This window comes from Molossus molossus, unplaced genomic scaffold, assembly GCF_014108415.1.
Source record: "Molossus molossus isolate mMolMol1 unplaced genomic scaffold, mMolMol1.p scaffold_m16_p_13, whole genome shotgun sequence".
Taxonomy (NCBI): domain Eukaryota; kingdom Metazoa; phylum Chordata; class Mammalia; order Chiroptera; family Molossidae; genus Molossus; species Molossus molossus.
Window position 1 is genome coordinate 19248159 of NW_023425348.1, and position 72089 is coordinate 19320247.

General features: G+C 38.4%; 1 protein-coding gene and 1 long non-coding RNA gene across 2 annotated transcripts; both read left to right on the forward strand.

The window, feature by feature from the left end:
* The first annotated feature begins 10833 nt into the window (after positions 1–10833).
* LOC118627492 lies at positions 10834–19240 on the forward strand. The gene is made up of 5 exons (XR_004959191.1): positions 10834–10891; positions 13014–13142; positions 15806–15946; positions 16360–16445; positions 19137–19240. It is a non-coding gene; the product is annotated as an uncharacterized LOC118627492 (long non-coding RNA).
* Positions 19241–27344: 8104 nt separating this feature from the next.
* Positions 27345–38258, forward strand: MMP13 (matrix metallopeptidase 13). Its single transcript, XM_036258734.1, has 10 exons — positions 27345–27486; positions 27575–27816; positions 28468–28616; positions 28791–28916; positions 31501–31662; positions 33173–33290; positions 34383–34516; positions 35831–35990; positions 36881–36984; positions 37655–38258. Exons 1-10 carry the CDS (start codon positions 27367–27369, stop codon positions 37753–37755), a joined length of 1416 nt encoding a protein of 471 aa, XP_036114627.1. The 5' UTR covers positions 27345–27366; the 3' UTR covers positions 37756–38258.
* The last annotated feature ends 33831 nt before the right edge of the window (positions 38259–72089 follow it).

The window sequence follows — 72089 nt, forward strand, 5'->3', positions numbered from 1 at the left end:
TCATGCAGGGAGAACATCATATCAAGGCTCAGGTGATGTTGTAATTAGCCAAGGAACTAAGAGAAGCTAGGAGAGGCCTGGAACAGATCCTCCCCTAGTGCCTTCAGGGTGAACATGGCCCTGCTGACACCTTGATTTTGATCTTCTAACTTATTAAGTTCTGTTCTTTAAGGCATCCAGTTTGTGGTATTTGTTATGGCTGTTCTTGTAAAAAAAAAAAAAAAACCCAAAAAACACACATTTAGATATGTACAAACTAATACTAATAATACATTGCATAACCTACCATTCTTTTACAGCTGTCAAAGCAAAACAAATTTACAAAATACTTACGTTCAAAATTATAGAATCAAGTTTGAAATGAACCACATGAAGTTAGTAAGACAATTAATCTAATTTTGCTGCAATTACACTATGCCTCCTAATATGAATATGTTCCTGACTGTCTTCATTAATCTATATGTGGAATTAAATTTCCCTTTCTCTACTCCAGAAGGTTCCTTCATACAATCCTTGTGACATCATTTAGTGTTTACTTGGTCTATTCAATTCTCGCCTATTCTTTTTCCCGGAATTATCAATAATTTATAAACACAACTGCAAACATTTGCCCAGAAATCATGCCATAGTTCTTGGTTACAGAGTTGTCATCCCAATAATTCAGGTTATGCTTATGCTGATTACTTTAAGATGACCATGAATATGAAAACACAAAATAAAACACTCTCATGGGAACTTTGCAGACCTTTAAGAACACATGTGCAAACTACCAAGCACACAGAGACCTCACTTTGAGAAAAGTGTAATTCTCAGTGGCCCTCTGATCTGGTGATATTTGCACTGGGAACAACTCATCCTACCCCTTCCTTTTTAGTTAATAAGCTAAATTATTGGAACAAAGAGACTGTCCTGGTGATCTCCCTGTGTTTGCTTTTCTATGTTATGTCAACTTCTTCATGTTCTCTTCCCCTCTCAGAGAATCCTGAAGGTGTTTGCTCACCCAAAGCCAGCTTCCTCCTTGCTTACTGGTCACTAAAAAATGTGAGCTGTGAGTGTTCTCATAATCTAGTGCGAGTTTTGTTTTGTTTTTTATAACTTCAGTTCAGCCAAGAATATGAGTTGAAAACAAATCAGTTAATGACCAACAAAAAAGATTGGATCTGTATAAGCATTTACTGAAAAAAAAAGTAATCCCCCAAAATGTAAATCTAGACTGTGTGGTCTTACTTCCCAAAATGCCCAGAGTAGGAACCGGAAAGCCAGCAAACCACTTCTCACGCTGTAATTTGGAAGAGAAGAGAACTAGATTTCACAGTGGTTGGATACCTTTGCTCAACTATATTATAAGCACATTTTTTTCCTTCAGACTTCTGAGAAAACTAGCCTTCCTCTAAAATAAATGCAAGATTTTGCTCAAACCTGGGCCAAAAAAAAAGAAAAAGACTTGAAAATTTATTCAAGGTTTCTTTTAGAAAAAAGTATCACAGTTATTAAAAATTCTAAACTGCCCTGGCCAGTTTGGCTCAGTGGTTGGAAAGCCAGCCTACGGACCAGAGTCCCAGGTTCGGTTCCTGCTAGGGGCATGTACCAAAAAATAAAAATAAAAAAATTCTAAACTAATTTTACCAATGTTAGCTAATGGATAAGCAGACGTGGAACATGCTGACTTCTTCCTTTGTGCAGTACCACATCCTGGGACAGGATGAGAGAAGGGAGTCTGCAAGCTTGGGAGCACTCAGTTGGGTCACTTCCCAAGGCAGCTTTGAAGTCTAAATGATTCACCAACTCAGTAGGGTGATGAGGAGGAGCTTGAAAAGGGTATGTGGTACAAGGAAAGAGATCTAGATTTAAATCCTGAACAGCCTGTGATAGACAAGTTATTACATTTTCTCAGCTCTTGTTTTTACATGGATACCTTGACAAAATTGGCCTACCTAATAGAATACTATGAAAATTAATTGACACCCACAGACATGCACACAACACAAACTCACACACACACACACCAACGCACAGAGACAAACACCCACACAAACATTGTATAATACATGTACATACGCACGAATATTAAATTGAACCATTTGAAATTACCAGTATTGACCATTTTTGACCTACAAAAATGGCTATTATTTATGTTTTGAACTAATATGTATAAAAAGAATTATAGGCAGTGACAAAAAAGTATTACTTACTCCTTCTTTGAGCTAAAGAAAGCACATCTATACTTAGAGACAATGGAAGACAACTGACCCAGTATGACATAATGGACAGTTTAGTGGGAGAAGAGAAAATGAAAGGCAGAGCAATAGATATGTGTCCATCCCTAATAAATATTTAAGAAAAAATACAACAAGAGAACTAATCTAAGCACTAGGACCATTTGGCGTGTAGATGTACTGTTAACATAAACTCTTCAAAAAAGTAATTTCTAAGCTTAAACAAAAAAGGATATGCCCAACTTTCCAAGGCAAACTAAAATTGCTTGACATTGCTTTGATATTTATTTTTTATTTTCCTAATTAACCCTGAGGTATTGTCTAATGTTGATGCCAGGATGTGAGTCATAATATTTTGCTCATTAGTCTTTATTTGCTATCACAATGGAATGGGCCAGCCCTGAGACATGCATGATTACAGTTGTTTTTCAGCTTTTTAGATGCGTAATGAGCAATGTTCTATTACTGTGCCACCCCCACGTTGTTCTGAAAATAACTTGCCACCCCAAGGTTTTGTCTCTTGATAAATGTTTTAGATATTGACTTTTCAACTAGGTGACTTTGTTACCCAGTGGCTGAATGAATTCCAGTGACTTTGTCTAGTGAAGAGACAGGATGACCACTAGTAGGAACTGGGTTAAAATGGTGAAGATTCAGGTCAGGAGTGTTTTATTCATCATAGCCACTAGGACTAGAATGAAGTCAGGAGATCAGTTCAGTGTCTGTATTGAATTCATACCCTTTGGGATTAAATACAGAAAATTTCAAGAAATGTTGCTTCACAAGGTCTGGATTGAGGGCAGACTGTCAGTGAAGAAAAACCATAAGGTTGGTCTACACCCCAATTTCCATGAACTTTATGGGTTCACAGGAGTTAGGACTTCAGGGAAACCCTGTAGTTTAGCAAATACAGAAAATTTCATCAGATTTCTTACCAGACAAACACAGACCCAATGCATTGCTCAATATGGTAAAAAATTATATGCTGTGATGGATGTAAAAGAGGAGAAACCATAAGTGGAGGGCATTGATCCCACACAGAGCAATGCCAACTTTAGTTAACACCACAGTGGCTTCCAGTAACCTAAAGAAAAATATTATGTTAAACTGTGTCCCTAATATGACACTTTCTTCAAAACAGAAACAGTAAATCATTTGACTCAATAACAATACTTTAGATCTTATAACAGGATCTTGATGAACCATTAATTATTCTCTCTTGTTTTTCTTCTGGTTGGTTTACTGTTGGTGATTTTATAGAGAATGGGGTCTTGGTGACAAGCCCTCTTTATTTTGACTTAGAATTTTCTTCTGCCCAAAGTTTGAACTCTGGCCCAGTAATTATTTAGGGCAGGTTTACCCAAAGTCTGGTTAGGAGTGTTGTGTGCAAACACCACATGCCAAATATAAGTCAATAGCCACTTTGGGATGTTATTTTTGATCTAGACCAACCTGGCTTTGTATAAGACAAAATCTGTATTAGTAAATACATAATCAAGTTCAGAATTATGCAGTACAGTGAAGTATACACTTTGTTTTCACAAGGCCTACTTGGTGATTACTGTGAGGTGTTTTAGTGTATATAAGCAGGAAATCGCGAGTCTGGGACAACTCTCACTTTCTCCCAGCTTTGTCCTTAGGGCCAGTTGTTGTTTGCTGGCCTGGGACTCTGAAAGCAAGCAAATTGTTGAGTCACCAGTATATATTGTTAACAACAAGCAGAAAGTGACTTGGCTAGCTTTTGTCCCCTGCGAAATTAATGGTGCTGACCTAGTGTTACATAGAGATTTCGACCATTTCAGTCTTTAGTGTTGACCTCTTAATATTTTGTCCCCTTTGACCTCTAGTCTTGAGTTTCTTCTGTGAGATATGTTTCATTTTTATCTTCCAAAATATTCTTTTATTTATTTATTTTCAGTTGAGAAACACTATAGGATAGTGGTTAAGCCTTGTCAGAAAGTGCTAGGTTTAAATCCCACGCCTACCAGTTATTGGTTTTAAGAAATGTGACTTAACTCCTCTGAATATTAGTTTTATTATTTGTAAGAAGGAAATTATAATAATAATGTAGTTGTGTATTGTCACATAAATAAAATAAGATTACTTAGCCTAGTTACTAAATAAATATTAGCTATGATTCTCATAATTCTTCTCAATTAGTTTCTACATCAGTCTGTGTAATGTAGCACAGTTATACAGGGACAAATAAGCCAACAGGAAAATTCCTTAGTCTGTAAGTGATTGATTTAAGGGATTTTTGGTGGTGGTGGTGGTGGTGGTGGGAAGGATTGTTAATTTTGATTACTGCCTCTCCCTTTTGTCCATTCTGCTCTTTATTCTATATTCTAATAGGCAGATTAGCTAACCCTAGTGAAGATTGAGAGGCAGCTGACAGAATTTGGGGGAGTTAATGGTGTGCTCAGTGCATGCCATGCCTATAGGCCCCTGTCCAGGAGTGACTCCTTTCTCATTTGTTGCCATTCTTATATGGACCAACATAACATCATCCTAGCCATGTACTTTAACCAGGACCCTGAACCAAAGGTAGCTGTTTATAGACTTGCCAGGAAACTTTATGCAGCAGGAGCAAGTATGGGAGAGTATCTAAATGAATCAATAAGATTCTGTCTCTTAAAGTATAGCAAGTCTTCGAATAACGTGGTTTTCTGGTTTCCTCAATGTCATTTTATTATACTGTTGATGAGATGCCATAGGAACTTAACTCTTGTTCATGTCAATTAGCCTTTGGGAAAATTGGTTTTGTTATGTCATTTTGCTTAAAGTCTCAGAACCTATCAATAAGGTTAAATGAGGACTTAACTGTGTGTCAGGAAGAGAGAGAGAGAGAGAGAGAGAGAGGAGGGTGGAAAACTTACAACTAAGAGGAGAATAAGAAGACGTTTTGAAACCACAAATAAACAGAGACTATGAAAAGAAGCAGGCTGGGAGAGTCAGGAGTTAGTATAGGTAGTAGAGAGTTAAGCCGGAACAGAGATAAGAGAGAGTCCAGCAGTGTCTCCTGGTTAGTGACTGGCTTTGGTAGGCTACTGGACAACTAGAATTGCCATCCAACTGGGAAAGCCAAGAGGGCTGCCTAAAGGATCAGAAATATTTGAAAGGTAATGGGGCCTCCATAAATCCCTTCACTGATTGACCATTTGGTCAATCTCTTTGTAATGCTGACCCTTACAGGTGAGCAAGTTCTGACTTCCTTCTGTCCCTTTTCTTTATTTCTCTCTGGCTAGCAGGTAGCCTGTTATCATGTGTAGGCCTCTGTATCCAAGCATCCCAGCAGCCTGTGTAGTTAACCACATGGGTATCTCTCCTTCAACCACCTTTCAGGCTGGCCTTGATTGTCAAACCCCAATACACCGTGTACTCAAAGATAAAGACTGGTGAGGAGAAAGGTCAGGAGAGGATTGCTGTGAATGCATTAAAACAAGAACATAACTTATCAATCAGAAAACAGCTTGTTTACCTCTGTACCTCTACCACATGTGCTGTTTTCTCCACCTAAAATGCTCTTTGCCTTTTCTCTACCAGAACAAGCCCCTCACTAAAATCCCTGCAGAACCTAGTGTATGTTCACTTTCTCCTAGAGGTAGCTCTTGATGATTTCTGTTGTCCTGCATTAGAGTGTGTATGAGAAATACTGCTTTGTAAAGGGCACTGTCAACTTGTTTCCCCCTGTTTTGTGTTTAAAAGGTTACATCTTCTATTTCTTTTTTTTTTCTTTATCCTTACCTGAGGACATTTTTTTTTTTTTTTTTATCCTCACCTGAGGACATTTTTCCATTTTTTGTTCAGGTAGAGTGGGAGGGAGAGAGAGAGAGAGAAACATCGATGTGAAAGGAACACATCGAGTGGCTGCCACCTGCACGACCTACCAGGGCCGGGGACAAACTGCAACCGAGGTACATGCCCTTAGCGGGAACCGAACCCGGGTCTCTCAGGACCGCAGGCCGACGCTCTAACCGCTGAGCCAAACCGGCCAGGGCTCCATTTTTTGTTGCTGTTGTTGTTGTTGTTGTTCAGGTAGAGTGGGAGGGAGAGAGAGGAATAGAGAGAGAGAGAGAGAAACATCGATGTGAAAGGGACACATCGAGTGGCTGCCACCCACACGACCAACCAGGGCCGGGGACAAACTGCAACCGAGGTATGTGCCCTTAGCGGGAACAGAACCCAGGTCTCTCTGGACTGCAGGCCGACACTCTAACCGCTGAGCCAATCCGGCCAGGGCACATCTTCTATTTCTTGCATATAACTTTAAGTACTATGATTCATGCATAACTTATGCTCAACAAATATTGACTAATATTCAGTAACAACAACAGCAACTGACATTAATGATAAGTGTGGAGAACCTACTATATGTAGGATAAGGCGCTGCTGCTTTAATTATATTATCTCTGTTCTTCATATTGATAGCTTACAGGTGAGGAAAATGAAATTCAGAAAGGTTAAGTAATTTTGCCAAATTCACACAGCTTTTAAGTCACACCATTGAGATCAAACCCAGTGCCTGTTTCCATTGTCCACTTGTGACTGACATTTTCAGGTGCTATGTTGAGGGGCTCTATGTTTCAAGCACTGCCATTGCTCATAGTCTGAAATGTGAGTTTGTACAATTGTTCACTTTACTTTGAACATATTTTGCATTTCTGAACTAAGATTTTTCTTCCATAAATGACGTGACTTTTAAAGAAATGAAAGTCATTTGTTTGTTATGTATAGTTTCCTCTTTCTCTTTTGTGGTTGTGGAAAATCCGATGGTGAATCATATATAAAAAATCAATTTCAAAGTGTTTCATAAAGGTATTCAGCACCCCTCTTCCTGTCCCAAGGGCATAGTTCATAAACTTATCATATCATTTATATGTTCATTCAATGTAAGCCACAAATGTCTAGAGTTGAAGCCAGACAACATGACTCACATTATTTAGTGACACTTTGTACCTTAAAATCTTATCCATTTATAGGAGATTAAAAACAGCTTCTTTAAACTTATGTGTTAATGTCAATATAATAATAATAATAATTAGGTTGCTAACATTCTAATTGAATATGGATACTTACAGTTTAAACTGAATTTGGGTTTAGGTGAGTTATCTGTTTAATCTAGCCATCAATTAAGTAATATCTAAGCACTGATTTTATAAATTCCAGAATTAAAAAAGAATTATAAATAGCTCTGGCTAGTTTGGCTCAGCAGTTAAAGTGTCAGCCCGCAGACTGAAAGGTAAAGGGTTCAATTCCCAGTCAAGAGCATATACTTGGGTTGCAGGTTCAATCCCCAGCCCCAGTAGGGATGCGTTTGGGAGGCAGCCAATCAATTGTCTCTCTCACATCAATGTTTCTGTTTCTCCCTCCTTCCCTTACACTCTATCTAAAAATCAACAGAAAATATCCTCGAGTGATGATTAACAAAAAATAAAACAAAAAAATTATAAATAATATTTAGCCCACAGAAAAACAATTATGAATTATGAGGAGGTTAGGTTCACAGAGAACTCTCTTCAGACAACTAAAAAAGAAATCTATAAATCTCTCCCTGATTACTTCTATCCTGATTAGGGAGTTTTCTATGTCATATTTTTGTTGTATTTGATTTCCTGAAACTCAAACATGTGTATTCTAAAAAGGCAATTGCATTTCTATGGCATAGCAAAGAGCAGATAAGTATGCTTTATAACAGGTAATATGGGTTAGGCTAGTCGGGGATGGAAGGGTAGTTACATATAGCTCAACTAGGTCACCATCATTTGTTTTGTATCTCTATGACTATAATATCCTTTGCCCTAAAAATCATATTTAGAACCTAACAATTCAATGCAGACCAGAGGTACTCACAAGAAACTGATACATCAGGACTCCAGAGTTAATCTGGGTTGAGGAACACAACTGGGAGGTAAAAATAGGATTATTAGAGAATAATATTCAACAATCTATGTATTCTTTTCCACTGAAAGACACCTACATTAGAAATATAACCAGGAACAGAGTTTTCCTAGTCTATTTGGAGATAGAGCAGAGGGCCCTGGGTGATCTTAAGGATGATTCCTTCAGACCTGGTCTGTTACTCTTCTCCCTCACAGACCAGAGACCCCAGGCTGAACATACTAGATGTTGCTTCAGACAAATTTGCTTATATGTCAATTCTTACTCTGTTAGAATTATATAAAGAAAATAAAAATGATAAAACCCAACAAAAAACCAAGAGAATGGGAGGGTTCATTAGCACCTGAGAGGTTTCAATGAATTTCTGAAATGAACAAAATGTTAATACTGGTGGTTCAGTACTTGTTTAATAAAATTCAGTGTTTCATACTCATATTTTATTTTTAAAACATGTTCAGAATTTATAGTATCTAAAAAATCATTGAAATTAAGTAATTAATGCATTTTAAGTTTAAAAATTTATAAACATATTATAGAACATAAAATGTATTAACACTTGTCAAGTATGTATTCTTTGTAAAATAAAATTTCACAATAAATTGTTAAAATAAGGTATTGTTAAAATAAAAACAAATTATTTATATATTTTTTAGTTTTCCATTTATAAATGAAGGTTTCCAACACATAATTTCCTATATTAATTTCAGTATTCATATCTTCATATTTTACATTTGGGAGAAATTCTCCACTTTGCTATCATGAACTGGGAGACAAATTATTGAATTGTATGAGTCAGGAGGAATAATAATAAAGTACTGATATTTTCAAATAATTTACATATTTTAATTTGTTATATCATTTCCTGGGTTATTTTTTATTAAATGGTCACACTTACTGCTTTCTAGCATTTTTTTAAATCTTCGCCTGAGGATATGTTTCTTATTGATTTTATAGAGAAAGGAAGGGGGGAGAGAGAGAGAGAGAGAAATAAAACAAACATCAATGTGAGAGAGAAACATGGATCTGTTGCCTCTGTACAAGCCCCAACCGGGGATCCAACCCATAACCTAGATATGTGTCCTGAATGGGAATAGAACCAGCAAACTTTCTGGTGTATAGATGATGCTCCAACCAACTGAGCTACCTGGCCAGGGCTCGTATTTTCTTTCATTGAATTGGAAAGAAAGACATGTAATTATAGGTGATGCCCTGTGCAGTTCAAGGAAGTGTTCACTGTATATGAATGTTGCTGGTCACTTGGCACAGCAGAAAATAGGTTGAGAATGTTTGAGTTTACCTAGATTCAATCAGCAGGTCATCTTTGACCACCACTGGTTCCTGATTTAATGCCTAAGTTTGGGGTGGGGGTAAGGGGAATGAATCATCTTAATTGTTGGAATTGTGTCCTGCCTCCATCCCCAACAACTGACTAGATTCTTCAGTAAGATAATGAATAGTCACACAGCAAACTGGTTCAAATCATTTCTTTAATCTGGATATGACAAAATGCCCTGGGAGCAAATGAAATATTAAGATGAATGTCTTGATTTTACTATGAAATGTACTTGCCTCTTCAAGCTGAAAGCACTCTGAAGTCAGCCAGAAATTGTGAGGACTTTCAAAATGTGTAAAACACTTACCATTGAAAGAAAAATAGATAAAATTCTATCTTTAACCTCTTGCTTGGTCAATTTCATCTTGGTCATGTTTATACAAGAAGAGGTAAAATCTGCTTAATCATTGGCATTTGTCAATGTCTTGGAAATTTTGGAAAGAAAGTTGGGTTTTGGAAAAAATTGACACATATCCTCAGCAAATGGCTCCATTTCCTACATCTGGATTATATTATCTCATTTAGGGTTGGACTTGTGGTTAAAATGGTCCTGGCAGCAAGGTGATGAGTCTCAAATTGAAACAAATTAGTAGTTCTTGTGGGGTCTTGTCGTGAATATTTTTCCCAGCCTGCAGTTCTGTCTAGTACTGTTCGTATCTTCATCTAGACCTCGGGGACAGACTCGCTCTGATTCTGGGCCATGCTCTAAAAAATCAGCCTGAATACAAAAGGAGAGTGCTTGGCCCTTCCTTACTTCAGAAAAATGTCATTTCCTTTGTAACCCACCTTCTTTTCTTCCTACCTTTTCTCCTTCCCTCATTTTCTATTCACTTGCTCCTTTCTTTCTTTCTCTTCCCTCCTCCCTTTCCACCTCCTTCCTTCCTTCTTCCCTTCCCACCCTCTCCCTCCCTCCCTCCCTCCCTCCCTCCCTCCCTCCCTCCCTCCCTCCCTCCCTCCCTCCCATTGTCTCCCTCCTTTCTTCTGTCCTCTTCTCATTCCTTCCTATGCCAGAGGGCAAATTACAAGTTCCCTGTCTCTTAGCCATTTTAGAGATAAAATTCCCCCCTAAAGCAAAACACACACTCAATATTTAAGGTCATTAAAAAGGGGTGAAGCCTTTGTTTTTATCCATAAACTTTTACTTTGGACAAAAAAAATGTGCTATTCTTGCTTTTTCCTTGAACAGAAAGTAGTACAAACAAAATAGGGATAAGAAATGAATCACATGCCAACACTTAACTCTATAAAACCAGTTAAATGAGGTTCAAAGTATCTCCCTCCAAATCCTCACTCCCAGATGAAGGTCCTGAGCAGCAAAGGCAATGTGTTTGTGCTGATCACCTTCCTGTTCTGAGCTCTCGCTGTCTCCTGTTCTCTTCCAGTCCCCTCATCTACTGCCGGACAATAGGATTGCCTGACCAAGGCCGAATTGCTTCCTGCAGAGGTAACAGTCCTCTCCTCTTGCCATTCTTCTAGTTTAGTATATAGTTTCTCCAAATAATGGGCACAGTCATGTGCTATTTGAAAGCCTTTTATCATCTTTCCTTGAGATCAATACATGGGCAGAAGAGAAATATGAGCTCCTGGGAAATAGACTCTAGCATATGCAGCCTTCTCTGATCTATACGCAGTCAACTGGATTCTGAAACTTTAAATTTTATGAAGCTGCTAAGGTTTAGGGTCACTGGTATAGTGGAATATATATTTCCATAAGAAAATGAAGTGGCTAACTGATAACTTGACCTACAGGTGGTTCATAAGTTTTCCTTTGTACAGTGTGTAATGGTACTTTAGCTGACAGGATCAGCTTTGACAGATCATATATTTTTATATGTTAAGAAGTAGTTTGGGGGTAAAATATAGTATCCTGGACTATCCTATTCAGAAGGCTGAGATTCTAATCCTAGGATCAATATTCTCTATTGGAGTGATTTAGAGGAAGTTTCTTAATATCTTTGAACCTGTTTTCCAATGTAATATATAGGTACAGGCTAGATGATCTCTGGAGGTCTTTTTGAAGTCTATAAATCTATGTTGTACCCAAATAACATTCTTATGTATTCTAAACCATGCCTTATCCCTGTCACTTGAATATTAAGCTAATAAATCTTCTCAAGGTAACTTAAAATATCTTAGAAAAAATAATTTTTTGTTAAAAATATGATAGAAAACTAATGGTTTTAATTTTTTTCCTTGTAATAAGTTTTAATGAGAATTGAATTTTAAGGAACAGTTAACATCAGTTGCCTTTTAACAACAGTACCGTGGTACAACAGATCACTTTCCTGAAAATTTCAAAAGTTCAAAAACAACAAATATTGAACTTATATTATTAGGTGAAGCCGATTCTTTCTCAAGTGAGATTCTAAATTTCAACTCAAGCAAAGCATAGGATTAAGACATGAGCTAATCCCAGCAAGAAAATTGTAGATAATACCTTGAGTCTGGCCTTTATATGAATCCATTTATTTATTCATTTGTTCATCCATTGAACACATTTTAACTGAGTGCTTAACACGTAAAAATCTCTGGGAATCTACAGATGAGCAAGAAATATTTTTGTACTCAATCTCAAGCACATCAGAAAGATATTTCTCTACTAATGAATAACTTTTAAAGTAAAAATCTTATTGATTTAAAAGCTGTTGATATAGGTATATATTTTACATAGCATATATAGACCTCATTTAGCAAAATGTTGGAGAAAGGACATACTTTAATGTCTTTCTGGGCTAATGTCTAGTTTTACTTGAAAGGCAAATTAAGTTAGAATGTATAGCTAATTCTTTCCAATTATTTATGAATTTAATGATTCTTTAACACTTTTTTATATAATAATATTTCTTTAATGTGCTGCCTCTGAACTCTGGACCACCAATTTAATCTTTTATATATCACTTATGTAGCATAGGCTGAATGTTAACTTATTAGTTATACTCAATTATCTCTTGCCTAGCACTTCAATAAAATTAAGACAACGTTGAACTTATTTATATCAAATGGAATTTTGCACCCTTATTCAAAAGTATTAATGTCTTATAGTAGTTTTGAAATCTTTTTTTTATCTTTACCCAAAGACATTTTTACTCTATCTTCAGATAGAGCAGGAGGGAGAGAGGGAGAAAGACAGTGAGAAACATCAATGTGAGACAGACACACCAAATGGCTGCCACCCTCACAACCCCAACCGGGGCCGGGGACAAACTGCAACCGAGGTACGTGCCCTTAGCGGGAACCCAACCCAGGACTCTCTGGTCCTCAGACTGACACTCTAACTGCTGAGCCAAACCGCCCAGGGTGTAGTTTTGAAATCTTAAGTAATTATAGTACAGTTTATATTTGTTTTAACCAAGAATGCTTGTAAACACATAAAAAGTAAGGCTGTTGCTGAAGAAAATTTAATACACCATGATGTACCTTAGATTTCTGATTCTATAAGGAAATAAAATGAATCATCAAAACAATAGATTTAAAAAATACAATAATCTTTAAAATTTCACATTGGGTCTTACTGAAGTGCCTCTGTGTGTATGAGTGTTATTCAGAATAGGGAATTACACTTTCAGATCTTTTCCCTGAAACTGTGGACCCTGCTGTCGAAGCAGCATTCAAGGTTTGGAGCAATGAGAACCAACTCAATTTTACTAGAGTTTTCTGGGACACTGCTGACATCATGATCTTCTTTGAAAGCCAAGGTAATAACGATGGAAGGATTGTTGTTGTTTTTTCCTGCCTCAGGTTTATTTGTACAAATAGCACAGGAGGACACCAGCCCCATGCTGGCAGCAGCCCAGGGGTCACACCAGTCCTTCCGTCCTCACATTGGCAGACAGAGGCTTCTACATGGGAGCCTTCATCGGGGACTGGGCACTTTGGGAACTCAAGCTGAGCCAGAGCTGCAGCTGCAGCCTGGGCCTTGATTTCAGCCTTGGCCTCGGACTTTGGCCATTAGAGCCCGAGACCCTTGGCAATGTCCGCATGAGCACAGTTCCTAATCTTGGGGTGATTGATGTAGGCAAGTCGATTGAGCTTGTGGCCGCCACCCTTTGGGCTCTTGGGCTTGACTTCCTTGAACTTTACAAATGGCTTTTCTTTAGGCCCTTCTTAGGCTTCTTGGCAAAGTTCATGGTCTTCAGGAACTTGGGGGTCTATCTTTGTGATCGGGGTTTCTTGATGTAATATCTGTTCCATTTTCAGGACTAGTTGTGCATGGTTTGGTTCTTGGACTTGACCATATCTGCACCAAATCCTGTGACTCTCGAAGCACCTAAGACAATAAGCGAAAAAAGCAAAATTATTGTCTTTATCAAAGCCTTCCCATTTTTCAGTACACTATACAAAATAACAAAGGTTTTGTTCTTGTCTATACTATTTTTCCAGTTATTATCTGAAACTTTTCCCTTTGAAAATATGACTTTTAAAAAAATTCTCACCTAAGGCTATGTTTTTCATTGATTCTGGAAAGAGAAGAAAGGAGAGGGAAAGAGAAAGAAAGATCGACCTTAGAGAGAAACATTGATTGGTTGCCTCCCATACACGCCCCCACCACAGATTGAGCCTGAAACTTGGGTTATGTGCCCTGACCAGAATGAAATCCATGACCCTGTGGTGTATAGGACGACATTTTAACCAACTGAGCCATATTGGCCAGGGCTGAGTTTTTTTCCCTTTGAGAATATGGAGATTTCTCCCCCATTTGATGGGTCCTTTGGACAGCTGGCTCATGCCTTTCCTCCTAGTGAGGGTCAGAGTGGTGATGTTCACTTCAATGATGTAAATTCTGGACAAATAATTTCAACAGAAAAGATGAGTGTTCTTCAGTTAGGATTTGGTGTAATCCTAATTCCTGAATTTGTGTACTCATTGACCTTGAAGAGAGGCCAAAATAACAGAAATCCCCCATTTGGGAGACAATTGTGGAATCCATTTCATATATATAAGTGCTCAAAGCATCTCATATCCCCAAAAGGCAATTAAGGCAGTAAAACAGAATCAACCAAAATGCTTTCTGAAGTCTTGGAAGGTTGAGGTGACATCACACAGACTGTGTGGTAACACTGTAAAGTTTGACTTGACTCCATTTTTTCCCCTCTGTGGTCAAAGAAAGTATAACAAAGTTTACCAATTGTTGATCATTTAAATTTCAGGGTGGTGGAATAATTTATAGTGATTCACAAATAAAACATAGTGTCATATATTAAGATATAAAACAATAATTTCTATTTCATGTTTTGCTGCTTTATATTATATTCATACTCTTCACTAACATGTAAACTAAATATCATGTTAAGAGGTAGCCAACATAGGCATTAAATATCTGTCTAATTTCTCTCTACGTTTTTATTAGAAAAAGAATGTGTCATGATGAGCCCAATTTGGCATATAAAATATATCCCTCATAGGATACTTAATAAGCATTAGAAAGGCGTGCTGTAAAAACTTCCCTAACTTGGGCAAATGTGGCATCAGGAGGGGGTGTGTTTATACAAACTACATACCAATACTTCTGTCTGCCAAGCACTTTCTGCCAGGAGGCTGGCCTGAACCAACAAGAATTGCTGTTCTTGACACACATCATTTTTATGTAAATGTTGCTACATATTTTAAAACAACCTAAAGCCTCAAGCTTGAATTTCCCTTATGTGTCCATGATTGCTTGCAACTCAGAAATTGTTTCCATGGTGCCAAAATAAACTTTGGTTAAACTCTGTTATCATTAATTCAGATTTTAATCTTTTGTAGCTACTGTACATTAAGCACTATTTGCTGGGTGCTTTGGATATTAATAATATAAACAACAAAAGCCAATTTCTGTTACAGTTATTGAACTCTTAGAATGTGTCATGTGCTTCACAATGAAATTGTCTCACAAATCCTATAAGACTGATGTTTATTATTTCCACTTCCCAGGCTTTGGTCTGTCTGGCTCAGGGCCCAAAGCCACCACCAGTACAGTATCCACCACTTCTGTTACATATCCCAAACTAACTAGGTTTTTGATATAACTATACAGTTGTGTGGTGGCCATATAGTCTACTTTTTGGTAAAAGTAAAGTGACCATAATTTTTCTCTGAATTTTCCATAATTCATTGATGTTTTACAACTGAGGGTCAAAGGGCACAACGAAATCAATTATGTAATTTCAGTGGCTTCAACCTACACCCCTTGGGCACTGTGTTATATCAGGGTCACTTGCCAAGATCCTTACAGGTTTTGGTTTTTGTCTTTCTTCCCTAAATATGTATAACAGGGGAGGGGTGTAATTAATAAGGCTTAAACAATCCATGTAAAAAATCTTTAAAAGAACTAATTTTGTGTGGCATTTACCTAGATCATCAACACTGTGTTTCTTTATAGACTAACCTGTTTGCTCTGGCTGCACACGAATTTGGCCTTTGCTCCAGTGACCCCGGGGCCCTGATGTTTCCCAACTGATGATATGGACCCACCCAAGCAAGAGAAAGATCCAGGCATCTAGGCCTTCTGTGGTCTGCTGAGGTTTGGTTTTCTTCTCACTACAGAACTTTTCATCTGCCTTGCTAAATCCCCTGAACAGCTTTTCCAATCAGTGCACTGTTGAACTCCAGTGCTTCAAGGAGCAACCCAAAAAGAATGTTCTAGGCTCAAATAACTGAGGGAATCACTCCAAGTTCAAACCCTCTTTTAGATTTTCAAGTCATAAAGCTTTAAATTCCCCAGGAATGAAACTGTTTCACAGTTCTTTAACTCAATATTTCCTAAACTTATTTGACCATAATCATTTCCCCTTCCCTCCTTCCCTTTCTTCCGTCTACTATTAATATTGGTGGAACATCTCTGACATCCACGGAAAGGTTTTCAAGGCATCGCTTTTGGAAAATGCAGTCTTCAGACATGTAATAATTAGGAGTGTTTTGTTTTTCTCCCCACAGTTTGTGGAAGTCCAGATCTGAAGGAATCAGGATGACCAAGTTGGCTTCCATTTATTTCTCATCCAAACTTTTAACCTTATCTCAAGGTGAATATGTTATAATAACTAAATTATCTGTGTACTTCTAGTTTAAGATTCTCCAAATCTTTTTCCCATCTCAGAAGAAAGGTTTATAATTGTGCATTACACTTTAGCAAGTATATGGCTGGTGCTGACTACAGAATGCCATTTTATAAAACTATCCCATTAAAATTCATATAATTTATATAAAATTCATTCCAAATTTTGTGTGAAAATTTTCTCTTAGCAGTGGGAGATTTATTAGTTGACATATATAATCTAATGAATGCATAATCTAATTAATGAAGAATAAGACATCATATTTATATATAATTTATTTGCTTATTTGTAACATATACATACAGATGGGCATTAAATTATATAAGAGGATTCAGTAAGTCAGTGATGGTTGGGAGTGGAAAATGTATTACTGTTTTCCCATTTTAATTTCCATATTGTCAATTGTATTGGTCAGGATACAACCCAGAACTAGAAACCACTCAGATGTTAATTAAGTTCAGCAGGTGATGGAAGAGCTAAGAAGCTAAACAGGAAAGAGTGAAACAGTCTAAAAAATAGCAACACCAAAAGCCTCTACCAGTCCTTGGGGCTAGAGGAACACAGGGAACAGGTGTCAGGACCAAGCCAGAAGCCTGGGTGATCTGGGGAAGGCAGGGGAGAGCTACAGCTCCAGGAGGCGCTCAACTGGAGTATATGATCTGAAGACTCTTTTCTACCACAATTTTATCTAGACAACAAACTAGCATATTAATAGTTATTCTGTTTTTGAAAAGAATTCAGAGACTATTTAAAGCAAATCAGGGGACCAAGTTGGGTCATTATCTTCTTACTTTCAGATCCACAAAAGGGATCATTTAATGGCCCAACTTCATAGATATGTAATTAAGACTTCACACTTTTTTTTTTTAATCCTCACCCAAGGATATTTTTCCATTTATCTTCAGATAGAGTGGAAGGGGGAGAGAGAGAAACATCGATGTAAGAGAGACACATCAATTGGCTGCCTTAGCACAACCCAGACCAGGGCTGGGGACTGAACTACAACCCAGGTATGTGCCTTTGACCAGAATCAAACCTGTGACTCTCTGGTCCTCTGGCCGATGCTCTTACCACTAAGCAAAACAGGCCAGGGCAAAACTTCACACTTTGATGCCATTATATTATTACAAGGGGAAACTTTTTTTTCTTTAAGGACATGTAAGCCAAATTTTGGGCCTAATATCTACTTTTGGAGGTATCCAGTGAAATAGCCTGAGAAAAAAAAAACCCAAGTTGTCATCTTGCAAATTTTCCAGCTCAGATTTTCCCACCATTGTCTGTTGACTGTGTTCCAGCACACGTTTCTTTCTGTTCCTTGAACAGAAGCTTGTTTCTACCCCAGTGCCTTTGTGCTTCGTATTCTTCTGCCTAGACAAATACTCTGCTTCCAGATGTTTACATGGCTGAACTGCTCTTATCATTCTGGTCTAACTTTTAACTATATCTCCTTAGAGAGATCTTCCTTGACATTCAGCTAAAAGTGTTCATCCTCTTAGCCTGCCCTCATACTTCTATAGCATCACTTTATTTTATATTCTTTTTTTTTTTTTTTTTTATCCTCACCCGAGGACATTTTTTTCCATTTTTTGTTCAGGTAGAGTGGGAAGGAGAGAGAGGAACAGAGAGAGAGAGAAACATCGACGTGAAGGGACACATCGAGTGGCTGCCACCTGCACAACCAACCAGGGCCGGGGACAAACTGCAACCGAGGTACGTGCCCTTAGCGGGAACCGAACCCGGGTCTCTCTGGACCGCAGGCCGATGCTCTAACCGCTGAGCCAAACCAGCCAGGGCTATTTTATATTCTTAATAACATACATAACTATCCAAAATTACCTTGCCCTGGCCAGTGTGTTTCAGTTGGTTGAGCATCATCTCACAAATCAAAGGGTCACCTGTTCGATTCCCATTTAGGGTATATACCCAAGTTTCAGGTTCGATCCTCAGTCTGGGGTGTGTATGGGAGGCAACCAATCGATGTCTCTCACATTGATGTTTCTCTCTCTCTGCCCCTCTCCTTTCTCTCTAAAAATAAAAATGCATTTAAAAAACGAACAAAATTACCTTTCTTCAGTGTCTACCTTCTCCTTCTAATATGTAAGAGTCCTTGTCAATATTGTTCATGTGCTGTTTCCTGTGCCTATAAGAGTGCCTTGCACCATAGCCTTGCTAGGTGTTTTGTAGGCTAGTTATTGTGAATTAATAAAAAATATAAAATGTTTACTATGTGCCAGGGACTGATGCAAATGCTCTTCAATTATGATGTCATTTAATCTTCATCTAACCTATAAGACAGGTACTGATGATCCATTTGTATTGTTATGATTAGTAACTTTTCTCCTCACTCTGCTTCACCCACACTCACCTCCTTGCTGCTTACCTCAAATATACCAGGCGCATTCTTACCGCAGGGCCTTGGCACTTGCTGTTTTCTCTCTGCTGAGAACATTCTCCCACCAGGTAGCTCCACAGCTCATGCCTCTCCTCCCTTAGGTCTTTACTCAAATGTTACTTTCTCAGTGAGCCCTCTGCCACCACACATAAATTGTAGCACTCCTCCCTGACCCCCTCACTCTCTATCCCTCTTTCCTGCTCCATTTTTCTAATTATAATTATCTATTTTTTTTATTTTTATAATTATCTCTCTCTTTCTACTAGAGTGTTAGCTCATGAGGACCAGGATTTTGATGTGTTTTGCTCACTGTTGTATCAGTGAGAGAAAGCACACTGTTCTATGACAGGGAGCTAATAAATGGCAGAGCTGGGCTTTCAGCTGGTGTAACTGATTCTGAAGCCTGTGCCCTCAATCTCTACCTGGCTCTCATCGACTTAAAGTCTGGATCACTGGAGAGGTAAAAGAAACAAACATCTATTCTATAGTTCATAGATTAAAATGATTTATTTGCAATTTAGATGTCACCTTATCATATTCCTTGCATTGGACATGGTATAGTTGCTTGGTCATAACTTTCCTGTCAAGAACAAGACCTTTCTTTGACTATTATTAACAGGAAAATGTTTGAGGCCCTCATGCAGTGCTGGATGGATAGCCCAAGGAAATCAGTGAGCTTGGGTTCCCAGGGCCTGAGATCAGTGCTGCTGTCCCTAATCTTAACACTGCGGTGACCACCTTTTTCACTGTGGACAAGTACTGGAGGTATGAAATCATCCTAGCAGCCAAACTGAGGTAGAAATCTTTGTTGCCAGTTCATGGTTGCAGTGAATTTCTTTCTATAGTTTTCTGTAATTATCTAACTAGAGCATATAGAAAAAATTTAAATATTAACCTCTTTGATGCTATCATTATTAAGATGTATTTTCTGAAGTTTTGAGTTTATTCTCATTTTTATGATAAATTCAATAAAGAAAGGCAAACTGTGGAAGATGGTTACCCCAAATGCAATACATATGGCTTTTCTGAAGTTGGAAATAAAGTAGATGCAACATATAAACAACATGGCAAGGTTTTCTATTCTAGAAAATGCTGTTTTTGAAAATCTTGAAGATTGACTATCATCAAAATAAATAAACTTAGCTAAGTTGGTGTGGCACAGTGGTTGAACATCAACCCACGCACCAAGAAGTCACCAGTTTGATTCCCAGTCAGGGCACATGCCCAGGTTGTGGGCCAAACCCCCAGTGGGAGGCATACATGAAGCGGACAATCGATGTTCTCTCTCACTGATATTTCTGTCTCTCTCTCTTTCTCCCTCTCCCTTCTTCTCTCTCCAAAAATAAAGAAAAAAAATTAAAATAAATAAATCAGTAAACTTTAAGGATATATTGGGGTTATGTAAAAAATCTTGGGATATTACAGTAATTTTTTTCTACTAGGTTTTTTCTTATTTTCCAGTCATGTAATAAGTTTGTAACTTTTTTAAATTATAAAATTGATTTAAAAATATGTAACAACTTCTACTTTAGTGAATTAAGGTAACAAAGTGAGGCTAGGCAATTTTAAAATAGACTTTTTGCTTTGTTGTTTAAATATTAGGAATCTTTAAATATATTGAAATTGTTTGTTGTTAAAACCATGAAGACCCTATTTCTCTTGCTTGTTTATATTTCTATTATTCACTGCTAAACAATCCAGAGTTTTCCTTTTTCAAAGACATTTGGGCAGTAATGGGCTAGAATATGTGATCTATTCTTGGTTGTTTTCTCTCAGAGTATTTGGTTAAATCTGGCAAAGGTGGACACTCAGTAATTACTGTTTTTAATAAAACACAATAAAAATTAAAATTTGTTAGAAAATAAGCCAAGGAAATTACGTCTTGACTTTCAGATGACATATTTGAGTAAGAACTAAAAATTATTTCCTCTTTTTCCTTGCGGGGTCTATTTATTTCTTTTGTGGATCAACCCAGTATGAATACAGCACCCCTGAAGAGCAGGGGATTCAGATGTTAGAAGCAGATGAACTTCTGCTTTGCAGATGCAGCACCAAAAATGAGTTCCTGGCACTTGGCACCTGACCTGGGGATTATGCCACAATTGACTGTGCATAGGCAGTGAGATGGGGCATTCGTACACCTTATTAGGGTGTAAATATTGTGGATGAAAAAGGGGTTCTATGGAATGTAACTTCACAGAGTGATCAGATTATAAACTCCCATCTGGGTAGGTCATGGTGGGTAGTTATGCCCTACGAATATAATTTCTTTTTTTAAAAATTATTTTTTATTAATTTGTTTTTGTAACAAATGTAACAAAAAAAATAAAAAGCAGATGTTTCTGGTTTTTTCCCCATTGACACCCTCCTGCCTGTCCCCACCCTGCCCCTTCCCCAGCTTTGTTGTCTATGTTCATTGGTTATGCATACATGCATATAAGTTCTGTGGTTTATCTCTTCACCCCCAACACCTTCTCCTCTGAGTCTTGTCAGCCTGTACCCTACCTCTATGTCTTGGTCAATTTTGTTAATCAGTTTCTTTAGTTCATTATATTCCACAAATAAGTGAAATCATGTGATACTTGTCTTTCTCTGCTTGGCTTGTTTCACTTAGCATAATATTGTCCAGGTCCCTCCATGTTACCTCAAATGATAAGAGATCTTTCTTTCTTACAGCTGCATAGTATTCCATTGTGTACATGTACTACAGGTTTTTTATCCACTCATCTACTGATGACACTTGGGTTGTTTCCAGATCTTAACAATTTTAAATAGTGCTGCTATGAACATAGGGGTACTTATATTCTTTCTGATTGTTGTTTCAGGTTTCTTAGGGTATATTCCTAGACCAATGATGAACTCACCGAAAGAGAAACTAAAACAAATCTTGTTTACCATCGCAGAAAAAAATTAAGATACCTAGGTATAAACTTAACCAAAGAAGTAAAGGACCTCTTCACAGAAAACTACAGGTCATTGAAAAAAGAAATAGAGGAAAATATAAAAAAGTGGAAGCACATACCTTGTTCATGGATTGGAAGAATTAACATTATTAAAATGTCCATACTACCCAAAGCAATCTATAGGTTCAATGCAATCCCCATAAAAATACCAATGACATATTTCACAAAACTAGAATGAACCCTCCAAAAGTTCATAGGAACGAAAAAAGACGCTGAATAGCCACAGGAATCTTGAAAAAAAAAAAAAAAAGGACAAAGTAGATGGGATCACATTACCAGATATCAGGTTATACTACAAAGCCACTGTAATCAAAACAGCCTGGTACTGGCACAAAAACAGACAGATAGATCAATGGAACAGAACAGAGAACCCAGAAATAGACCCAAGACAATATGCTCAATTAATATTTAACAAAGGTGGCAAGAACATACAGTGGAGTCCAGACAGTCTCTTCAATAAATGATGTTGAGAAAATTGGACAGCTACTTGCAAAAAAATGAAACTAGACCACCAACTTACACCATACACAAGAATAAACTTAAAATGGATAAAAGATTTAAATGTAACTCATGAATCCATAAAAATTCTAGAAGAAAATGTAGGCAACAAAATTTCAGACATAATACACAGCGGAATTTTCACTGATACATCACCTAAGGCAACAGAAACAAAGGAAAAAATGAACATGTGGGACGACATCAAACTAAAAAGCTTCTGCACAGCAAAAGAAGCAATAATCAAAATGGAAAGGGAACCCACTATATGGGAGACCATAATTGCCAAAGATGCATCAGATAAGAGATTCATTTCCAAAATATATAGAGTACTCATACAACTCAACAAAAGGAAGACAAAGAACCCAATTTAAAAATGGGCAGAGGACCTAAATAGACACCTCTCCAAACAGGATATACAAATGGCCAAGAGACATGAAAAAATGTTCAACGCCACTAATCATCAGAGAGATGCAAATTAAAACAACTATGAGGTATCACTTTACACCTGTCAGAATGGCTGCCATCAACAAATCATCAAACAACAAGTGTTGACAAGAGTGTGGAGAAAAGGAGACTCTAGTACACTGCTGGTGGAATGCAGACTGGTGCAGCCACTATGGAAAACACTATGGTGTTACCTCAAAAAGTTAAAAATTGAACTGCCATTTGACCCAGTGATCCCACTTCTAGGAATATAATTTATTTAGTGAAAGGTTTATCTTTGCCTTAAGCAAACCCTGTCCATTGTTTCTGTGCATCTAGGTTAACACACCCTTTCAGACCTCCCCTTCTAAAGTATGACCACCCTCAATGAGAGCAAATAATCTTAACTACAGTCATCCCTTGCCACTTCATGCTTCGACTTTTGCGGCTTCACTCTATCGCAGTCTTCAAATATAGTAAAACCGCGATAGAGTGAAGCTGCAGAAGTTGAGGCGCAAAGTGGTGAGGGATAACTGTATATAAATAAAGAATCCTACTTCACGAAAATTCATTTATCGCTGTAGAGTCTGAAACTGATTAACTGTGATAAACGAGGGCCGACTGCATTTAGAAAAATAAAGATAATACCAAAAGTCGTTCATTGTCAACACTAATCATTTACAATACTCTCAACTAGTGTTTCTCAACCTTCCTAATGCCGCGACCCTTTAATACAGTTCCTCATGTTGAATGTGGGTGTATCTGCATGTAGGCATATCTGCATGTGGGCCGACTCGCCTGGAGACAGATAGAGGAGCAGTGTCTCGGTTCCTAAAACCATCAGAAATATGTGTTTTCTGATGGTTTTAGGCGGCCCCTGTGAAAGGGTTGTTCGACCCCCAAAGGGGTCGTGACCCACAGGTTGAGAACTGCTGCCTAAACTGAAGCCAAAATTTTTATCTCAAAGATTCTTTTACTTATAAAATTTTTATAATTTAACCCAACTCAAATGGCCCATTGTTCCTAGTACTCCTAATCTGGAATCTCCCTGTGCTCTAATCACAGGTGTTCATGCACATTTTGGTTCTCTCTTGGGGAATGTTTTGAATTCAGAGACTGATGATGACATATGTTTTAGAAAGTCCCATATTGCTTATGTCTGAATCAGCAGTAGACATGCATTCCTAATCTAGTTCACAGTTTTGTTTGCTCATTCTACAGGTTTTTAAATTTCCCAGTGAGTAGGTAGGGTTGTTAGAACCAATAAAAGCCAACTCAGACTCATTGTGTTAAAGGTATCATTCGAAACCACAAACATTTCACCAGAGGCTGACTTTATCTTAACCATGAACAACCTGAGATAAGGGCTTGTGTGACCCAGTGGTGCCAACACATTTCCATGTGATGACACATCCTGATCACCATCTTAACAAGCCAAGCAGAGAAAGACAAATATCACATGATCTCACTTATTTGTGGAATATAATGAACATAACAGTTTGAGGAATGGGGTAGTCCCAGAGACGTGGAAGTAGGGTGCGGACTGACAACCCTCAGAGGAGGGGGTGATGTGGGGAGGGAAGAGATAAACCACAGAACTTATATGCATGTATGCATGACTGATGGACACGGACAAGAGAGCCGGGTATGGGGTGGGGGGGGGGGATAGGGAGGAGGGTGTCAATGGGGATAAAAAGGAGAAACATCTGTAACAAAAATAAATTAATAAAAAAAGAAAAGAAAATAATTACTGCTCCATAAACAATGGCAAACAGTCTGATTTTTTTTTTTAAGGAGTCAATTTCTATTTTAATCTGAGGAATTTCTTCATACACTACTAAGAAAAGTATAGAATGTGTAACAGCATGTTCTGTGGTTTTTCTTTTGCACTGTTATATTCCTAAATGAAAAGAGAGCCTAGTAAATACTAAAGTTATTTGATAATAAGCACTATTTTTAAAGTTGAAAAACAGTGACATTTATTTATTCATTTCTCATTAAAAATGTTTCTTTGTGGGAGAGATAATATTGCATGATTAAGAAAAAGGCCCTCATCTTATCCTTTATTTCATCTTCATAGATGACCAGCATGCTATCCTACCTAGTTGGTGCCCAATCAATATTCATTGGTTTAATAAATAAGAGGGCTCTAAAAAACAGTCTAGTTTAAAGTAATAACATCTCTATAATTATATGAAAATTTTAAGTAATTTAACTTAATCAGATTAAGTTAGCCTATTTAATTCTTTTCTCCCACTTTCCAGCATTAAACAAAATAGCACTTCTTTTAAACTTCTTTGAGGACTTCTTCTTTTTTTTTAATATGCTTTTATTGATTTTTTTTTAGAGAGAAAGGAAGGGAGAGAGAGATAGAAACATCGATGTGAGAGGGAAACATTCATTGCACACCCCCCACTGGGGATCAAGCCCGAAACCTGGTATGTGTACTGACCAGGAATCAAACTGGGACCTCTCAGTCCATGGCACAACGATCAATCCACTGAGCCACACCAGCCAGGCTCAAGTAGTTCTTTTTGTTTGTTTTTTTATCCTTACCCTAGGACATTTTTGCATTTATCTTCAGATAGAGCTGGAGAGAGGGGAGAAGGGAGAGAGGGGAGAAGAGAGTGAGAGAAACATTGACGTGAGAGAGACACATCGAGTGGTTGCCACCCACAGGACCCTAACTGGGGCCCAGGACAAACTGCAACCGAGGTATGTGCCCTTAGTGGGAACTGAACCCAGGAGTCTCTGGTCCGAAGGCCAGTGCTCTAACCGCTGAGCCAAACTGGCCAGGGCAAGGAGTTCTTTTTTGTTATCTAAAGAGAAGTTAAAAGATTGTGAACATTTATTGGTAAAAACTAACGCTTTCTGATGAATGAATTTTATATAAGCTCAATAGATGAATCAAACTTTTGTATAATATTCACTTTAATCTGAAAATTAAATGTGCTACACAGAGAAGGCTTAAAACAAATTATTGTTTAGCATTGCTGATTAAGCTCAAATCTAATCTTGAACTCATTGGAAATAATCTATTATAAGTATATATTTGGGTCTATCTTGGATAAAAGCAAAATAATGCCCCTCAACTTCCACTTTCAATCCCAAATGCAATTGTTTACATTTTATAGGTGATTCTGTTTTCTCTGAGGTGCTGGCTACTCTAGATTATATTATTTTACCCACATGTTGGACTACCCCTTTTCTACTCATCCTAAAGGTCTATTCATTCTTCTTTTCTTTGTTTTAATATGTTCCTGACCTCAGCTCCTCTCTGACTCTCAGTCATTGAAATTAACTTGCATTTTCAATCATTCAATAAATCTGAAGATGAATGGTCCATAAAGCTGTATTCATTTACATCTGTGAGGAACCAAAATGGCATTCTGATTTCAAGGTATTAAATATGTGACATTGTAAAAGGAAGAATAGACTAGAAGCTGCTAGAGGACTGTTTTCCTGAGTTTTTTGTTTGTGTTTGGTTTTTGTTTGTTTTGTTTTGTTTTTACCAGAAGTACTTCTAGTATTCAAAATTCAAAATAAAAATTGAGAAACTTGAAACTGGCTATGTGTTTATCTAGAGCCCTGATTTTCCTGGGTACTCTAAGAGGTATGGGAACTCAGCAGCTCAGGGTTTACAAAAATATCTGAGAATGGATGGCGTAGATGCCATATTGGATGGTGGTTGTGGACATGAAGTCTTGAGTCTACTGGCCTGGATTCATATGCTGATAGTACCATGTGTTAATCATATGACTTTAAACAAGCATATAACTTCTCTATGTCTCCGATTATTCAGATGTAAAGTGAAAACAGGCTTTTCAATAGTACTGTACCTACTTCATAATGCTGGTGTAAGGATTAACTAAGATAATATCTTTTAAGTCTAGCATGTAGTAATACCTCAATATGTATTAGCCATTATATTCAATCCCAATATATTTTATTCCAATATATCCTTCTACTTCTGCCTGAACCCGTGGGGAACTCATGAGGACTGCATGTTCATTGAGAGGTCACACTGTGCCTATAAATCCAACCACAGCACTCAATTATGTGGATGTGCTATCATACCTCCACATCTCCAAGACTGGTCCAATTCCGTGGCCCTCAGGCAGACATAGTATTTCCATTGTGGCTGCTCTAGAGAAAATAAAGTTGTAAACTCACCAGAATATAAACATTCAGGAAGTAGGTCAGGTTTCTTTTTTATGGAAGTAAGTGCCCAATCATGATGTTCTTACCTGAGAAAGTAAAAGTAGCTGCTTTCCTACAAAGGGGAAGCAATTTTTTGCCAAATGAAGTGAAAAATGTACTACTCTCTGATTCTTCCCACAGCATCCGTAAATATGCTGAGGCTGTTCATTTTACCAGATGGTTTTTGTGACCCTGCTGAAACAAGAGATGCCCTCATTTTATATTTCCCTCAAATTCTACCACAAACCACACTTCTTGGGAGAGAAAAAAAAGTCGCCATGTAAGCATGTTTACCTTCAACTAACTAGAAAATTGAAACTTGTCCATAAATGATGACTCACCATTGTAGGCCTATAAAAGTAAAGGTGTTCGTCTGTGGCAAGGCAGCCGCCTCCAGGCACAGTCATTCAAGATGCACTCAAGTGTCCTGGCTGCCTTTCTCTTCTTGAGCTGGACTTCTTGTTGGTCCCTGCCCCTTCCCAGTGATGAGGACGATGAGGATTTGTCTGAGGAAAACTTCCAGTTCGCAGAGGTAGAGTATCTTTCCAATCCCTATGATGTGATATATATCATAAGTGCCCTTCACTTTTAACAGCAGATCATTTTGGTCTCTTTTCTAGGGCTACCTCAGATCATATTACCATCCCCTGAATCCTGCTGGCATCCTGAAGAAGACTGCAGCGAGCTCCATGGTTGACAGGCTCCGAGAAATGCAGTCTTTTTTTGGCTTAGAGGTGACTGGCCGACTTGATGATAACACCTTAGACATCATGAAAAAACCAAGATGCGGGGTTCCTGATGTGGGTGAATACAACGTTTTCCCTAGAACTCTGAAATGGTCCAAAGTGAATTTAACCTACAGGTAAATTATAAGCTATCTTTCTTTCATTTTTGTTTGTTTTCTTACAGTATTAAATGTCTAATTTTCAGCATAACCTACAGATGACAGAACATATATGGTCCCATGTTTTTAGATATTTAACTGGAAGTTAAGTAAGTCCAGGAATAACTTTAATACTGTTGATAAAATGTCTCATAACATCAATTATTGTTACATTAACCAGCATTATTTTTCATTGGAAATATCAAAATATTTTTAGACATTAATAAAATTTGCAAATGTAGTGCATCAGGCATATTTATTACAACAATACTAAAAAGAATGAGTTCAACTCTTTCTAGGAACTTTACAAAACTATTTTATTTATATAGGCTATAGCAATACAGTTCTAGACATTTAGCGTGCAATATAGGTTTTATTAACCATCCGAATACTTTAAATTTAAAATGCCAAATGGTCAGATATTTGGAGATACTCAAAATGTCTGATTGAATGTTTCATTTTTAAATCTTTGTGTGACATCACAATTAATAAGTTTAAAACACCGGACCTCTAGTAGAACTTTTAGAGAAGCCATTGCATTTTGAGTTGAAGAGCTGTATTCCAAGAAAATATCTTCTAAAATAGCTTTCACCTTCTAAAACTTTAATTGAAACTTTTTCTGTTGACTAGAATTGTGAATTATACCCCTGACATGACTCATTCTGAAGTTGAAAAGGCCTTCAAAAAAGCCTTCAAAGTTTGGTCTGATGTGACACCTCTGAATTTTACCAGACTTCACAATGGCACTGCTGATATCATGATCTCTTTTGGAACTAAAGGTAATGATGCAGAATCATTTTCTAAATATTTGTATATTCTGCTCCTTAATTGGCTCTATTTTTTAGTTTCTTCTTTAAGTCGTTCATTACTTTTACAGACTTCAACAAAAACTCACCAAGCTCCCATGTTAGGCACTACTGGGTTTAATTAGATTCTTAACTCTTGCTTTGTAGAGCATGGCGACTTCTACCCGTTTGATGGACCCTCTGGTTTGCTGGCTCATGCTTTTCCTCCTGGGCCAAATTATGGAGGGGATGCCCATTTTGATGATGATGAAACTTGGACAAGTAGTTCCAAAGGTAATAATTCTTATAAAGATATAATTAATGATTATTAGATTAGATTAGACGGTGAATCCATTGATAAGAAGTTAAAAAGGGTATGCATTATACATAAAAGCATATGAATTATATTTGTATTTGATTATATTTTCAAAAAAAGTATAAAAGTATCAATTTCTGGTCAGGACATATGCCCAGGTTGTGGGCCAAATCCCATGGGAGGCACGCAGGAGGCAGCCAATTGATGTTCTCTCTCATTAATGTTTCTGTCTCTTTCTCTCTTTTTTTCTCTTTCTCTAAAATCAATAAAGAAAAAAATTTTTAAGAAACTTAGTTTATTATAAATATGTATCTAAAAACAATTAGAATTGGATATGTAGATCATAGATTAGTTGGATATGAGTTGAAATATCCCCCTGCCCCTGTAGAAATATTAATAGTACAAGTCCAGTCAAATTTTTGTGCCCTATTATATGAATTACCTGTTTCAAACTTACCTATATCATGATTTTATAAATACCACTCTAACAAACCAAGATAGTGTTTTATTCTAAACAGCATGAAACAGATCAGATGAAAGTTGTATTTAAAAGAGAAAAATGAAACTGAAGGTTCAATAGATTCAGTCAGTAGTTGAATCATCAAGGTTCAAAATAATTGGAAATGTTAATTTCAGGGGGAAAAAATAAAACCACCAGATTGTTCCAACTAGGACTTAACTTTGGAGCTATGTTGACCCTTAATTGTGACAATTAGAGGCAGACTTCGTAGATAGCTAATTTTTATTAGTCATTTAAATTAAAAGGATCATTTTTCAAAGAGTAAAACTGGGCCATGAATGAACAGTGCCTCAATTCCAATGCCTCCAATGTGTCTTTGGAAGGAAAAATGAGAATTTACACATTTATGATCTGAATATTTCATAGGTAAGAATGGTTTTAGGAAGAAAAGATGTCATTTAGTATTTTTAAGATAGAGTCACAATAAACCTCAGTTTTACATTTCTGAGTAAATTCTGAATTTAAAATATTTTATTAAAATGAATGAAAATATTCACAAATAAATCAGATTAACTTTTCAGCTAAACGCCAGGAATGGTATCTATTACTAATCCTTTCAATGACAAATTATTTGTCACTCAGATTATGTGAACTTTGATTACTCTTATGGTCTGCAAACTTTAAGGAGTTAATTACACACTTTCTTCATGCATAGGCTATGATAGCAAAGGGTGTTTAAGGTCAAATTGAAACCATGGACTCCAGTTTTCATGTGTCCTTTTATTAATCTTTTTTTTAAAATTCTCACTGGAGGATATATTTTCATTTACCTTCAGATAAACTAGGAGGGAGAGCAAGAGAGAGAAAAACATCAATGTGATAGAGACATCGGCTGGCTGCCTCCCCCACGACCCCGACCAGGGCTGGGGACAAACTGCAACCCAGATAGTGCCCTTGACCAGAATCGGAACTGTGACTCTTTGATCCACAGGCCGATGCTCTAACCACCTAGCAAACCAGCCAGGGCTCTTTTAATCTTCAAAATTAAAGTACCAGTATTATGAGGCTCAAAGACTGGCAGAAAGAATGACTTAGAGGAAATAATGTAAACACAGAATCATAGTAGTCTTTTAAATTAGAGGGAAGTTGGCCAATCATTTTCAGAATTTGTGTTTCTTCAAACTCTAGGACCTAGAGATTTTATGAAAATGATTATTTGGTTGGAATTTGTTCCCAAGTAGATTCTTAGAGATCCTCTTTTTTTGCAATTGTTATTAATTTATTTTTGTTACAGATGTTTCTCCTTTCTCCCTTATTGACACCTTTCTCCCGATTCTGCCCTCCTCCCCACCCCCAGCATTTTTGTCTATGTCCATTGGCTACACATACAAGTTCTGTGGTTTACCTCTTCCCTCCTTCCATCCCCTTCTTCTGAGGTTTGTCAGTCTGAACCCTACTTCTATGTCTCTGGGTCTATTTTGTTCATCAGCTTATATTGTTCATTATATTCCACAAATGAGTGAGATCATGTAATATTCGTCTTTCTCTGACTGGCTTATTTTGTTTAGCATAATACTCTGAGACCCTCTTTAGTACATCCTCCATACCTGGTTATTATTCTTTGAGAGGCTTCCTCCTGTTTAAATGATGTTCTAGACAGCACCCTACATACAGGGTGGGGCAAAAGTAATTAATTAATAAATAATTAATAAATAATAATACAAGAATAAACTCTGTGTTTTGCATACTCACAACTATAAACCTGCTTTTGCCTCCACCCTATTGGAACCCCCATGTGGTTCCCATGACTACTTATTTAAGGTCATCACTGTTCTCCTTCCTCATCTAACCTAATACAGAGAACTAGTCAGGATTGCTAGTAAATTCTATTGATCACTAATTATTTGAGAGCAATCTGTTGATATTCTAATTACGTAGGCAACTATGATGAGAACATTAAAATATTTATAAAGATTAAAGCAATTTTTGAGTAAAACAGCAAAGAAAGGGAGGCAATGACATACAAAATAGATGAGGAAAATAACATTCCTTCCGTGAACTGGAGGACCTTATTTTTTCATTGTTTCTTTGTTTGCTTACAGGCTACAACTTGTTCCTTGTTGCTGCCCATGAGTTTGGCCACTCTTTAGGTCTCGACCACTCCAAGGACCCAGGAGCACTCATGTTTCCCATCTACACCTACACTGGCAAAAGCCACTTCGTGCTTCCTGACGACGACGTACAAGGGATCCAGTCTCTCTATGGTAACTCAACTGATCAGCTAAAGAGCCAAATAGATTTATACATTTATTTTCTAAATTATTACTGAATTTACCATTACCACTTTTGCTGTAACATGCCCATTATGCTTTCCAAATCAAACTACCTGCTCAAGTAGAAAATGTTTCATTTTCCAAAGTTTTTGTAGAATGTAACTCTTTATAATTTGCACTTTATACATTGCTGGTACATTGGATACCCTCAAAATACCTCTAACATAAGAAAGGAAAATATTTCATTCCCCATTTAACCAATGAAGACACAAAGCCCTGTAGAGTTTATAATTTTTTTTAAATCCTCACCTGAGGATATGTTCATTCATTTTAGAGAGAGGGGAAGGGAGAGAGAGAGAAACATGGATCAGTTGTGCCCTGACCAGGAATTGAAGCTGCAACATTTCAGTGCATGGGACAATGCTCCAACCAATTGAGCCATGACATCCAGGGATAATCCCTGTAGAGTTTAAATAGTATACCTATAGCTGGGGGTGAAAGTGAGCTCTTAACGAGCTTTTATAAATTCTGGGCACTCTTTCAACCACTCCAGTTTGCCACAATAGAAATCATTCAAGTGGCCCATTGTAGTTTTTAACCAACATCTACACTGACCATTGTAAGAATCTCTCCCATTTTTTCCTTCCAAAGTTTTAACAATAGTTACAAAGTAATTACATTTAAAACCAAACAAGTAAAATTACTTGCCAAAAATAGAGGTAAAGCCACAGAGCACAATCATCAGTGTAAACACTCCCTGACACAGCTCAGAAAACTTGCTCGTGCCACCCAACCCATTTGTTCCCCTCTGGATCTGAATCTACTATAGCAGCTCATGTAGATGTGAGCAAGGACTTTGCAGTTCTTATTATTTCTACAACATTGTAACCAAGGGACTTGATGATAGAACTCACCTGAACCAGGTAGAGAAAAGCAGTTTAGAACAGTTGTGTGATGCACTCATGCGAGCTGGAAAATTTATAAACATGTGGCCATTTGTATTGGTGTTGCTGAAGATCTGGCTTTTCATTGAGAGGCAGCTGCATTGCAGTAAACTGGTGAAGCAACATTAGCTGATGTTGACAGCTGGGAAAATAGGCAAAAGAAACAGCCAAGATCAGGGCTCCCACAGGGATAGTGGGCCACCAGAAATGGCTTTAAGAAGAATGTGTTTCTCAAGAGCAGCTTGTCAGTAAGTTATGCAAAGCATGGGGAAATATTCCTCAAAGTCTCCTCCCCCCATTTCTATTGTCATCCTCAAGAAACCTACATTTGCACTTCAAATGGATCTCAAGGGGTCTGGAAGGATGAAAGCAGAAGGGGGAAGTTCCACCTGCAAGACCTTGGTAACCCTGGAGGAAGGAAATAGGATGACATGGTATTTGGACCATTATGTACGAGCAGCAAGATTTGGGAACCCCCTCATACTCCACATTAGAAAGACTAGGTCATCAATAAGGTCACCCTCAGTAACTTTTTAAAATTTGTTTTATGATTGCAGGTCCAGGAGATGAAGACCCCAACCCTAAACACCCCAAAACACCAGACAAATGTGATCCCTCCTTATCCCTTGATGCCATTACCAGTCTCCGAGGAGAAACGATCATCTTTAAAGACAGGTATTCTCTTTTTTTCTAGTCATAGCTATGTATATTGTTACCAATTTAACTTTGGTTTTTAAGAGTCTATCTAGATTAGTTGGTTCCCAAAGGGATTCCAGGTAATACAAAGGAGGCAGGTATTCTTGACGTTATTTTATAAAATCTGCATATAACAAACATTTGTGAAGCTGTGTCTGCAAATTGCCGAAACGTGCAGTCAGACTTCCGACAGTGAAGGTGATAGTGAAAATCTTAGCACTTTGGGCAGTATATTCACATATTTCAGATGAAATAAATGACTAGTAGATAAACACTTTACTTTTTAATGAATAACCTAGACATTGTGCAGATTTTTTTATATCTTTGGTGTAGTCTTTTTTAAATAAATATAATTAAATAAATAAAATTAAATAAATATATACATCCAACTTATTTATTTATAAACACAAATATTGAAATAAATTACCATATTAGTAAACTGTTGCTCATAAAGTCCACATAAATTCCTTTTGCTGTAGAAGACTTTGCACCAGGCACACATTAGGGTATGAGAGAGGGCATGCTTTACCATCTAAACCTGTAGGGAATAAAAAGTGAAATATTGTTTAATTTTGATATGCTTATTTGTTCATCAATTAATTGTTCACTAATCTGTGACCCAGTAACATTTCTACCTCCTCTATTAAGCTCTAGTGACACTACACTATACTCCAGGTATTTTCTCAGTCTGGGTCCCCAGGCCATGAGTCCTTGGCCAATAGTTTATGTAACTCAGGTTTTCTTTCCAGAGCCCTGCATGGTGCCTGATATTTTGCTTCCCCCTTAGAAGATATGCAAAATTGAGCAAAGCGTGGTCCCAACCCACAAAGGACTTACAGCCTTCCCAAAGGCTCTGTGAGACTTTAAATTGTAATGCTTCTGGCTAGAGTTAGGATAGTAACAGCTTGGTTAACTGGCACTTAAAGGGAAATGAAAACCCTTTACCCTTCACAGGTGATAGACAATGGTTGTGTCTAACCTATCTTCACTGGTGTAGAGACAGGTGGCTAGCAGGACAGAAATACTGCAGTTTTAAAGTGACAGAAAAGTGTATTTTTATTTCTGTGTTAGATTCTTCTGGCGCCTGCATCCTCAGCAGGTTGACGCAGAGCTGTTTCTAACCAAATCATTTTGGCCTGAACTCCCCAACCGTATCGATGCCGCATATGAGCATCCTTCCCATGACCTTATCTTCATCTTCAGAGGTAAGCTTTCCCTGGAGAGGCCTTCCGCACATCTAGGGTAGGCAGTGATCAATTTGATGCTGCCAGAGACTTAGTAAAATGGTCACTCCTGTAATATATCTAAATTAAGAACCAAGTATAACAAAATGGAAAACAGAAAGCAACTGAAACCTTTCTACCAAGTATCCTCAGACTTGACAAGTGAAAAGTCTACATTATTGCCCTGGCCACTTTGGCTCAGCGGTTAAAGCATCGGCCCTTGGACCAAAGGAAGGGTTGTGGTTTTGATTCCCAGTGAAGGGCACCTACTTGGGTTGCAGGTTTGATCTCTGGTCCCTGTCAGGGTTCTGTGGGAGGCAACCAATCAATGTGACTCTCTCACATTGATATTTCTCTCTCTCTCTCTCCTTTCCTCCCTTCTACTCTATCTAAAAAATCAATGGAAAAATATCCTTAGGTGATGATTAACAACAACAAAAAGACGTCTACATTATTATGATAAGTACAGAAGGGTAAATACATAAAAGATACCCACATTTTGTTTCATAGCAATCATGTCAGTTTTTTCTATTTCCTTAAAAAAAATTATTTACTAAGCAAGACTTATCACAATGTACATTTTGAAAAACAAAAATGTTATCCATAATTTCCCCTCTTGAAAAGTCTACTTACCATGTTTCATTTTCTCTCTTTTCTAGTCCTTCACTACATGTACCACATATATTTAAATATTTGTATTCATAGTATAGATACATTTTAATATTCTCCTTGTTGCCTTGACTTAAAAAAGTTTCCAAATTGTCACTGTATCTTCATGATCACAATTTATAATGGTTATATATTATTTTACTGATATTGTTTCTACTGCTTGACTATTATAATTAATGCTATAATGAAGTTATTTTTTTAGAGACAGAAATAACAACTTTCTATCTCCTATAAAGTTTGACTTTCTGGTCTGATTTATTGTTCCTACTGTGCTTCTTATTCATGCAGAAATCTTAGTGTATTTTTCACCCAGCTTTAAACTTAATATTCAGAAGTAATAAATTGCCAAATTAATTATTGTATTTAGTTGGCTATACGCATGATTGGGAAATCAGAACCTTAAACCCTACTTTTGTGTGATGAATGCTCATATTTCTATGTTTTGTAAACATGGTGACCACCAACACTGACTGATTTATTTTTAAATAATTCATTGTTGACCACAAATACTCACTAATTTATTTTTGAATATATAAGATGAATCTTTCCTTGTTAAAATAAATGTCTATATATGTGAATCCTAATAGATTCCTTCGGATAATAAAACCATTCTCTCACTTATTCTAGGCAGAAAATATTGGGCTCTTAATGGTTATGACATCCTGGAAGGTTATCCCAAGAAACTATCTGAACTAGGATTTCCAAAAGAGGTTAAAAAGATAAGTGCAGCTGCTCACTTCGAGGACACAGGGAAGACTCTCTTCTTCTCGGGAAACCAGGTCTGGAGGTACGGCAGCCATAGTTACTGACCCATTCTCTTGTGTCCTGCAGGCAAAGTGAGTCTTGACCATGTCTCACTACTTTAAATTATTATCTCACATATTATTTAAAATGTTAAATTAGTCACGTTAATTTCTGTTTGGTGTTAGCTCCTGCAGGCAGCCTCTCAGACAAAGATTTTTAAGTTTTAAGTTCTCTTCAAAATACACATATAATCCTCGCCTTATCTGAGCCACTCTTTTCATTCCTTCTTTCTTTCTATTTTTTTAATATGTTTTTACTTATTTATTTATTTTTTTTTAGAGAGAGAAACATCCATGTGAGAGAGAAACCTTGATCAGCTGCCTCCTGCATGCCCCCTACTGGGGACTGAGTCCGCAACCTGGGCATGTGCCATCACCGGGAATGGGACGCGGCTTCTCAGTCCATGGGATGACAGTCCATTGAGCCACACCTGCCGGGCAACTCTTCTCTTTCTTAGCCATTTGTTTAGATCAACTTTGCCCAAACCATCTCTTTTACATGCAGTGGGAGATCAATAGACAAATTGTTCAATGCATTCACATATATTGATTTCACTCTAAGAACACTTTCCTAATAACCTACTTTTACAATAGATATGTAGTTTGTGAAATGGAAATAAGCTTGTAATTGTCTTTATAAAGATGAACTTTAGGCAAGTTGAAAACTACTCCTCAAACATCCACTATACACTCAGTTTTGTAATTCCTTATTATAAATATCTACCAGATATTTTAAATGAACTTAAAATTTTAAAACTTGTCAATTTTGAAAGATATCATTGTATCTATTGTATTGTTTCTAAGGTAATTTCTAAGAAATACAACCTACTTAGGAGTTGTTATTATTATTATTATTATTATTATTATTTAACAGCTATGATGATACCAAACATGCGATGGATAAAGACTACCCCAGGCTAATAGAAGAGGACTTCCCAGGAATTGGTGACAACGTAGATGCTGTCTATGAGAAAAACGGTAACTCATTCCACTGCACTGGCTGTGACAGTGGGCTTCTGTTGCCCCTCCAAATCAGTTCCCTTATAAAGGATTCTATACAGGACTTAGATGTGCTAATAAAGGAATTAGTTAAGGAATGGCAGGTAAGGAATTAGTTATTCCTGCGTGACTTCTTCCACAGACAGCAAACAAAAAATAATATGCTTAGAATAAATGAGAATTTTACTTAATGATTGCTAATCCTCTGAATAAAAGATGTCAAACCTTAAACACTACCTTAAACCGTGCCTAAAGATGCCTAGATGCAAGGTATTGCCATAATTCAAATCAGAGGTAGAGTGGGGAGTAGTTTATATATGAACATCAATGATCTTAAGTTATGAAAAGAAAATTATCCCTAACTTACAACAAATAACTAATATCAGTACTTCAGACATCAAAATGAGAACTCATGACAAGACAACAACTAATATGAGGGGACAGTTTAAGAGAACTGAGAACCTTTAGCCACCAACCCACCCTTAAACTATAAGCAATATAGTAAAACATTAGTAGGGTTTATAAAGATAAATAAGATAAATGTTGGCATATTTTTTAAAATGTGGCATCTAACAGAATGGACCTTTAATACAGCTGGAGTAAACCCTTATTGTTTTCTAGCTGACATTTTTTGGTCTTTTTCTTGTAGGTTATATCTATTTTTTCAATGGACCCATACAGTTCGAATACAGCATCTGGACTAACCGCATTGTTCGTGTCATGTCAGCAAATTCCCTATTGTGGTGTTAAGTGTATTTTAAATATTGCTATTTAAATCATAAAGAACATTTGGAATACTACTTCTAGGGATACGGGGAGGGGGGAGAGATATCAGGGAAAGCTTCGTTCTGTGAACAAGCTTCAGTAAGTTATCTTTGACTGTGTATTATCTATATGGCTAAGTGTGGCTGGAACCACATTTAATTGGAAAGTAATGAAATTTAGTTTCTCTCAGGATCACCTCATTCTTGTGTACTCTCTAGAAGCAATAACTGACGATATTTCCCACGTCAAAAATAGAGCATATCGGCTGTCAGAGAGCATAATTATAAACATATTTATAAGGACATTTTGCAAAGGCATACAAGTACATCACATTTATATCATCAATAAATCTTCTTTGTCAAAAAGTGTAAAATAGTGTAAACATAGAATTTGGGGGGGGGGGTCATATGATAGCCATAGAAGAACAAAGGTAAACCAAAGGGAAGTGTCTGTAATAAATATATTGTAAACAACTTTCCAAAAATAATGTGTTATGCATTGAAAATATTTGGATGCACGTGTACCTCTTCACACAGACACAAAGAACACCTCAAAGGCACCAGAGACAGGAGACAGAGACCACGGGTGAGAACAGGAGAGGTGGCCTTTGGATTCTGTTAAATTTTTATTTTTGACAATGACTCAATGGCTACTCTCAAAGAAGACAAATACTTCTTTGCATATTTATAAAAGAAAAGGAGGAACAATCTTTCTGTATTCAAATATTTCAAGTCTTTCAAAAATATTAAAGTATTAAATTATTATAAAAATGATCTAAGACCACAGCATCACTTTCTCATAAGTTATCTGATTAAGACTAAAGTAGCATTTTTACTCTATTTTTATCAAGATAATTGTTTTAATTGTCCAGTTTACCTTGGGTGTATAGGCTATTTTATTTACAGATATATACAAAATATATATTAAAAGAAAATATGTTAAAACAGACATCCAAAATAAAGAAAATGGTTTAAAAAGATGGTGGTCCTCTTGAAAATATGCACCAATGTCTTTTTCTCTCCCTTTTAAAACGAGATATCTCAGTACTTTTAATACTGCCTGACACTTGGCATTTATTGAATATATAAATGGCCATTGAGGGAAGAATCATTGTGCTGAGAGAGCTTGTCTATAAAAACTCAGGCAAAGAAAAGAAAGTGTTATATCTGCAAAATGTATTAGGACATGTTTATATTGTTTATAATAAAAAACATATTTTCAACACAGTGTTATATGGTATATTTTGTCTTTTGGTGTATGTTTTGTTATTTTGTTCTTTATTGATTTTTAGAGAGAGAGGAAGGAAGAGGGAGAGATAGAAACATTGATGAGAGAGAACATAGATTGGCTACCTCCTAAATGCCCCCACTGGGGATCGGGCCCACAACCTGGGCATGTGCCCTAACTAGGAATTGAACTGGTGACCTCTTGGTTCAGGGTCGACACTCAACCACTGAACCATACTGGCCAACTCTTTTGGTGTATTTTAAGCTTCCCTTATAAAAAATGTCTATTTAAATTATTCCTTTTTCTTGCCAATGTTTCTTGGTGAATATTGCTCATTTGCTGTTTTAGTTTTATTTTGTTTTGTTTGTTTGCATTTTGTAAGAAAACTAAATTCAGAATTTAGAATTCTAGTACCAGGCTCTGTTAACTAAAATTCTGATAGAGTTTGGTCAGTTTGGCGCTTTCACGGTCAGCTTCCCTGGAGAGTGTTATTGAGTAATAAATCAATAGATAGAAAGAGAAATAGATCTGGAGTTCTAATACTTACTCAGCCATGAATTTAGCATGGGACTTTGGACAGGTCATTTAGCCTCTTTGGCTCTACTTTTCTGATGGGTAAAATGATTGGATTAGCAGCTTTGGTGAAATATGGGGAGGCCAGGAAACTCTAATGAGTAAGGCAAAAACACCTTCTATCTAGGAATATCAGAGTCCATTGAGCTTAAGACATCAGATATCTTATGTTTTCCTAAACAGTGCCCAACCCCAAACATGTAATACGTGTCTGTTATATGTAGGTACATAAAATATTGAGATAACCCAGGAAAACTTGGTCTCTACCCCTGAAGACCTTATATTCTACTATGGAGACAAAACAATTAAAATTCAGTAAATAAAGAGCCTTTTCAGGAGAGCAGAGACCACTTGCTGTAGTGCAGAGAGAACTGCTCATTTCTTTCTCCTAGTATAGCCCTCAAAGTCAATCTGGGCACTTTTCATCTTTCTTGACAATTTATTTTGATTCCTGACTTCTAAGGTTTGCTATTGGAGTAAAACTAGTCCTTCCACCCATTCATCTATCCATCTATCCATCCTGTAAATAATAATTGAGCAGCTAACTGAAGTAGATGCTGGGGATTGAGTGAAGAGCAAAACCTCATAACTTTCATGGAGCTCACAGTCTAGTTGGGGAGACAGACACTAATCAGTAAAGTACAAATTACAACTGTGATAAAGAAAAGAAACATGGTGCTCTGAGAGCATCTAATGAGATTTGATATACTGTGTATAGGGCACAGCGCACTGTCGGGTAGCTCAAGCAAGGCTTCCCAATAGAGGAGACACCCAAGGTAACATACAAAATGAGTAGAACTAGGAGAGTGGAAGGAATCAGGGAAATGGCTCCAGGCTCATCCCTCCACACGGGAATGGATACATTGAAGTTCAGTGGAGAGGTACAGTTGTATTTTGTGGTGATTTTGGCAGAGTATGAATGGATAAACTGAGAAACCCCCTAGATCCCACAATGTTCCTCCTGGCTTTCATAATGCCAAATATAGATCAATGGATCAAGAAACAAACAAAATTTAGCATAGATCATTCTATGGATTCGCAAGTGAATATCTACTTTTTAGTCATTGAGTCGGTGAATACAAACATTAACTTTTTGAGCAAATGGGTGCTTTTTCAACATTATTCTGATAGAAGGTCAGCACCTGTCTCTGTAAGAGCGGTGGGGAGCTGCTTCCCCAGTGAAGAGGCCTCTGTCTTGGCCTGAAGCCAGTTAGTAGTATTGGTGTGGTAAAAGGCCACCCACTGTCCCCAGCCCTGGTCTCAAGCAGATAACTGAACTGTCAGGGAAACTCTAGGTGGATGGTTTCTAATTCCTCTCTGCATAGGAAAGGTTGCTTTAGAACAGTACTTCTCAATGTGTTCTGCAAACTAGCAGCAGCAGCATCACCTGGGAACTTGTTAGAAATGCACATTTTGTACCACCACAGACCTACTGCATGAGGAATTTCAGCTGGGGACCCAGATATCTGTGTTTAACATGCCCTTCAGGTTCCTCAGTTCCCACGGTCACTCAGGAAATGTCTAAAGATGTGCTTCTTGCACCCTTCTCTGAGAGATTTTATGGGTATTACTGGGACTCAAAGATTCCTGGTAAGATCTTGGGGATACTCTTCCAAACCCCCTTCCAGAAGATTTATAGTGCACAGTAGCACATTAAAGGTTATAAGTAGTCCTTTGGCAAAGAAGCTGTTTAACTTTATTGAAAGGAATTTTCAAACATATCTGAACATCTGCACCCCCTTCTCTGCTGCATCCTTGGGTACCAACCCTCTGTTGGATCATTCCTATTAACACACATGTATGCTGGTCTTATTTTTAAAATTTTTAGTTGTGGTGAAATGACATAACATAATATTTGCTATTTATTACAGGCTGAAATATATTTCCCCCAAATTCATATGTTGAAGCTCCAATCCTCCAGTATTTCAGAATGTGACTATATTTAAAGAAAGAGCCTTTAAAGAAATAATTAAGCCAATCGGGGTCATAGGATGGGCCCTAATTTAATCTGACTGGTGTTCTTATGATAAGAGGAAATGAGGACACAAATACACTTGGAGGGAAAATGATGTACAGATAACAGAGAGAAGGTAGCCATCTGCTAACCAAGGAGAGAGGTCTCAGAAGAAAACAAACATGCTACCACCTGGATTTTAGACTCTAGTTTCCAGAACTGTGAGAAAATAAATGTCTTGTTCAAGCCACCCAGTCTGTGATATTTTTCAGGGCAGTCCTAGCAAACCAGTACACCACTGCAACCATTTTTAAGTATGCAGTTCAGTGGCATTCAGTAGATTCACACAGTCGCGCAACTATCACCAGCCTCCACCTCCAGAACTCTTTTATCTTGCACAACTGACACTCTGTGCCATTACATAATGACTGCCCATTTGCTGCTCCCTCCGGTTCCTGAAAGCCACCATTCTGTTTTGTTTCTATATATTGAACTATTCTTCAGAGAAAGACAAGTACCATATGATTTTACTCATATGTGGAATATAATGAACAATCTGAACTACCAAGCAAAATAGAGACACGCTCATAGATAAAGAGCAGGCAGACAGCTCAGGGGAGGGAGGATGGAAGAATTGAGAGAGAAAAAAAGAGAGAGTGAGAAAACTCATAGACAGTAGTGTGGTGACTGTGGGAGAAGAGGGATTAGAAGGGATAGATGGTGATAGAAAAATAAAATAAAAAATAAAAAAAAAAGTATCTGAACAAGGAACTTCATTTACTTTCTTTTATTCTTTATCACTTGCTTGCAAGGTCTCTCTCTCTCTCTCATGGACAGATAAAGATAGATGATAGATGATAGATAGATAGATAGATAGATAGATGATAGATAGATAGATAGATAGATAGATAGATAGATAGATAGATAGATAGATGATAGATAGATAGATATAGGTGTATAGTCAGAATTATTTTCCAACTCCCATCTCTGCATCAGTCTCAATTCCAAAGTTCAATCTAGTTGGTGTTACATGAGTCCGTGTTCTTCTACTGTGACCAGAACATGGAATTGAAACTATAATAAATGTCTATTTGGAGTTTACCAATGGGAGTGAGGTAAGTTACTAAGAAATCATTATGGCCCTGGCTGGTTTGGCTCAGCGGTTGGAGCGTCGGCCTGTGGTCCAGAGAGACCCAGGTTTGATTCCTGCTAAGGGCACATACCTCAGTTGCAGTTTGTCCCCGGCCCTGTTTGATCGTGTGGGTGGCAGCCACTCAATGTGCCCCTTTCATGTCGATGTTTCTCTCTCTTCCACTCTCTCCCTCCCACTCTATCTGAACAACAACAGCAAAAAAAGAAATCATTATGAGTTGAGCAGTTGGTACTCATAAGATCTGCTATAAAATATGTTACAGTTAAATACTGTTAGCTCATTCATAAATGATGTGAGGAAACCAAATAAATGTTTTATGAGAAGTAATACGATGTCCAGAAACATTGGAGTGCGTTTTCCAGAGCTGACCTCCTGGGCAAGTGCACTGTGCTCAAGTTGAATTGCATCTAGTAATAGCCTCTTTCTCAGACAATGAAGGGAAAAGTCTGGAAACTCCTGAAAGTAAACCAATAGTCCAAATATTTTTGAAATGGGAGCAATTGACAAGATCCTATGCTGATATAACATATTTTATCCCTGAAATTATCCTGGGAGGACTTTCACATTAAATTAAAAACATCATCAAGTCAGAATAAAAATTCCAAAACATATAAAGAGACCTGCTGTAACCAATTCCCTAGTTTAAGTCCCAGTCACGGAAGATACCTTGATTGAAGGATTCATCACAGGGAAGATGGCGGCAGGCAGGACCGAAGTGGGGGTGAGTGTGTGAGAGACTGAGCTAGTGTGTGAGAGAGAGTGAGTGGATGTGAAGGTGGACGACAAAACTCGTGCAGTGCAGAGATGCAGAGCAGAAGGTTCCTGTGCTGTGGACAGGGAGCAGCCAGCTACCACGGTAAGTGGCTCTCCAGGGCACTTCTCCCTGAGCCACAGGGAGATCCCACCATTTTGGAAGATCCCGAGTCTTCCCTGGGAGGAGGCAGTGGGAGCGGCTAGGGCCCAGCAACCTGAGCCCACCAGTGTACCTGGCACCATCGGACCAGTGGATACCCTGTATCAACACAGACCAGTGCACAGTAGCGGAGCTGTCAAGGTGCCTATTGCGGAAACCACAAACAGCCTGGAGCCCAGCACCATCCCCCCACAGTAGCAGCCTGATCAGAGTCGAGATATATCCCTAGTAACAGAGGCTCTGGAGCAGACATCCATCCCCAGGGAACAGAAGCACAGACCAGCAGCAGAGAACCATCCTTACTGGGCAGCAGCACTTCCCAGCCACCAGCAGTGGGACCTGGGGCTTTTGAGGGCCTGTGCAACACAGCTGCCCACAAGAGCAGTGGGGAGCCAGGGACCCATAGGGGCCTGTGTGACCCAGTGGCCCACAAGAGTGGTGCAGAGCTGGAGCTCGAGAAAAGCCTATGCAACCCAGCCACCCACGGTGTGGGCAGGGAGGGTAGTGCCAGCAGGGCCTGAGCAATACAGCTACAGGTGGCACCAGAGACCAGCAGGGAACACAGCTTTAGAGGGGCCCACGCAAACCAGCAGCAGCACCTACCAGGCATACCAATACCAGCCCCCAGTAGTTAATCCTCCAGGATCCACAGCAGGCAAGAGGCAACATACAACAGAAGAGTCTGGGAGGCACAATAGCCTTATTTGATATATAGTGAGCTGCCTACACATCCAAACATCCCTCACCGGGTCTAGAGCTACAAGATGGCTAAAATGGGGAGACAAAGAAACAACACCCAAAGGAAAGAAAAAGAGGAAAGACTATAAAGGGAACTACAGGAATGGAAGAAAGTAACCTGTCAGATAAAGAATTCAAAGCAATGATTTTAAGGGTGTTCAAACAATTTGGTGAGAACTACAAGCAACCTAATAAGAATTACAAAGAGCTCACTGGAAACTACTTCAGCTTAAAAAAGAGGTAGAAGATATGCATAAAAATAAAGAAGAAATAAAGAATGACATAGTCATTATAAAAAATACCTTAGAAGGGTTCAATAATATATTAGAAGAATCTGAAGACCGAATCAGCAACTTAGAAGACAAGGTAGAGAAAAACACCCAAATAGAGCAGCAAATGGAAAAAAAAGGTTTAAAAAGCAGGAGGAGAGTTAAAGGGAGCTGTGGGACAATGCAAAACATAACAACATTCGCATGATATGGGTACTGGAAGGAGAAAAATCAGAGAAAGGAATAGAGAACATGCTTGAAGAAATAATGACAGAAAACTTCCCTAAACTGGTGAAGGAAAAAGTGACACAAGTTCAGGAAACACAGAGAGTCCCAAGCAAGATGAACCCCAGAAGATCCACTGCTAGACACATCATAATAAAAATGGCAAACATTAAAGACAAAGAAAGAATCTTAAAGGAAGCAAGAGAGAGACAGAAAGTTACCTACAAGGAAGCTCCCATTAGACTGTCAGCTGATTTCTCAGTAGAAACACTGCAGGCCAGAAGAGAGTGGCATGAAGTGTACAAAATAATACAAGGCAAGGGTCTGAATCCAAGACTACTCTATCCAGAAAGGCAATTTTCCTTAAAAATTGAAGGAAAAATAAAGACTTCATGAATGAAAAAAAGCTAAAGGAGTTTACCACCACCAAACCAGCACTTCAAGAAATGCTGAAGGGACTGTTAGAAGAAGAAGAAGAAGAAGAAGAAGAAGAAGAAGAAGAAGAAGAAGAAGAAGAAGAAGAGGAAGAGGAAGAGGAAGAGGAAGAGGAAGAGGAAGAGGAAGAGGAAGAAGAAGAAGAAGAAGAAGGAGGAGGAGAAAGAAAGAGAGAGAGAGAGAGAGAGAGAGAGAGAGGCATAAAATTAAACTGGCAACTAATAACTATCTATCAATAATTACCTTAAATGTAAATGGCTTAAATGCTCTAATCAAAAGACATAGGGTAGCTAATTGGATAAGAAAACACGACCCATATATATGCTGTCTACAAGAAACCCACCTCACAACAAAAACTTACACAGGATAAAAGTAAAGAGATAAAAACATTTTCCAAGCAAATGAAAATGAAAAAAAAAAGCTGGTGTAGCAACACTCATATCTGACAAGACAGACTTCAAAATGAGGGCCATAATTAGAGATAGAGAAGGTCACTACATAATATTAAAAGGATCAATCCCACAAGTGGATATACCCCTGGTAAACATATATGCACCAAAATATATTTAAAAACTTCTGGAGGACTTCAAGAGAGAGATCAATAGCAATACGATCATAATGGGTGACTTTAACACACCACTGACATTATTGGATAAATCCTCTAGACAAAAAATTAACAAGAAAACAGAGACTCTAAATGATGCACTAGGAGAATGTGAAAATGGCCACTAAGTGAATGGAAGCTACACAAGCAATCTCCCAGGACCAAACAGGAATTACAACAAAAATAAAGACAAATCTTCAGAAAAAAGCAACAAAAAAGTGGGACAAGATCATATAACCAGGGACACTGGTAGGGTCTGCAAAGGTGTGAGAGGGTGGCAGACTGGGAGCCCACGGACAGCAGCAGTCTTGGCTGTGAGCAGTGCCCGTGGAGAACAAACACCAAGCCCACTCCACAGCATGGAGAGCCAGGACAGAGCACTAAAATAGCCACAGCCACTCACCTGAGGCTCTGGCAGAAGGAGGGCAGAATGGGCTGGAACTCTGTGGGGACACCATGGATTTAGAGGGCACTCAGAGTTTTGCTGAGTTGCGGCCACAAAAAAAATGGTGGTCAGTGTGCTCCTTCCCACTGTGAGGTAAAGCTGTGGAAAAAAACAGTAGCCCCTGCATCAGAGATTCAGCCTATTCCAGGTGAGGCTAAGAAATGCAAATTGAGGCTCATTAACAACCAATATTATCCCACCCTCTGAAAATTCTCTTATGCAGAACAGAAGGGCTACATTCCAAGGCCCTGAGTAACTGAGACTACTAGCTTTCAGGCAAAGAGCTAGAGAAGAACTGAAACTTTCCAGGGCTTGCAAATCTACCCAGAAAAGTAAGACTTGACAGTGGTGTTTAACATGGGCCCACACAAACTCATCCAAACCCAGTAGAAGGAGCCACAAACAGCAGAACACCAATACCCACAAGAATAATTTGGCAGGCTCCAAAACCCACTGAGATAGCCAAAATGGTGAAACAAAGAAACAAATCCCAAATCAAAGAACAAGAGAACTCTATCGAACATAAGATCAATGAAATGCAGCTAAACAAATGATCAGAGGTAGAGTTCAAAGCCATGATCCTGAGGAAGCTAAACAGCATAAGTAAACATCAGCACCATGACTAAAGAAATAAAAACATTGAAAACGAATCAAATGGAAATGAATAATGAATAATGACATAGCAGAAACTAAAAACACATTGGAAGGACTAACCAGCAGAGTAGAGGAAACTGAGAACAGGATCAATGAATTAGAAGACAGGGTAGAAAAAAATCAACCAATCAGAAACCAAAAAAAAAAAATTTAAAAAAAGGAAGATTGCTTAAGAGAACTGTGGGACGACTGGAAACATAATAACATTTGCATCATAGGAGACCCCAAAGAGGAAGAAAATGGGCAAGGGTTAGAGAATACATTTGAAGAAATAGTGACAGAAAACTTTCCTACATTGGTGAAGAATGAAGGCATTCAAGTTCAAGAAGCACAGAGAGCCTAAAGTAGGAAGAACCCAAACAGGCCCACACCAAGACAGACTTCTCAACAGAAACACTACAAGCCAGAAGGGAATGGCATGAAGTAATCAAGGTCATGAAAAACAAAGATGTGAATCCAAGACTACTCTATCCAGCAAGGCTATCACTTAAAATAGAAGGTCAAATAAAGAGCTTTCCAGACAAAAAAAGGCTAAGGGAATATATTAACACCAAAACAGCACTGCAGGATATGCTAAAAGGACTGTTCTCATTAGTAGATGAAATAGGAAGAAAAATAGAACCACGCTAAACAAAAATGGCAATAAATAAGTACATATTAATTATCACTTTAAATGTGAATGGTTTGAATGCTCCGATAAAATGACACAGAGTAGCTGACAGGATAAGAAAGCATGACTCACATATATGTTGTTTACAAGAGACCCCACCTCGCAACAAAAGACTCACATAGATTGAAAGTGAAGTGATAGAAAAAAACCTTTCAAGCAAACAGAAAGCAAAAAAAAAAAAAAAAAAAAATACTCGTAGCAATACTCGTATCTGATAAAGTACATTTCAAAATGAAGACCATAACTAGAGACAAAGAAAGCCACTACATAATATTGAAATGATCTACCCAACAGGAAGATATAACCTTGGTAAATATATATGTACCCAATACAGGAGCACCAATATATATTAAAAATCTTTTAGAGGACTTCAAAGGAGAAATCAATAACAATACAATCATAGCAGGGGACTTCAATACCTCACTGACATCACTGGATAGATCATCTAGACAAAAAATTAACAAGAAAACAGAGACTCCGGGAAAAAAATGGCGGCGGAGTGAACGGAGCTACACAGACCGTCTCCCAGGACCAAACTGGAATTACAACTATAACACAGACAAATCGACCGGAAAAAGCAACAGAAAAGCAGCTTGCGAGGACCATACAACGAGGGACATGGACTCCATCCCGGTAGGCTTGCGAAGGCGCGAAATGGGGGCTGGGAGCCCACGGTCGGCAGCTTGTCAGCAGCCTCAGCTGTAAGCGGCGCCCTCGGGTTACACTCCCAGGCGGCACCACAGTGCAGCCGGGACAGAGGCTGAAACAGCCACAGCCACTCACCTTGGGCTCCGGCGGAGGGAGGGCAGACAGGACTGGAACTGTGTCAGGACACTCGGGATCTGGAGGGAGCTCAGAGCTTTGGCGGAGTGCACCCACTCAGGACGGTGGCCACATTGCTCCTTCCCAGGGCTCTGAGGAGAGGCAGCAGCCCCTCCCTCGGAGATCCAACCCCACCCTGTGGGCCATTGAAGTGCTAATTGAGGCTCACTAACAACCAGCATCTGCCCCACCCTCATGAAAGCCCCTTGGCTGAGCACCAGAGGGAGTTTTTCAATCAACTGACAACCCAAAACTCATCAAGTAACCTAGACTGCTAGCCTCCAGGCAAAAAGCTAGAGGATAACAGTACCTTTCCTGGGCTGGCAACTTTAACCAGGAAAGTAAGACTTGACAGTGGTGTTCAACGTGGGTCCTCCCTCGCTCATCTAAACCCAGGAGAGGGAGCCACAAACAGCAGAACACCAACACCCACAGGGAGAACTTGACAGGCTCCAAAGCCCACAGTGATAGCCAAAATGGTGAAACACAGAAACAGAAGCCAAATGAAAGAGCAAAACACCTCCACCGAAGATGAGATCAATGTGGAGCAATTAGGCATGTTAACAGAGCTAGAATTCAGAGCCATGATCTTGAGGAAGCTGAACAGCATGAGTAAGGACATAGAGACACTGAAAATAAGCCAATTGGAAATTAAAAACCAACATGAAGAGATAAAAAATGACATATCCGAAATGAAAAACACATTGGAAGGTTTAAAAAGCAGAGTAGGGGAAGCTGAGGACCGGATCAGTGAATTAGAAGACAGGGTAGAAAAAATCAACCAATCAGAAAAACAAAAGGAAAAAACTATTAAAAAACAGGAAGACAGCTTAACAGAACTATGGGACACCTGGAAACGTAACAATATTCGCATCATAGGAGTCCCCGAAGAAGAAGAAAATGAGCAAGGGATAGAGAATATATTCAAAAAAATAGTGACAGAAAACTTCCCTAATTTGGTGAAGGAAGAAGGCATTCAAGTTCAAGAAGCACAGAGAGTCCCAAGTAAGAAGAACCCAAACAGGCCCACACCAAGACACATAGTAATTAAAATGCCACAAATTGAAGACAAAGAGAGAATCCTAAAAGCAGCAAGAGAGAAGCAACAGGTTACCTACAAAGGGAACCCCATAAGGCTCTCAGCTGACTTCTCACAAGAAACACTACAGGCCAGAAGAGAATGGCATGAAGTAATCAAAGTCATGAAAAACAAGAATCTGAATCCAAGACTACTCTACCCAGCAAGGCTATCATTCAAAATAGAAGATCAAATAAAGAGCTTCCCAGACAAAAAAAGGCGAAGGGAATACATTAGCACCAAACCAGCACTGCAAGAAATGTTAAAAGGACTGCTGTAATTAGCAGTAGAAATGGAAAGAAAAATAGAACCACACTAAACAAAAATGGCAATAAATAAGTACATATCAATAATCACCTTAAACATAAATGGATTGAATGCTCCCATAAAGAGACACAGAGTAGCTGATTGGATAAGAAAGCATGACTCATCTATATGTTGTTTACAAGAGACCCACCTCTCAACAAAAGACTCACATAGGTTGAAAGTGAAGGGATGGAAAAAAATTTTCCAAGCAAATGGAAAGCAAAAAAAAGCTGGGGTAGCAATTCTCATATCTGATAAAATAGATTTCAAAATGAAGACCATAACTAGAGACAAAGACGGCCACTACATAATATTGAAAGGATCTATCCAACAGGAAGATATAACCTTGATAAACATATATGCACCCAATATAGGAGCACCAAAATATATTAACAGTTCTGGAGGACTTCCAAGGAGAAATCGACAACAAGACAATCATAGCAGGGGACTTCAACACCCCGTTGACAGCACTGGATAGATCCTCTAGGCAAAAAATTAGCAAGGAAACAGAGACTCTAAATGAAGCACTAGACCAAATGGATTTAATAGATATCTACAGAGAATTACACCCCAAAACTACAGAATACACATTCTTCTCAAGTGCACATGGGACATTCTCAAAGATAGACCACATGATAGGACACAAACTAAATCTCTACAAGTTCAAGAAGATTGAAATCATATCAAGCATCTTCTCAGATCACAATGGCATGAAACTAGAAATCAATTGCAACAAGAACATGCAAAGACATTTCAACACATGGAGGCTAAATAGCACGTTATTGAACTAAGAATGGATTATCAAGGAGATCAAGGAAGAAATTAAAAACTTCCTGGAAACCAATGAAAATGAACACACAACAACACAAAATCTATGGGATGCAGCAAAAGCAGTTCTGAGAGGGAAGTTCATAGCACTACAGGCCTACCTCAAAAAACAAGAAAAATTTCTAATTGACTGTCTAACCTCACAACTTAAAGAATTAGAAAGCAAACAAAAAGAAAACCCCAGAGCAAGTAGAACAAAGGAAATAGTAAAGATCAGAGCAGAAATAAATGACATAGAGACTAAAAAAACAATTCAAAGGATCAATGAAACAAAGAGCTGGTTTTTCGAAAAGATAAACAAGATTGATGGACCCTCAGCTAGACTCACCAAGAAACAAAGAGAGAGAACCCAAATACACAAAATCAGAAATGAAAGAGGAGAAGTAACAACCAACACCATGGAAATACAAAAGATCGTTAACAACTACTATGAACAACTATATGGCAACAAATTCGACAATCTAAGTGAAATGGACAAATTTCTAGAAACACACAGTCTCCCAAAACTATTCCCGGAAGAGATAGAAAACTTGAACAGACCAATAACAACTAAGGAAATTGAAGAGGTAATCAAGACTCTCCCAGCAAACAAAAGCCCAGGCCCAGATGGTTTCACGGGGGAGTTTTACCGATCATTCAAAAAAGAACTAACACCCATTCTCCTCAAACTATTTCAAAAAATTCAAGAAGAAGGAAGACTTCCAAACACGTTCTATGAGGCCAGCATAATTCTAATTCCAAAACCAGAAAAAGACACTACGAAGAAAGAAAACTGCAGGCCAATATCCCTGATGAACATAGACGCCAAAATCCTGAACAAAATATTAGCAAATCGGATCCAGAAATACATCAAAAAAATTATTCACCATGACCAAGTGGGATTCATTCCAGGGATGCAAGGCTGGTACAATATTCGCAAATCAATAAACGTGATACACCACATAAACAAAATGAAGAATAAAAAACACATGATCATATCAATAGATGCTGAAAAAGCATTCGACAAAATCCAGCATCCATTTCTGATAAAAACGCTCAGCAATGTAGGAATAGAGGGATCATATCTCGACATAATAAAGGCCATATATGAAAGACCTACAGCCAACATCATACTCAATGGACAGAAACTAAAAACATTTCCATTAAGAACAGGAACAAGACAGGGATGTCCACTTTCGCCACTCTTATTTAACATTGTACTGGAAGTCTTAGCCACAGCAATCAGACATGAAGAAAAAATAAAAGGGATCCAAATTGGAAAGGAGGAAGTGAAACTGTCATTATTTGCAGATGACATGATATTGTACATAGAAAACCCTAAAGACTCCATCAAAAATCTATTAGACTTAATAAATGAATTTGGCAAAGTAGCAGGATACAAAATTAATGTCAAGAAATCGATGGCATTCTTGTACATCAGTGATGAACTCACAGAAAGAGAAACTGAAAAAACAATCCCATTTACCATTGCTCCAAGAAAATTACGATGCCTAGGAATAAACTTAACCAAAGAAGTAAAGGACCTATTTGCAGAAAACTACAGGTCATTGAAAAAAGAAATAGAGGAAGATATTAAAAAGTGGAAGCACATACCCTGTTCATGGATTGGAAGAATTAACATCATTAAAATGTCCATACTACCCAAAGCAATCTATAGATTCAATGCAATCCCCATCAAAATACCAACGACATATTTCATAGAACTAGAACAAATACTTCAAAAGTTCATATGGAACCAAAAAAGACCCCGAATAGCCACAGCAATCTTGAAAAAGAAGAACAAAGTAGGTGGGATCACAATACCAGATATCAGGTTATACTACAAAGGGACTGTAACCAAAACTGCCTGGTACTGGCACAAGAACAGGCATATAGACCAGTGGAACAGAACTGAAAACCCAGAAATGGACCCAAGGCAATACGCTCAATTAATATTTGACAAAGGTGGCAAGAGCATACAGTGGAGTAAAGACAGCCTCTTTAATAAATGGTGTTGGGAAAATTGGACAGCTAAATGCAAAAAAATGAAACTAGACCATCAACTTACACCATACACAAAAATAAACTCAAAATGAATAAAAGACTTAAATGTGACCCGTGAATCCATAAAAATTCTAGAAGAAAATGTAGGCAACAAAATTTCGGACATTATACGGAGCAGAATTTTCACTGATACATCACCTAAGGCAACAGAAATAAAGGAGAAAATGATCACATGGGACTACATCAAACTAAAAAGCTTCTGTACAGCAAAAGAAACAATCATCAAAATGGAAAGGCAACCCACTGTATGGGAGAACATCATTGCTAATGATGTATCAGATAAGGGGTTAATTTCCTATATATAGAGAGTGCTCATACAACTCCACAAAAGGAAGACAAAGAACCCAATTAAAAAATGGGCAGAGGAGCTGAATAGACACCTCTCCAAACAGGACATACAAATGGCCAAGAGACATATGAAGAAATGCTCAACATCACTAATCATCAGAGAGATGCAAATTAAAACAACAATGAGGTATCACCTCACACCCGTCAGAAGGGCCGCCATCAACAAATCATCAAACAACAAGTGTTGGCGAGGGTGTGGACAAAAGGGAACTCTAATACACTGCTGGTGGGAATGCAGACTGGTTCAGCCGCTATGGAAAACAATATGGTGCTACCTCAAAAAATTAAAAATTGAACTTCCATTTGACCCAGTGATCCCACTGCTGAGAATATACCCTAAGAAGCCTGAAACACCAATCAGGAAGAATATATGTACCCCCATGTTCATAGCAGCACTATTTACAATAGCTAAGATCTGGAAACAGCCCAAGTGTCCACCAGTAGACGAATGGATAAAAAAGCTGTGGTACATATACACAATGGAGTACTATGCAGCTGTAAGAAAGAAAGATCTCTTATCCTTTGAGACGACATGGAGGCACCTGGAAAGTATTATCCTAAGTGAAAGAAGCCAAGCAGAAAAAGACAAATACCACATGTCTCACTTATATATGGAATATAATGAACATAACAGTCTGAGGAATACAGTAGACCCAGACACATGGAAGTAGGGCACAGACTGACATCCCGCAGAAGAGGGGATGGAGGGCGGGGAGGGTGGGAAGAGATAAACCACAGAACTTATATGCATGTATGCATGACCAATGGACATGGACAACTAAGCTGGGGACAGGGTGGAGGGTGGGTGGGGTGGGGGGTGCCAATGGGGTAAAAAGGTAAAATATCTGTAACAAAAAAATAAATAAAAATTCATTATAAAAAAAAAAAAAAGAAAACAGAGACTCCAAATGAAGCGCTAAATCAAATGGATTTAATAAATATTTACAGAGAATTATACCCCAAAACTGCAGAATTCACACTTTTTCTCAAGTGTACATGGATCATTTTCAAAGATAGACTACAAGTTAGGGTACAAACTAAGTCTCTACAAGTTCAAGAAGACTGAAATCATATCAAGCATCTTCTCCGAACACAATGGCATGAAACTAGAAATCAATCGCAGCAAAGATATTAGGAAACATGGAGGCTAAATAGCATGTTATTGAACAATTAATGGGTTACCATGGAGATCAAAAAGAAATTTAAAACTTCCTGGAAACCAATGAAAATGAACACAACACAACACAAAATCCATGGGATGCAGTGAAAGCAGTTCTGAGATGGAAGTTCATAGCACTACAGGCCTACCTCAAGAAGCAAGAAAAATTTCTAATACACTATCTAACCTCACAACTTAAAGAACTAAAAAAACAAACAAAAAGAAAATCCCAGAGCAAGTAGAAGAAAGGAAATAGTAAAGATCAGAGCAGAAATAAATGACATGGAGACCAAAAAAACAATTCAAAGGATCAATGAAACAAAGAGCTGATTCTTTGAAATGATAAAAAAGATTGATGGACCCTTAGCTAGACTTACCAAGAATCAAAGAGAGAGAACCCAAATACAGAAAATCAGAAATGAAAGAGGAGAAATAACAACTGACACCACAGAAATGCAAAGGATCATTAACAAATTTTATGAACAATTATACTGCAACAAATTCTACAATCTAAGCAAAGTGGACAAATTTTTAGAAACACGTAGTCTCCCAAAACTGAAATGGGAAGGGATAGAAAACGTGAACAAACCAATAACAACAAAAAAAATTGAAGATGTAATCAAGACTCTCCTAGCAAACAAAAGCCCAGGCACGGACAGTTTCATGAGGGAATTTTACTGAACATTCAAAGAAGAACTAATACCCATTCTCTTTGAACTATTTCAAAAAATTCAAGAAGGAAGACTTCCAAATGTGTTTTATGAGGCCAGCATAATTCTAATTCTAAAACCAGAAAAAGAGACTACAAAGAAAGAAAACTACAAGCCAATATCTCTGATGAACATAGATGCAGCAGAATTTTTACTGATACATCACCTAAGGCAACAGAAACAAAGGAGAAAATAAACACATGGGACTACATCAAACTAAAAAGCTTCTGCACAGCATAAAAAACAATCACCAAAATGGAAGGGCAACCCACTCTATGGGAGAGCATATTGCCCATGATACATCAGATAAGGGGTTAATTTCCAATATATATAAGAGTGCTCATACAGCTCAGCAAAAGAAAGACAAAAAAAAAAAAACAATTAAAAAATGGGCAGAGAAACTAAATAGGCACCTCTCCAAACAGGACACACAAATGGTAAGAGACATATGAAGAAATGCTCAACATCACTAATCATCAGAGACATGGAAATTAAAACAACAATGAGGTATCACCTCACACCTGTCAGAATGGCCGCCATCAACAAATCATCAAACAACAAGTGTTGGTGAGGGTGTGGAGAAACAGGGACTCTAGTACACTGCTGGTGGGAATGCAGACTGGTGTAGCCAGTATGGAAACCACTATGATGTTACCTCGAAAAATTGAAAATTGAGGTGCTGTTCGACCAAGTGATCCCACTTCTAGGAATATACCCTAAGAAGCCTGAAACACCAATCAGAAAAAATATATGTACCCCCATGTTGATAGCAGCACTATTTACAATAGCTAAGATCTGAAAACAATCCAAATGTCCATCAGTAGATGAATGGACACAAAAGCTGTGGTACATATACACAATGGAGTACTATGCAGCTGTAAGAAAGAAAGATCTCTTATCCTCTGAGATGACATGGAGGGACCTGGAAAGTACTATTCTAGGTGAAACAAGCCAGACAGAAAAAGACAAATATATGATCTCACTTATTTGTCAAATATAATAAACATAACAGTCTGAGGAATGGGGTAGTCCCAGAGACGTGGAAGTGAGGTTCAGACTGACAATCCCCAGAAAAGGGGGTGGTGGGGGAAGAGAGAAACCACAGAACTTATATGCAAGTATGCATGAACAATGGACATGGACAACAAAGCTGGGGACAGGGCGGAGCGGGAGGGGAGTGGCGTATCACTGGGGGAGGGGAGAAAGAGCTGTAACAAAAACTAATTAATTAATTAACTTAAATAGATAAATAATGCACTAGAACAAATGTATTTAATAGATATCTGCAGACAATTACACCCCCAAACTACAGAATTCACATTCTTCTCAAGTGCACATGGGACATTCTCAAAGATCGAACACATGTTAGGACACAAAACAAGTCTCTACAAATTCAAGAAGATTGAAATCATATCAAGTATCTTCTCAGATCACAGTGGCATGAAACTAGAACTCAATTACAATAAAAACACACAAAAATATTCAAACACTTGGAGGCAAAATAGTATGTTATTAACCAACGAATGGGTTACCAATGAGATCAAGGAAGAAACTAAAAACTTCCTGGAAACCGATGAAAATAAACACACAACAACACAATATCTATGGGACACAGCAAAAGCAGTCCTGAGAGGGAAGTTCATAGCACTACAGGCCTACCTCAAGATCCAAGAAAAATTCCTAATTGACGTTCTAACCCTACAACTTGAAAACTAGAAAGTAAACAAAAAGAAAATCCCAGAGCTAGTAGGAGGAAGAAAATATTAAAGGTCAGAGCAGAAATAAATGACGTAGAGACTAAAAGAACAATTCGAAAGATCAATGAAACAAAAAGTTGGTTCTTTGAAAAGATAAACAAGATCTATGGACCTTTGCCAGACTCACCAAAAAACAAAGAGAGAGAAACCAAATGAACAAAATCAGAAATGAAAGAGAAGTAACAACTGACACCACAGAAACACAAAGGATCATCGAAACACACTATGAAAAATTATAAGCCAAGCCCTGGCCGGTTTGGCTCAGCGGTTAGAGCGTCGGCCTGCGGTCCTGAGAGACCCGGGTTCGGTTCCCGCTAGGGGCGCGTACCTCGGCTGCAGTTTGTCCCCGGCCCTGGTCGGTTGTGCGGGTAGCAGCCACTCGATGTGTTCCTTTCACATCGATGTTTCTCTCTCTCTCTCTTTCTGTTCCTCTCTCTCCCTCCCACTCTACCTGAAAAAAAAAAAATTATAAGCCAATAAATTGGACAATCTAGGAAAAATGAACAAATTTCTAGAAACACACAGCCTCCCAAAACTGAACCAAGAAGAGATAGAAAACTTGAACAGACCAATATCAACTAAGAAAATTGAAGATGTAATAAAAAAACTCTCAGCAAACAAAAGCCCAGGCTCAGATGGCTTCATGGGGCAGTTTTACTGAACATTCAAAGATCTAATACCCATTTTTCTCAAACTAGTCCAAAAAAATCCAAAAAGATGGAATACTTTCAAACTCATTTTATGAGGCCAGCATAATCCTAATTCCAAAACTGGATAAAGACACTACAAAGAAAGAAAACTATAGTCCAATATCCCTGATGAACACAGACGCCAAAAGCATTTCCCTTAAGAAAGGGAACAAGACAAGGATGCCCACTTTCGCCACTCTTACTTAACATAGTACTGGAAGTCTTAGCCACAGCAACTAGAAATGAAGAAAAAATAAAAGGGATCCAAATTGGAAAGGAGGAAATAAAACTGTAACTATTTGCAGATGATATGATATTGTACATAGAAAACCCTAAAGACTCCATCAAAAATCTGCTAAAGATAAGAAATACATTTGACAAAGTAGCAGATACAAAATTAATGTCAAGAAATCAATGGCATTCTTTTACACCAATGATGAACTTACAGAAAGAGAAACTAAAAAAAAAAAAAAAAACAAGCTCATTTACCATCACAGCATAAAAAATTTAAGATACCTAGGAATAATTTAACCAAAGAAGTAAAGGACCAGTTTGCAGCAAACTATACGTCATCAAAAAATGAAATAGAGGAAGATATAAAAAAATGGCAGCACCTACCTTGTTCATGAATTGGAACATCATTAAAATGTCCATACTACTTAAAGCAATCTATAGATTCAATGCAATCCCCATAAAAATACCAATGACATACTTCACAGAACTAGAACAAACACTCCAAAAGTTTATATGGAACCAAAAGAGACCTCGAATAGCCACAGCAATCTTGAAAAAAAAAAAGAAGAACAAAGTGGGAGGGATCACAGTACCAAATATCAGGTTATGTTATAAAGCCACTAATCAAAACAGCCTGGTACTGGCACAGGAACAGGCAGATTGATCAAGGGAACAGAACAGAGAACCCAGAAATGGAGTCAAGGCAATATGCTCAATATTTGACAAAGGTGGCAAGAGTATACAGTGGAGTCAAGACAGTCTCTTCAATAAATGGTATTGAGAAAATTGGACAGCTACTTGCAAAAAAATGAGGCTAGACCACCAACTTACACCATACACAAGAATAAACTCAAAATAGATAAAAAACTTAAATGTAACTCGTGAACCCATAAAAATTCTAGAAGAAAATGCAGGCAACACAATTTCAGATATCACACACAGCAGAATTTTCACTGATAAAACACCTAAGGGAAGAGAAATAAAGGAAGAAAATAAACACATGGGACTACATCAAACTAAAAACTTCTGCACAGCAAAAGAAACTATAATCAAAATGGAAAGAGAACCCACTATATGGGAGACCATAATTGCCAGTGATGCATCAGATAAGGAATTAATTTCCAAAATACACAGAGTACTCATGCAACTCAACAAAAGAAAGACAAAGAACCAAATTTGAAAAAATGGGTAGAGGACATAAATAGACACCTCACCAAACAGGACATACAAATGGCCAAGAGACATATAAAAAAATGCTTAATGTCATTAATCATAGAGAGATGCAAATTAAAACAACAATGAGATATCACCTCACACCTGTCAGAATGGCTGCCATCAACAACTCATCAAACAAGTGTTGACAAGGGTGTGGAGAAAAGGGGACTCTAGTACACTGCTAGTGGGAATGCTGACTGGTGCAATCACTATGGAAAACAATATGGTGTTACCTCAAAAAATTACAAATTGAACCGCCATTTGACACATTGATCCCACTTCTAGGAATATACCCTAAGAAGCCTTAAACACCAATCAGAGAGAATATATGTACCCCTATGTTCATAGCAGCACTATTTACAATAAGATCTGGAAACAACCCAAGTGTCCATCAGTAGATGAGTGGATAAAAAAGCTGTGGTACATGTACAGAATGGAATACTATACAGCTGTAAGAAAGAAAGATCTCTTATCTTTGAGATAACATGGAGAGACCTGGAGAGTATTATGCTAAGCAAAACAAGCCAAGCAGAAAGAGACAAATATCACATGATCTCACTTATTTGTGGAATATAATGAGCTAAACAGACTGATGAACAAAATTGACCCAGAGACATAGAAGTAGGGTACAGACTGACAAACCTCAGAAGACGGGGTGTTGGGGGTGAAAGATAAACCACAGAACTTATATGCATGTATGCATAACCAATAGACAGAGACAACAAAGCTGGGGATGGGGCAGGGGGGATGGGGAGGAGGGTGTCAATGAGGGGAAAAGGAAAAACATCTGTAACAAAAACAAATTAATAAAAATAATTTTTTAAAAAAAGGATTCATCACAAGACTGTGACATTTACAGTTTTTCCACTAGGTGGCACCAGCAATACTCTTGAAAATGAAATGTTCAGGTAATTTGAACAACTCACAAAACCAGTGCTTTGTTCTATTATTTATTATTATCATCATCATTATTATTATTTGTTGTTGTTGTTAATCCTCATCCAAGGATATTTTTGCATTTATTTTTAGAGAGAGTAGAATGGAGGGAGAGAGAGAGAGAGAAATATTGATGTGAGAACACATTGATTGGTTGCCTCCCACAGGACCCCAAACATGGCCGGGAATTGAACCTGCAATCCAAGTACAGGACATTGAGAAGGAAATGAACCCAAGACCCTTCGGTCCCCAGGATGATGCTCTAACCACTGAGCAAAACCAGCTGGGGCAGCATTTTGTTCTTTAATGTAGGGATCACCAAATCACTGCTGGTTTAATTCCTGACTTCATGCCATTAACTTTCAAATAAGGTTAACAGCTAAGAAATTCAGGAACAGCTTACTCCAGGTTTCTTAGTCACAAGTGCCCAGGTCACTTTTCTGCTGAATTATAATGCTTCCTTCCTGGAAGTGAGAGTCAGGACTGTGTCATTTCAAGCCACCAAGACCTGTGACAGGCCCCTTGGAGCTGAGGCTGTGAGTCATCCACAGGCCTCTGGGTGACAAACTTCACTGTGAACCACAGAAAACATGATGTGCACAGAGGGACCGAATCGCCCTCAAAAGAGAAACCTAACTAGGCAGCAGCAAGAAGGAAGCATAACTCAGATCACCAGGTCTGTCGCCTGGGGACAGTGTCAAGTTTAGAGGGAGAGAAGGCTTACCGTTTCTAAAGTTTCTATCTCACATGCTTTAATTTTCTAACTTTCTTAGACTTTTATACCTGATATTCTAGGGTGCATGAAATGCTGATTTAGAATTTCTTGGCTTTGTTCTACCTCACTTCTCATTAAGCACAAAAATTGGACGACAGCTATTAATGACCTCTGGAAATTTTGACTTACATAGCAAAAATTATGCCCTAAAATTAGATGCTGTGAGAAAGAAAATTTCTCTTCCATATATCTAAAAGTTGTCGCCCACTGTAGAAGTAATCGTTCAATGGTGTCAGCACACATCAACTTGTGGTAGGCAGTTAGACATGAGCAGAGCAAGGACAATGGGCCAGGTACGGAAGGTCACCAGGGTACAAAGCCCTGGATGCCTAGCAAAGGACAATTGTAGGGTGGGTCCTCCCCGCAGGGTAACCTTTTCTCCTCTAGCATATCCTGCAGGTCATGCAGTTTGGACTCCTGACCTTTTCTTTCTAGCAATAACATCTAGGTCTCAGTTGTATTTCAGCTCCAGGCCCAGAAAAGCAGCGAAACAAGCAATTCCAAGGCCAGCTGACTTCATGACCAGCTGCACTGAATAATGACTCCCTATGCAGCTATAAAAAAGAAAGCTCTCTTATCCTTTGAGATGGCATGGAAGGACCTGGAGAGTATTATGCTAAGCAAAACAAGCTAAGCAGAGAAAGACAAATATCACATGATCTCTCACTTATTTGTGGAATATAATGAACTAAACAAACTGCTGAACAAAATTAACCCAGAGACATACAGGTGGGGTACAGACTGACCAGCCTTAGAGGAGAAAGGGTTGGGGGGGGGGGGAGATAAACCACAGAACTTACATGCATGTATGCATGACCAATGAACATAGACAACAAAGCTGGGGATGGGGTGATGGGGAAGGGGAGGAGGGTGTCAATGGGGGAAAAATGAGAAACATCTGTAACAAAAACAGATTAATAAATAAAAAATTAATTAATTAGTTAAAAAAAAAAAGAATGATGACCCCCTTCCCTGGCACCAACCAATCAGTCAGTGGAGCCCCCAACCCTGAAAGGACACACCTGGAAAGCTGCTGAACATTCTACTGAGATCTTCCCCTGGGACCTCTCCTAAAATCTCCACCCTTAATGCCCTTAGGACAGAGGACCCAGTGCACTCTCCATCCCGGGAGCCACCCTGGCCTTTCTCTTTCTTTTCCCCTTCCCCCTTTCCCTCCCCTGGCCAGGTACAATTACCTTCCTCACTCCCAAACTCTAAGGGCCCTTCCTCAACCTCTATAACTTGTTTCTTAAGCCCATTTTTTTCTTCTACAAATTACTTCTTCTACCGCTGTGATTTTCTGAATAAATGTTCTCTTATGGTTTTGGTCTTGACTCTGAATTCTTCCCTAGCCAGAACTCAAGTACTGAGGTTGCTGAACCCAGGTCTCCTCTGACCCCATGGGTCTAACACCTCGAGCTATTCCTGCTGACCCCAACAAACTGAGCAAGGAATGATTATAAGTCTTTGATACCCAGTGAACCCGTGAGACTCTTAAATCCTGGTTGGAATGGAATTGGACTCACATAATTCAAAATCTATCATTCTTTACAAGTGAAAATAGTGCTGTTTCCATTGTCATAGCTTTTTGCTAGAGTAAAGGACATCACCCAAGTATCCTTAGCTATGTGCCCATCTGCTGTGCCCAAAAGATTTAAAATTAGTAACTAAAAATGTGATTTGATTTTTTTGTTCTTTTTTAAAAATATATTTACCTATGCAAGTAACCTTCCTTTTCTTGACAACCTTCCCTTTCCTTTAGCAGACTGGGCACCGGAAGCTACTGTAGTGCAGGCCACAAGCAAACAGTTCGGGTGAGCCTTCCAGGTCTACCAGCAAAGGAGCGTTGTTTTCTGTGGTATAACCATGCTCCTCTGGGCTGTATATTCTAACCAGCTTGTAGCTCAGCTTAGTGAGCACTCAGCAGCTGTGACTTAGCTTCCAGAGCAACTCAACGAAAAGGGGGTTCCGTGAGCCATCAGTACCTCTGAGCGCATGGGGTGCAGTGTGCAGGCTTATGCTGGCTCTGCTTCTGGTGACTGGTGTGGGTCACTGTGAGCTGAGCAGAGGGCCCAGACGGAGGGCTAGCCATGACGCCATACAGGCCCACTTTTCTGCTTTATCAGGTTTTATCCCTTAGTAAGTACATACTCTTAAGTAGTCGTATTTCCAGTTTCATAGAAAACATCTAAACTGATTTATGGTTTGAATAACAGTGAGATAAAATAAAGTTCAAAAAGGCAGGGTAATTAGTAAGCGAAATGTTGGGCAACATTGTGCAGTAGTGGTCATAGAAGCAGAGTATTTGGGCAACAAAATTTCCCAGGAATTATGTGGAATTAACTGGAATTCAAGTTACGAACTCAGAGATACTTTACTAGAATTGCCTTAAATACTCTGTGTACGTAATACACTTCTGGTTGGTATTTACATTTACGTTCAAAACATTTCCTGAAATCTTTTAATGTGACCACTTTGGGTGAGGGAACATGACAACATTGCATGTCCTGTATTTACTTCAGATGAAAATAATCAGAGGAGCCAATTAGATTATCTGATTCACTTTTCATTTTATTATAAGAAACTGAGGCTGAGAGAGAAAATGCTCTCTCTAAGACTACATAGTGATGGTGAAGACTGGACCATAAAAATCATCTGACTTTTCTCTTTCCAGCCTGTCAATTTTCCTACTCCTTTTCCAGGCCAAGACACTATGTGCTTAGACATTCATTATTATCAGGGATCATAAAATACATATAGTTTTACCATAAGGATTCCACTAATCTGATGGTATAAGTGTCTATATTACTTGGGTGATTGTCAGGAACCACCATGTTCTCCATCTTTGCTGGCCATCCTCTCTCCCCACAGCTGAGGTTGCTTGACCTTGACTGACCTAAGTCAGGAGAGTTGGAGGGAGCTCCAGTTCAAGTGCCTGGCACTCAGTAAAAAATTCTCTTTGCTAGAACAACTTTGGCTTTCCATCCAGTTTTAACAACTCAGCTTCTGTGTTTTTCTCAAGATTGAGTTTCTACCTTGCTACAAACTATACCTTCCTATATTCCCTATGCTAGAGTTCCTGCTTTTTAATACTCTGCCCAGAATGTACTGCTTTCTTTTTGTCAGACCTTAGAGGCTCAAGTTCTGCTCCTTGCCTCAGCCCAGAGGCTGGGTTCACCATTTATTGTGAGCTGGCCTCTTCCTTCAGAGAGGACATAAATATTGGACAAATATATACAACTATCTCAATTTTGTTTTGTCCATCCCAAACATCTTGTATTTGCCTCTCTCACTCTCAGCCATCAAGTTGGCTGTTTCAGGAAGAAAATAACTGCCAACTACATTGACCTGCATCTCCACAGCTCTTGAGCACCCACCACAGCCCCACCCTGAACACCACCAGCACAGAACGTCATGCACGACCTTTGCTCCTTCCAACCCTCATTGTCACCCCCAGAACTATACATGCTCTTTGACCTCATCAAGACCACCTTTACCCGGAACCCAGGACAACTGTGAGGCTCCTCTTTCCAGCAGGTTCTTCTTCTTTCCCTACCCCTGACTTTGTTTGGCACTGCAGGGAACCTCACATACATGTGTATGAACACCCCAGACTGTAGATCTATCTATGCCTATTGTATCAAGTTGCCCCATGGCCAACATTAGGGGTATGCACGTCATTGAGGCATCCATCCTTGGTGGAACAGAGTGGCAGAGGTGAATTCAGAGGACCCAGGGTCTACAGTAGCCCAGTGTAATAGAAATATCACATGAGTCACATATGTAACTTTTTATTTTATTTATTTATTTTTTAAATTTAATTAATTAATTTTTGTTACAGAAGTTTCTCCTCCCCCCCCCGATTCACCCCTCCCCCACCCTCCACCCTGTCCCCAGCTTTGTTGTCCATGTCCATTGTTCATGCAAAATGCATATACGTTCTATGGTATATCTATACCCCCCACCCTCTCCTCTGGGGATTGTCAGTCTGTACCCCACTTCGATGTCTCTGGGACTACCCCATTCCTCAGACTGTTAGGTTCATTATAATCCACAAATAAGTGAGATCATATGATACTTGTCTTTCTCTGTTTGGCTTCTTTTGCTTAAAATAATACTTTCCAGGTCCCTCCATGTCGTCTCAAACGATAAGAGATCTTTCTTTCTTACAGCTGCATAGTACTCCATTGTGTATATGTGCCACAGTTTTTTTATCCATTCATCTACTGATGGACATTTGGACTGTTTCCAGATCTTAGCTATTGTAAATAGTGCTGCTATGAACATCAGGGTACATATATTCTTTCTGATTGGTGTTTCAGGCTTCTTAGGGTATATTCCTAGAAGTGGGATCACTGGGTCAAATGGAAGTTCAATTTTTAATTTTTTGAGGTAACACCATGGTGTTTTCCATAGTGGCTGCACCAGTCTGCATTCCCACCAGCAGTGTACTAGAGTCCCCTTTTCTCCACACCCTCGCCAACACTTGTTGTTTGATGATTTGTTGATGGCGGCCATTCTGACAGGTGTGAAGTGATATTTTATTGTTGTTTTAATTTGCATCTCTCTGATGATTAGTGATGTTGAGCATTTCTTCAAATGTCTCTTAGCCATTTATATGTCCTATTTGGAGAGGTGTCTATTTAGTTCCTCTGCCCATTTTTTAATTGGGTTCTTTGTGTTCCTTTTGTTGAGCTGTATGAGCACTCTATATATAATGGAAATTAACCCTTTATCTGATATATCATTGGCAATGATGTTCTCCCATACAGTGGGTTGCCTTTTCATTTTGATGATTGTATCTTTTGCTGTGCAGAAACTTTTGAGTTTGATGTAGTCTCATGTATTCATTTTCCCTATTGTTTCTGTTGCCTTAGGTGATGTATCAGTGAAAATTCTGCAGCATATGATGTATGAAATTTTGTTGCCTACATTTTCTTCTAGAATTTTATGGATTCATGAGTCACATTTATGTCTTTTATCCATTTTAAGTTTATTTTTGTGTATGGTGTAAGTTGATGGTCTTGTTTCATTTTTTTGCATGTAGCTGTCCAAATTTTCCCAACACCATTCATTAAAGAGGCTGTCTTTACTTGAGTATATGCTCTTGCCACTTTTGTCAAATATTAATTGAGCATATTGCCTTGGGTCCATTTCTGGGTTCTCTATTCTGTTTTACTGGTCTATCAGCCCATTCTTGTGCTAGTACCAGGCTGTTTTGATTACAGTAGCTTTGTAGTATAACCTGATATCTGGTATTGAGATCCCACCTATTTTGTCCTTATTTCTCAAGATTGCTGTGGCTATTCAGGGTCTTTTTTGGTACCATATGAACTTTTGAATTATTTGTTCTAGTTCTAGGAAATATGTTATTGGCATTTTGATGGGGATTGCATTGAATCTATAGATTGCTTTGGGTAATATGGACATTTTAATGATGTTCATTCTTCCAATCTATGAACAAGGTATATGCTTCCACTTTTTTATAACTTCCTCTATTTCTTTTTTCAATGTCCTGTAGTTTTCTGCAAATAGGTCCTTTACTTCTTTGGTTAAGTTTATTCCTAGGTATCTTAATTTTTTTGCCGCAATGGTAAATGGGATTGTTTTTTTAGTTTCTCTTTCTGTGACTTCATCATTGGTGTATAAGAATGCCGTCGATTTCTTGACATTAATTTTGTATCCTAATACTTTGCCAAATTCATTTATTAAGTCTAGTAAATTTTTGATGGAGTCTTTGGGGTTTTCTATGTATAATATCATGTCATCTGCGAATAATGACAGTTTCACTTCCTCCTTTCCAATTTGGGTCTCTTATTTTTTCTTCCTGTCTGATTGCCATGGCTAAGACTTTCAGTACTATGTTAAATAAGAGTGGCAAAAGTGGGCATCCTTGTCTTGTTCCAGTTCTTAAGGAAAATGTTTTACTTTTTGCCCTTTGACTATGATGTTGGCTGTAGGTCTTTCATATATGGCCTTTATTATGTCGATATATGATCCCTCTATTCTCAGATGCTGATCATTTATATCAGAAATGGGTGCTGGATTTTGTCAAATGCTTTTTCAGCATCTATTGATATGATCATATGATTTGTATCTTTCATTTTGTTTATGTGGTATATCACATTTATTGATTTGCAAATATTGTACAGGCTTACATGCCTGGGATAAATCCCAGTTGGTCATGGTGAATAATTTTTGTGATGTATTGCTGGATTCGATTTGCTAGTATTTTGTTCAGGATTTTGGCATCTATAGAGCTTACATGCCTGGGATAAATCCCAGTCGGTCATGGTGAATAATTTTTGTGATGTATTGCTGGATTCGATTTGCTAGTATTTTGTTCAGGATTTTGGCATCTATGTTCATCAGAGATATTGGCTTGTAGTTTTATTTCTTTGTAATGTCTATTTCTGGTTTTAGAATTAGAATTATGCTGGCCACATAAAACGAGTTTGGAAGTCTTCCGTCTTCTTGAATTTTTTGAAATAGTTCAAGGAGAATGGGTATTAGTTCTTTTTTGAATGTTCGGTAAAATTCCCTCATGAAGCTGTCGGGCCTGGGCTTTTGTTTGCTAGGAGAGTCTTGACTACATCTTCAATTTCTTTTGTTGTTATTGTTCTGTTTGAGTTTTCTATCTCTTCCCGGTTCAATTTGGGGAGACCACGTGTTTCTAGAAATTTGTTCATTTTGCTTAGATTGTCGAATTTGTTGCCATATAATTGTTCATATATTTGTTAAAGATCCTTTGTATTTCTGTGGTGTCAGTTATTATTTCTGATTTTGTGTATTTGGGTTCTCTCTCTTTGTTTCTGGAGAGTCTAGCTAAGGGTCATCAATCTTGTTTATCTTTTCAAAGATCCAGCTCTTTGTTTCATTGATCCTTTGAATTGTTTTTTTTTTTTTGGTCTCCATGTCATTTATTTCTGCTCTGATCTTTACTATTTCATTCCCTCTACTTGCTCTGGGGTTTTCCTTTTATTTGTTTTCTAGTTCTTTAAGTTGTGAGGTTAGATAGTCTATTAGAGATTTTTCTTGCTTCTTGAGGTAGGCCTGTAGTGCTATGAACTTGTCTCTCAGAACTGCTTTCGCTGCATCCCATAGATTTTGTGTTGTTGTGTGTTCATTTTTATTGGTTTCCAGGAAGTTTTTAATTTCTTCCTTGATCTCCTTGATAATCCATTCTTAGTTCAATAACGTGCTATTTAGCCTCCATGTGTTGAAATGTCTTTGCATGTTCTTGTTGCAATTGATTTCTAGTTTCATGCCATTGTGATCTGAGAAGATGCTTGATATGATTTCAATCTTCTTGAACTTGTAGAGACTTAGTTTGTGTCCTAACATGTGGTCTATCTTTGAGAATATCTCATGTACACTTGAGAGGAATGTGAATACTGCAGTTTTTGGGGTGTAATTCTCTGTAGATATCTATTACATCTATTTGACCTAGCACTTCATTTAGAGTCTGTGTTTCCTTGTTAAATTTTTGTCTATTTTGTCTATCCAGTGATGTCTGCGGGGTATTGAAATCCCCTGCTATGACTGTATTGCTGTTGATTTCTCCTTTTAAGACCTCTAAAAGATTTTTAGTATACATTGGTGCTCCTATATTGGGTGCATATATGTTTACCAAAGTTATATCTTCCTGTTGGATAGATCCTTTCAATATTATGTAGTGGCCTTCATTGTCTATAGTTATGGTCTTCATTTTGAAATGTACTTTATCAGATAAAGTACAGCTTTTTTTGCTTTTTGTTTGATTGGAAGATTTTTTTCTATCACTTCATTTTCAATCTATGTGAATCTTTTGTTGTGAGGTGGGTCTCTTGTAAACAACATATATGTGAGTCATGCTTTCTTATCCTGTCAGCTGCTCTGTGTCTTTTTATCGGAGCATTCAAACCACTCACGTTTAAGGTGATAATTAATATGTACTCATTTATTGCCATTTTTGTTTAATGTGGTTATATTTTTCTTCCCAATTATTTTACTACTTACAGCAGTCTTTTTAGCATATCTTGCCATGCTGTTTTGGTGTTAATATATTCTCTTAGCTTTTTTTTTGTCTGGAAAGCTCTTTATTTGACTTTCTATTTTAAATGATAGCCTTGCTGGATACAGTAGTCTTGGATTCAGATTTTTGTTTTTCATGACCTTGATTATTTCATGCCACTCTTTTCTGGCTTGTAGTTTTTCTGTTGAGAAGTCAGCTGAGAGCCTTATGGGGTTTCCTTTGTAGGTAATCTATTGCTTATCTCTTGCTGCCTTTAGGATTCTCTCTTTGTCTTTAATTTTGGCATTTTAATTGCTATGTGTTTTGGTGTGAGACTGTTTAGGTTATTCTTACTTTGACCTCTCTGTGCTTTTTGAACTTGAATGCCTTATTCCTTCACCAAGTTAGGAAAGTTTTCTGTCACTATTTTTTCAAATATATTCTCTAACCCTTGCCCATTTTCTTCCTCTTCGGGCACTCCTATGATGCAAATGCTATTACATTTCCAGTTTTCCCACAGTTCTGTTAAGCTATCTTCCTGTTTTTTCATTGTTTTCCTCTTTGGTTGATTTTTTTTACCCTGTCTTCTAATTCCCTTATTTGGTCCTCAGCTTCCTCTAGTCTGCTGGTTAGTCCTTCCAAAGTGTTCTTCATTTTTGCTATGTCATTTTCATTTCCAGTTGGTTGGTTTTCAATGTTTCTATATCTTTACTCATGGTGCTGATGTTCTTACTCATGTTGTTGAGCTTCCTCAAGATCATGACTCTGAACTCTACCTCTGATAATTTGCTTAGTTGCATTTCATTTATCTCATCTTCGATAGATTTCTCTTGTTCTTTTTTTGAGATATGTGTCTTTGTTTCACCATTTTGGCTATCTCAGTGGATTTTGGAGCCTGCCAAATTTTCCCTGTGGGTGTTGGTGTTCTGCTGTTTGTGGCTCCCTGTACTGGGTTTGGATGAGCCTGGGTGGGCCCACGTTAAACACCACTGTCAAGTCTTACTTTCCTGGGTAGATTTGCAAGTCTAGGAAAGGTTCAGTTATCCTCTAGCTTTTTCCTGGTGGCTAGTAGTCTCAGTTACTAAGTGCCTTGGAATGTAGTCCTGGGTTTCTGCCTAAGAGGATTTCCAGAGGGTGGGATAGATGCTGGTTGTTAATGAGCCTCAGTTTTCATTTCTTTGCCTCACCTGGGAAAGATGAATCTTCGAGGGTGGGGTGCTGCTGTTTTTCCTTAAATCTCTAGGAAGGAGCACAGTGGCCACCATCCTTTGTGGCTGCAACTCAGCAAAAACTCTGAGTGTCCTCCAAATCCCTGGTGTCCCCACAGAATTCCAGCCCCATCTGCCCTCCCTCTGTCGTAGCCCCCAGCTGAGTGGCTGTGGCTATTTTAGTGCTCTGTCCCAGCTCTTTGCACTGTGGAGCGGGCTTAGTCTTTATCCCTCAAGGGCGCTGCTCACAGGTAAGACTGCTTCTGTCCATGGGCTCCCAGCCTGCCACCCTTTCACGCCTCCACAGATCCTACCAGTGAACCTGTTAATATGGTCCTGTCCTGCTGCTTTTCTGTTGCCCTTTTCCCAAGGATTTGTCTTTCTTTTAGTTGTAATTCTCATTCTCAGATTGTCTGTATAGCTTCTATTCACCCCACCTCCATTTTTACATCCTCTAAGCCTATCTTGTGTGCAGCTGGGTTGCACAGGCCTTTCTGGTGCCCCCAACCCTGCAGGTCGCACAGGTAACTGGATTGCACAGTGCCTTTGGGGACCCTGGTTCATGCGTATGTTATGGGCTGCTGGGTCACACAGGCTTCTCTGGTGCTTTAGCACCCTGCAGGTTCCGCGGGGAGGGCAGCCTGATCACACCAATCTCTCCGGCTCTGGCTCCCCACTGCTCTTGTGGGCTACTGGACCACCCAGGCCTCTGTGGAGCCCCAGGTCCTGCTGCTGGCAGCTGGGGAGTACTGCTGCCCTGTGGGACTCAACTCTTCTTCAGCTTTTGCTGTAGTTTTTGGAGATGGGTCTCAGCTGCTTGTCTGTGCTTCTGTTGCCTGGGGATGGATGTCTGCTCCTCAGCCTCTGTTGCTGGGGGTATATCTTGACTCTGATTGGGCTGCTACTATGGGGGTGGTGCTGGGCTTCAGGCTGTCTGCAGCTTCCATGACCTGGCACCTTGGGAGCTCCACTACTGTTCCCAGGTATGTGTGACAAAGTGTGTCCACTGGTACATTGGAGCCAGGTGTGCTGGTGGGCTCAGTTTGCTGGGCCTTAGAAGCGCCCACTGCCTCCTCCCAGGGAAGACTAGGGATCTTCCTAAATGGTGGGACCTCCCTGCGGAGAATGGAGAAGCGCTTTGAAGGGTCGCTTACCGCAGTAGCAGGCTGCTGCTGTCCACGGCACAGGAACTTTCTGTTCCACGGCTCTGCACAGCTTGGGTTTGTCATCCACCTTCATGTCCACTCACACTCTCTCACACACTCACCCTCCCTCCGGTCCTGCCCGCCGCCATCCTGTAATTTAAAATTTTTTAAATTAAAAAACTGTTCATGTAAAAGAAACAAGTAGCATGGACTTTAATAATATATTTTATTTAAGTCAGTATAGTCAATGTATCATTTCAATTATAATTATATTTTTTTAAATTACTGATGAGATATTTTACATCCTGTTTTTCATATGAAGCCTTAGAAATCCAGTGTGTATTTTATACTTACGGCATATCTCAATTCTGACTAGCCACGTTTCTCTGCTCAGTAGCACCTGTGGCTAGTGGCTGCCGAAGGGGACAGAGCAGAAAGGGAGCATACACAGGGGCTGGATGGGCACATCCCTGGTAGCTTGGAAGACTGTAGTCTGAGGAGAGCAAAGCAGGTTCTTAAAACAGTAGTACTGTCAGATTCTTTCATTTCTCTCAACCAATTAGTCTCCTTTTGTCTTCACTTCATTCCTTTGTCCTTTCAATATTCCACCCACCAAACCTTTTCTATTTTTTTCAAGATGCAGAAAGTGGAGAGGCTGTTGGAGGAAACCACACTCCTGTCTAAATGTGTTGCCTCTACCCTCAGGAAGATTAGTTGGATGGTGGGATGCTATTCTGGGAGGCTGGAGGAAAAAAATTGGAGCCAAGATTATAAATGAGCAAGTAACCTAACCATCTATAAAGCATTGTGCTGTAAGATAGTACTTAACCTGCTTTTGGGATTCTTGTGTGAAACCCTCAGAGAGACTCAGTCTCTCAGAGTCTCAGTCATAAACCGCATTTCTGAAGTGTGGTTGGTAATAATGGCAATGGATCTTTATAGTGTTCTATAGGTCAGAGCTGCTTCATTGCTTTACATGTATTACTTTCCTGGTGATGAAAATGGCACCAGCTGTTAACGGCAGCTGGACCTCAGTTCAGCAACCTCGGTACTTGAGTTCTGGCTTAAAAAGAATTCAGAACCAAAACTCACATTGTAAGAGAAAGTTTATTTAGAAAGTCACAGAGGTAGAAGAAGTGAGCCATAGAAAGAATGGGCTCAGGAAAGAAGTTAGAGGCAGAAGAAGGGCCCTTGGAACTTAGGGGAGCGGAAG

Bases quoted from the DNA above. Each gene is read 5' to 3' on its own strand.
- MMP13 (XM_036258734.1), top strand. From the start codon at position 27,367: ATGCACTCAAGTGTCCTGGCTGCCTTTCTCTTCTTGAGCTGGACTTCT. The intron at 27,487-27,574 runs GTAGAGTATCTT...TCTCTTTTCTAG, and splicing joins AAAACTTCCAGTTCGCAGAG to GGCTACCTCAGATCATATTA. The intron at 34,517-35,830 runs GTAAGCTTTCCC...CACTTATTCTAG, and splicing joins CCTTATCTTCATCTTCAGAG to GCAGAAAATATTGGGCTCTT.